This window comes from Ahaetulla prasina, chromosome 6 (genome assembly GCF_028640845.1).
Source record: "Ahaetulla prasina isolate Xishuangbanna chromosome 6, ASM2864084v1, whole genome shotgun sequence".
Taxonomy (NCBI): Eukaryota; Metazoa; Chordata; class Lepidosauria; order Squamata; family Colubridae; genus Ahaetulla; species Ahaetulla prasina.
Window position 1 is genome coordinate 56681125 of NC_080544.1, and position 72089 is coordinate 56753213.

A 72089-nucleotide genomic window follows, 5' to 3' on the forward strand; every position below is an offset into this window, starting at 1 on the left:
TGAAGAGAGTAAGAAAACCAAGATACCTAGAATTCAATAATAACTATTGTGTCCTAAGAATCTCTATGTTTAAAATCAAAACAATCTTAAGATTGTGGAGAAATAAATAAGTTAATAGGTGCAAAAAATCTATTTTTTAATGTTGGAGATACAATAAATACAATAATGGTAAAGATAAAGAGACGAGAGAGCATTATGAGGGTTGTGTCTCTATCTATGCTAAAGCATCATTAAGTGACTTAGTGAAGGAGGCTTTATAATATGATGATACAGGCAAAGCCCCTTTTACTAAAAACAATTTCAGAGAATACGAAGATGTTCACCAGAGTACAGTCTTACAAGAATGATATCAAGGCTACATGTTTATCAACCCTAGACTCTGAAACTACAAGTACAGTGTGTGTGTGTGTGTGTGTGTGTGTGTGTGTGTGTGCATACACATATGTTTTTGTCTTAATTAAAATTCTTAATAGTTTATCCCATGTTTAATAGGTCAATGTTCAGCAAAGTCTGACTGAATTGTTACATACCAGAGAAAACTTTATTTTATAGGCTTTCTCCTAGATGAAGAAATAAAAGGCAATCACAAGTCATGCAATTCATGTCACTTATTGCAGCTTCCCACAACATACATTTAACATGCAGTATCCAAGCAAAATGACCTATAATGCCATCTGATACGTACAGCCAAATTACCTTTTTAAAAATCCTATCTCAAAGGATAGCAATAGTAATACCTTCAGCATAAATGCTGTTGGGGACGGTGTGTGTGTGTGTGTGTGTGTGCGTGCGATGACCCTTACAATTAGAAAATTAATCAAGCCATGTTGAACAGATTCATTCAATTATCTAAAGTAGTCAAGAATTGATCTGAAAAAATAAAATCCTGGCATTTGTGAATATTGGAAGATGCTTTTGATCTGTTGCATAAAAAAACAGCTTGATGAAGTCAGATAAAATGAATGATATTCCAACTAGAAATTCACACATGCTCTCTCACACACACACATGTGAAAGGCTACAGGGCATCTTTAAGAGGAACAGGGAAAACAAATGATAAGTGTAGTGTTTGGATGATTACTATGTGTCCATTTTCATTTTGGCATCACTACAGTTTGCAATGGACACAACTGTTCACAAGTACCATGTAACTGGAGATCCAATCAATACATGTTAAAAACCATAAGGTATGCATTCACCACCAATATCTATTCTGCCTTCTTTTTTTTGCTCATTTCATATTGTCCATATCCAATATGTATTTTTGTTAACTTTGCCAAGGTTCATTGAACTTCCTATCTCTTATGACAAAAATCATTTGATATCAGTCGGGAAAATGATTGCTCTTGCACTTTCTCTGTGTCTTTCTCTTTCTGCCTCATGTCAAATTTCTTTTGCTAGTTTTCCTCACATTATACTTCTTTCTGCACTCTGATTTTCCACATTGACCTATTTCATGGGCCTTAAAATTTCACTCATAGGACTACTAAAGAAAGGAATATAAAAAACAATGTATTCTGCTGTTGTTTGCTTTCTTAGCCAGGTATTGCATTGTATCAATGGCCAGCATTCCCTTTCAAGTAGATGTTTGAGAAATTGAGGGAGGGGTGCAAAACCTTCCAATTCTTCAGTGCTGGATTGTTGAGCAAATGGCTTCAATTGATGCCAGACCTACTTCCTTTCTCTTCATTAGCTTTCTCTACAAGCAGCAAATACAATTGAAAACCAAAATAAAACAGAAATAATCACCCTTCTTTTTCTTTCAGCTTCTTTGTCAAATCCCCTTCCCAAAGAATCCTGAATCAAATCAGTGATGTCATTTTTCTAGTTCCCTCAGTAACATCAGAAAATCTCACAGTAGGACAATTAATGCAGCCTCATTCTTCTCCTCACGTTTTTCAGAAACGAGTATTTAAAGATGTATTACCTTTGACAAATAATATTATTATAGATCAGAGAAAAGAACAAAGCCAATATTACTCTTTTCAGCTGAGTGAACTATCACTACAATTACAGAAGTAAATGGAATGATCAATAAAGATTCTTTATAGGAAATGTTTGCTATGGTTTTCTATCAGCTTGTTATTGTTTACTGCAATTGTTCTTTATGTTAGCAATATAGTGCATGATACAACATAACTAATATAAACAAGATAAATACATACATTAGGCAATTACATAAACAGAATGCAAGTGAGGAGAGAAAGAGTTCATCACTTGATTAGATGGTAAGAACCAACAGATTTGATCATTATTAGCATACTGTCAGTATATGATAATAACACTCCACTTTAGAGCCCTTGATAACTACAATTAGTATTTCTATATAATATTGAACCATATTGGATCAAAAAATGAAACAATACTGTACAGACAGAATACATCGCAATAAGATTGATCCGCACTAAATTTTACACTTGATAAAATTTGAAAGTTGTTCTTTTCTGTCATTTATCCTTGTTTCTCATCAACAGCATGCTTCACAAATCATTCAGTCTATTTAACATAGACTGAATGGTTCCTGTGCTAATCAGCTAACACCACAATTCTTTTTGTTTCATTATATGGCATAGTTGCATCATTTCTGTTCTTTAGGGATTCATCTTCTTGTCTTCCATCTGTAGTATCTGTTCTCCTGAACTTCTTTCATTTGAAATACTGCAGCTGGACCTCCAGCTGCTAAAGAACAAAGCTGATAGCTAAGCTGATTTCCTAAGAGAAAAAAGGTCAACTGTCAGGGCTGTCTTCAAACTCCATAGATCAATTGAGGCACTGCCAGTAATGTTAATAACATAAGAAATTTCACAAGTATACCCAAGTATCTGAGTCATACGATGTTAACTCATACTCATGCTCAGTAAAATTTGCACCCTCTAAACTGATTCGTACATGATTAATTCATGGTGATGGAGTCATATAGGGCTCCTCCTCCTATGGATCACTAACTCTAACTGCATACAATATCAAAATCATTGCATTGATGAAACCAGATATTAGCTGAAGAAAAGTAATGCTGATTTTCCAGGCTATTTTTCATTCTCAATTCTTATCACACATCTCTAATCACTAGGCTTCCAAACGTTTTCCTGCCCATTCCTGGTTACCACAAAATGTAGATATTGTGGTTGGTTGCACAGTCAGACAGACATTTAGACTGGGTTTGGCATTTTTGTCCATCTATTGAGTCCTTTTCAAGGACCTGAAATAAACAGATGGCATTTTTTGATGATGTTAAAGGTGTTGTTGAAGGATGTAAATCTTTTGCAACTGACAGATGGTGATTTTGTCAATGCCAATGGTGTTCAAGTGATGCTGAATATGTTTTGGGACTAACCCTAGGTGTCTATCACTATTGTTACTATCCGTTCTTTTGCCAGAATCATTTTACTTCTACCTGGAGGTCTTTGTATTTTATGATTTTCTCCAGTTCTTTCTCTTTGATTCTGCAATCTCCAGGGTCTGAAACATCTACTATACATCCCCTTTTGCCTTATCGATAATTGTTTATTCTAGGGTGATGTATGGTGGGTGCTTGTCTATTTGAATTCTAAAGTCTCAGAACACTTTAGCTTTTTCATCTTCTACTGAAGGAAGTTTATGTGGCAAATAGCTACAGAGAATCCAGAACATTTGCATTCGTGATGAATGAAACCTGACTAAAGTAATTCTGAAGTTACAACTTTTTGGAATTAGATCGTATCATATGTTTTTGGACAATATTAACAATAAACTTTGCAATTGTAGAATAAAGGTTTTTTGTTTGTTTTGGCTCTCTTCACTTTAAAAATGAAGGCAGATGGTGACGTCTTAACACTGAAACCCATACAGAGGAAAAGTAGACCACAAGTCTAGTATACTTCATTATGGCATTTTTCTTTCACTGATAGATTATTATATTATTATTATTATTGCATTCAACTCAGCTCACTAAATCTGAAGTAGATAGCATATAATGACAGACCCAAAATATTTTGAGCCAAAATATTCTTGGCTCATTCTTAATTGTTTTAAGGAATGTAGCATGAATGGAAAAAGAGACCTAAGTAACCTATCTAGCTTGAAAGGAATTTGAATGTCAGCAATATGTCAAATGCTGACAAGCAAATAACTCCTTGCTGGAGATGAAGCTAGAGTTTCTGGTATTTATTAATTTGCAGATGGCACTGCATCTTTCTTCCAAACTTTCTTTTGCTCATTCATTTTACACATACAACGCCAGCTAATAGTGATCAACAGTACAATAGCGATCTACTGTAAAATACTTTGGTCTGTGGAAGTGAAGCAATCATATGAACATAACAAATACATTCTCTTTCTCTCTTTTCCATCACCAAGAACAATATAGACTACTAAAATATCCAATCGTGTAATAATCATAATTATAATATTACTATGCTAGTTGACATAAGCAACTATATAGCATTGCACTCACTATATTCTCATATGGACAAAAAATATCAGCCATTTAAGCAGAAATTTTACTGAAAAACATTCAATTTGAACACACAACAGGAGACAGGAATAGTAAATGAATATTATTTTCTTGCTTTCACACAGATTATCTGATCCTTTTTCATGGTATATTTTTATGCATAAATGATACATTGAGCAGTATATGATGAGAAATAACATAACAAACCTGGATAGAAGAATGCAAATATAAAATAAAGTGATACTATAGGAGAGAATCAGAGATCCTAGGTTGTTTCTAGCTACATTGTACTGCAGCTTTTATCTCAATTATTAATAAGAGATTTGAAAAAATGAAATTGAAACAAGGTTTACCAGTGCAGGCAGAAATCTTTTACACTCATACATAATTTTTGTTTTTAGATGAGTTTTGTTTGTTTTGTTCTTTATTTTATTTTATTTATTTTTGTCACACAGTGTATATAAGCATAAGCATGAAATAATTATACAATATATAAGCATATATATGAGTATGAATATGTAATAACTATATTAATTGGAGATAACGGAGGAAAACAATAGGACAGGAAAAGTAGGCAGGTTTGTGCTCTTATGCACACCCCTTACAGACCTCTTAGGAATGGGGTGAGGTCAATGGTAGATAGTTTTTGGTTGAAGCTTTTGGGATTTTGGGAAAAGACCACAGAGTCAGGTAGTGTATTCCAAGCATTAACAACTCTGCTACTGAAGTAATATTTTCTGCAATTAAGATTGGAGCGGTTAACATTAAGCTTAAATCTATTGTGTGCTCGTGTATTGTTGCGTTTGAAGCTGAAGCAGTCTTTGACAGGAAGGACATTGTAATAGATAATTCTGTGAGTTAAACTCAGGTCATGTCAAAGCGGTTCTAAATTTATATCTATTTATTATATAATAAATATTTATCTATTTATTATATTATATTATATTATATTATATTATATTATATTATATTATATTATATTATATTATATTATATTATATTATATTATATTATATTATATTATATTATATTATATTATATTATATTATATTATATTATATATATATTATATATATTATATTATATTATATTATATTATATTATATATTATATTATATTATATTATATTATATTATATTATATTATATTATATTATATTATATTATATTATATTATATTATATTAATTATATTATATTATATTATATTATATTATATTATTATATTATATTATATTTATTTATTTATTTGTTCATACTTTTATACCGCCCTATCTCCCTAGGGACTCAGGGCGGTTTACAGCCAAATAAAAACATAAATATATACAGAATAAAACATTAATTTAAAAAACTTATTCAATAGGCCGAATATTTAAAGTAGAAATATAAATAATAAAACCCCATTAAAACCCGAATTAAAATTTAAAAATTCTAGTCCAGTTCTGCGCAAATAAATAGATGTGTCTTAAGCTCGCGGCGGAAGGTTCGAAGGTCAGGAAGTTGGCGAAGTCCTGGGGGAAGCTCGTTCCAGAAGGTGGGAGCCCCCACAGAAAAGGCCCTTCCCCTGGGTGTCACCAGACGGCACACTGCATTATATATATCGTATTATATATAATATTATATTACATAATATGATATGCTATAATATAATATAATATAATATAATATAATATAATATAATATAATATAATATAATATAATATAATATAATATAATATAATATAATATAATATAATATAATAAATATTTATCTATTTATTATATAATAAATAGATCAGCAGTGATAGCTTGAGAAGCAAACCAAAGAGATTGGCAGAATCCTACAGAATCCCTATGAAGAAAAAGATTGCTAGATTTCATTAGATGAACACACTGTCAGCTTTGGAAGCCGAAGGCTTCCACACGCTGCCACATTCTCCTTTGTGGAACTCTGACATATACATAGTGACCAATCTTTATTCCATATTTTATCAGTTGTCATTTAATTTATTTATCCCAGAAATTATTTCAAAGAAACTAGTGTAGATGTAATGAAAGTTTATTTAATTATGAGATGATTTAATAATTAATTTGTGCCAATTTAGTTTGTTTGTTTGTTTGTTTGTTTGTTTGTTTGTTGAGTTGGTGGGAGTCTGAGGTTTTCTGGATCCCATGATTCCAAAGAGAAGATAACGTGAGTGAATTTCTTCTATGGGATCTTGCTAATATTGATGCTACTGTCACCACTGAAGGTGAATCCTGCCTTTCAGAAACAGTTGGAAGTCTTCCTTCCCTTGGACAAATTCAGAGAAATTATGCACCTATTTATCTGACTTATACATATCCATGTTGACTTATGCATTTACCCTGAAAATACAAAAGGCAAAGTCATTTTTACTACAACACTAGGTGGGCAAAGGACATGTACTTGCTATTATATATGCAATATTCCTTCCTTTTCAAACATTAATTATGGGGACAACTTACCTGCTGTTACCGTATGCCTCCCACCGACCCGTATGCTCTCACAGAGAGGGACTTCTCAGGGTGCCGTCCACCAAGCAATGTCGGCTGGCGGCCCCCAGGGGAAGGTCCTTCTCTGTGGGGGCTCCCACACTCTGGAACGAGCTTCCCCCGGGTTTATGCCAAATACCTGACCTTCGGACCTTTCGCCGCGAACTGAAGACATATCTTTTCATTCGCGCGGGGCTGGCTTAGGTTTTATCGATTTTAAATTTCTGATTACTAATTTTAAATGGGGTTTTAGTTTTTTATATATTTTAAAGTTTTTAGGTTAATTATAATAAGTTTTTTAACTTGCATTTTAAAACTGTATATTGTATTGTCTGTTTTTTTATTTCTGCCTGTACACCGCCCTGAGTCCTTCGGGAGAAGGGCGGTATAAAAATCTAATAAATAAAAATAAAAAAAATAATATTTTTAAAAGAATATAGTAGTACTCTGACTTCAATCATAATTTGCAACCAAACCCTTCAAAAGTTCACTGCCCCAAATCCCCCTTTTAGATATTGCTCTCCAAATTTCTTTGTTGCAAAAGACATAGTTATAACAGTTGTAACAACCAGAAAGGGCATTTTTTAGTGGAAAAGGAGAACAGAAGCCTGACTTGGAACAATTTTAGTTGGAGTCTCATAATGGTTGCTTTTCCTTCCAAAATAACTGGCTAATTTGAAAGGCATTTTTTAAAAAAAGTCTGTGCGGTTCCATGAAGCTCCTACAAATTTGAAATTTCATATGATACTAAATAGAGATCTAAAGGCATAAACCTGAGTTTTTAGAGTTTGGAATATGCATAACAACAGAGTAAATTTACTTAATCTTTACTGAAGAATTTCCTCTACTTTGAGTTTATGGTACACACTAACTTATTCATACTGACAGTCTACATAATAAAAAATGGTGAACTGGAGACACTGAATTAATCAATAGGACTATCCATTGATGAATACTAGGCAATATTTAAATAGTTAACCAAGGGAGAACTGAACTCAATTCAAGTTAGAAGCAGCTGAGATAGCTTGGAGGTTTCTTATTATGTTGAACAATATGGGTTCATAATTTCCTAAGCACAATATATATTCAATTTTAGAAGAGAATGTCCTACATAAGCTAAAGTTAACTGAACTTGCAGAAATTAAGCTCGGAATGTCATCTCAATGATGATCAACTGCCTTTCACCAAAGATTTTTTATTCATATATGACTCATTTCCATGTATATTTTTTACTAATAAGGATTTTTTTTTCAGACAAACCACCACTTAAGCTTGCATTCTCTGTCACATTGAGTTACTCTGATAATGACTTAACCAGCCTTTCTTCATCGTAGCAGCTTCAGGAAGTTACCTTGAGGAAATTGTTTCTAAGTATCACACTTTTGACACAATAACTTGCTGCTCATAGTCTGAAAAACATTCTAGGTCTTTTTCCAAAGAGGAGTCTTCTAGGCGAGGGCGATACATTTTATACCATAGTGGTACAATGGTTAGAATGCAGTATTGCAGGCTAATTCTGCCCAGTGCCAGGAGTTTGATCCTGACCAGCTCAAGGTTGAGTCAGCCTTTTATCTTTCTGAAGTCGATAAAATGAGGACCCAGATTGTTGGGGGCAATATGTTGACTCTGTAAACCACTCAGAGTGCTGTAAAGTACTATGGAGCAGTATATAAGTTTAAGTGCTTCTGCTATTGCCATATTGTCCCACTAAGTAATGAATACATTATTACTTTTGATTACTGCAATAATATCAGTATTCCCAAAATATAACTAATACATTTAGCATGTATTACAATGTAAGCATTGCACCTTGCACTGGATTGATCATAAATGCTTGAGACATTTAGCTGACCTGTTCTAGGCAATTGAATTGATTTGGATTTTTCTGGATTCCTCATTATTTGAATTGAATTATCCTGCCTTGGTCTGGATTCTTCCTTGTTGCTGGGAACTACAGTTCACAACATATTCCCCTTTTCCCTTCTTCCAACTTATATCCATAGTTGAAACTATTAGGGAAAAGCCTAACTGGAATATGCCGGCATTAATTTTTATTTAACTATTACACTTCATTAATTTTATATACAATAGAGTGGTGACAGCTCTACTCTCTCATATAAAAGTGAGGCTAATGCACACAATATCCTATTACTTAACTGGTGGGAAGGCTAGCTGGATCACAATGCTCTTCCAGGTTTTTTTAGCATTTGAAAGCCAACAGAAGTAAAGATTATCACAAGGATGCTTCAAACTGATTGAGAGGGGATAGAAGCAAATTATGTAAGTTCTATTGTAGAAATTTCCATTGATAAGCTGAACTCGAACATCGGTATGCAAAGAAAAATGATGAAATATTATACTTGCTTTTTCATTTGCAGCTTTCAACATTCCTTTAGACTGGGTTAAGAAGGAACCTTGTTCAATATTTTAACATAGATGAAAACAGGAAATCTAATAAGGTATAAGCAATTGCATTAGAACAGGACTGTTTAATAATATCATAGGTGGCAAGCAAGCAACAGCAACAAAATTAATAAGTGAAAAAGGAAGCAGCTATACCAGTGTATAGAGAAGCATAGTATCCATGTCATCCATGTCTATTTTCCACAACTTCTAACAACCTTGTTGGTTTCCAGATGTTGAACATCTTTATCTGATAGTAAAAATATTCATTATCTAAGCTATTTATTCAAACAGGTTTTAGCTGCTAGTAAGCACTGATAAGTTCTTTTGGAATCACTTTTAGGCTGGACTTCTGTTGACATTCTTTTTGAAACAGTGAAAAAAATACATTTTGCATGAAATTTTATTATGAAATTTATTATGAAACAGTAAGCAGGCTTAAATTCTTCATTACTTTTGTCAGCTCTACTGCTTTATACCCCTTGGAAAGAAAGGCATTTCCTTTTTATCACTGCAACATGTCATGCATGTTTCTGACCCTAAATAAATTCACAAAAAAGAAATCGATGAAACAAAGGCAGAAGGCAAAAACTCTGTTCACTGTTAGCAGTGCTCATGGTATACTGCAACCAGTGGTGGGATTCAGCCAGATTCATACCACTTTGGGAGAACCGGTTGTTAACTTTCTGAGCAGGTTGGCAAACTGGTTGTTGGAAGAAATCATTAGGGCAGACAACTGGTTGTTAAATTACTTGAATCCCACCACTGACTGCAACCATGTGCTCAAAGCAGATAGACAAACTTATATAAAATTGAATTTTATATAATTTTATATAAATTTATTCAAAAATTGAATAAAATTGAATAAAATAAATATAAGTGCTTTGACTAACAGTTGCCTATGAATTCTCATTATTGATAAAAGATAAAAAGGGGCATTAATAGAAGGAGCAATTCCGCCTTCCCAATGAATAGAAAAGTATTTTCCCTGAAGGTTATATTTGCAAAAATATGGCGTGTTCAGAATAAACACCCTTCCATGTTAAATAATATGTATATTGTATCACATTGGAATATTCTATGAGAGCTGATTCAAATATAAAGCAATGTAAAAACACTAAGAATGCATTGCTCATTTGGATTATACACATGTCAAGCATGGCATGATTTAAAACTTGACATCTTAAGAGCTGGAGACAATCAAAACTCCAATCTCTGTGCAGAGCTAAATAGGTACTTTTAGATGGTATTAGAATTTACAATATATTAATGAGAAAAGCTGAGTACCGTATTTCCCGGCTTGATTGATATTGTTGCTGAGAACACTCTGCTCACAGAAGGATTTTTGAAACTGTATGAATTAAGCATAGAATCATTATCCAAATCAGACCTGTGCCTGTTTAAAATAATAGAGAGTATATTTAGAATCCTGCCTGGTTTCTTTCCACCTTCTTCTTCTTTTTTTAAATAGCCAAACCTATTTTCAGTTTTTCTCCATGAGCCCTTACTTGTGATTAAAGTCACAATAGATGCCTGAATAACTGTCTTCAAAATCCCATTGTTTCCTTCGCCTTTAGTATTTTTATTTTCAGGGTTAAAATGTCTTTTCCTTGGTGAAATATAGTCAATATCCCATGTTTGCTTAGGGACAAAGTTAAAAGCCCAAATAATAGAGCAAGGCAATAAAAGATGACATAGCACCAACATAACAAGCACCTTCACAGAGTTCTGATAGCAATATAATTACTACTAATCGTGATATCCTCACATTAACCATGCATGGAAAGTACCCATTAATTTGTGTCAGGCATAAGTAGTGAGATGATATTATTTTATTTTATGTTCATTCACAATGGACAAGCAAGATGCAATGAGCAGGTAATAACGCAACCTTCAATTTGCCCTTTTTAGCCTGGTGTTTAGAAGACACACATAAAAGCCCTATTTATATGCTTTCCACTGCTCATCCATAAAACTACTCACCATAAGCTTGGATTAGATTTCTGACTGTGGGCTAGGGGGAAAAGATTTTATGAGAGAACAGAAGGGATGTTACATGAACATGGATAAATGATCTCCGTAAAATGCAGAACAAGAGGTGTAAGCATTGTTTTTCTCTTGGGAGATGCTAAGGTGACCTTTAGAAAGCAAATTTAATCTTCTGGGGTTCCCTGAAAGTAATAATAATTTTGGATGGACAGGACATAAGCAACCAGCTATTCAGCTGGAACAGGTTATCCAAAGTACACAGCCACAGTGTGACTAAAAAGTATCATCATCGAAGCCTTGCAATTCCTCCCAATAGACTAACTTCATCTGTGTCTGTGGGAAGTGGGATCAAATTGATGCCAGAAGCTTCACCTTTTTCTTTCATCATTGTGATGAAAGCAATAAGTTTCTGTGGAAACTAACCTACATTTAACCATTTTTCAATCTGACATTTCTACTGTAAATTATGTTGGCTTTCAGCTTCAGCTTCCAGAATCCTTAATCTACCTGGTTCAGAAAAAGATAGTTGTTACTAATTTAAAATGGTATTTGGCTGCTTGTTATTTGATTGGGATGAAATAATGGATGTTGCTGAAAAATAAGAGATTTTTACACTTAGGAAATCATAATCTAAGTTTGGATTGTATGAATGTTTATGATATGATAAAGTTAAAGTTAATGTGGACTTTATTATTGCAAATGCCATATTTAGAATAAAGAATAGATATACAGTAAATGTAGGTTATACCCCAAAACACCTTTGTAGATCTCAGCTTAAGAAACATATTCTAGAAGAGAAATGGCAGATAAAGATAAGTGGTTGGTATAGTGCAATTTATTTGAAAATTATCAAGGAGAATTTGAAATCAAACGAAAAGAACAATTAATAGCAGTGGGCTGTAGTTGTCAAAAGTTCACCCATTTAAATCTGAAAGATTTAAAATGAATAAAAAGACTTTGAAATACAGTTGTGTGCTGATGGTGAATATAGAATTGCTAAAATGTACAATTTTTGATAAAATTTGACACAGGAAGAACAGGTTAAAGAATGTATGAAGATGGGCTGAATATAGAGATGTATCAATGAAAAATATATGTAGTTAAAAAGTTGAAAATTATATTGTGTTATTATATCAAAGAGAAATTTTATTAATGACGTATTGTAGGTACATGATACCAGAGAAATTATCTAGACTGTATAAAGACAAATGAATGTGGAAACATACTATCCAATTTTTGGTGAATATATAAATAAAGGTTAAAAAATGGATCCAAATACATAATTTGATACAAAGAATTTTAAACATCAATACTTGTGATTTAGATGATGAGGTAGAATATAGAAAAAAAAGCAACATTTTAATCCGAGGGGTCAAAATATACTTTTACTTTTAAAGGTTTTAAAGAATATCAGAAACCACTTCCTTATGTTTTCTTTACTTTTTCCTTTCTTTTCTTTTATTTCCTTTTTTCTTCCTTATTTTCTATTGGTTTGTATATAAATACCTGCTATACTCTAGTTTAAAAGTTTTAATAAAATTATATTTTTTAAAAAGTGAGGAAGGAAAAAAAGGCAGATGCAGAACACCAGGTTAGAGAACACTGGCTTACTTTTATATAGGTCGTGCTTGATTTAGGAGGGCAGTTGGGGTCCAACATTTCCATTGCTAAGCAAAACAGTTGTTAAGTGAGTTTTTCCCCATTTTATGATCTTTCTTGCCATTATTATTAAGTAAATCAGTGTAGTTGTTAAGTTAGTAGCACATTTGTTAAGTGATGTTGGCAGGCCCATTAACTTTGCTTAGCAGAAGGTCACAAAAAGTGATCACGTGATCCCAGGACACTGCAATTGTAATAAATACATGTTAGTTGCCCTGTGTCTAAATTTTAAACACATGACCATGGGGATGTTGCAATGGTCATAAGTGTGAAAAATGATGCACTGACCCTTTCTTTTACGATGTCATTATGAAAAAAAATGATCATAAATATACATATATATAGCTAGTGGTGAAGAATCCTTATGTTGGAAAAAAAGATAGTGATAAAATATCTAACCCTTTATCAATCAGTGAAGAACTATAAAGTTTAGAGTATATATACTGGAAAGTATGATGAAAATATGTCTTTATATCCACAGCTAACTTTTCCTTTTTTCTCTCTCCAAAGTATAAAGACTATAGGGTTTTTTCCCTGACACATATGCATTTTACTAAACAAACAAAATAGTAATTGTAATACTTTGTTTATAATTGTTTTGCTAAATTTAATTTTCAATAAGAATTATTTCTCCAATTGCAATGTACTGGTGCTTATTTCAGTGGCATGCGTTACTTGTTGCTTTCTTGTGCTATGTATACTTACTTTGGAATAAATCTAATTGGGTTCATTTCTGAATGGACTTTTATCATATTGCACTATTGCTAAACTGTAAGAAGTAAAAAGTTAAAGGCTGTTCTGTCAGTCATGTCTGACTCTTGGGTCCAGTGCTCATCTCCATTTCTTGAACCAGAATTGTCTGAAGACAATTTCTGTGCTCATGTGGTCAGCATTGCTATATACCAAAGGCACACTGAATGCTGTTACCTTCCCACCAAAGTGGTACCCATTTATCTATTCACATTTGCATGCTTGAAAACTGCTAGGTGGATAGGAGCTGGGGCAAATAATGAGAGCTCACCCTGTTGAAGGAGTTCTAGTCTCAAACCCAGGCTATCAGCTCTCCAGCTGACATGTTCCGTGTCTTTAACACTGAGCCATTGTGCCCCCTCTCCAAATCAGTAAGTACTTGGTAATTAAATGGATTTTGTTACTATTTTGCAGTCTAACTTCCTCTCAATCAACGTAATCAATTGGAAACAGTGAGTTGTAATGACATTCTAATCAGAGATGTTTGATGAGGAAATTAGACTGCTCACTTTATTATTCTTGATTAGCAGCAAATTATTCCTGGTAACAGTTGCCACTCTCCCTCTTTATTAGGAAATGATTAGAAACAAATAACTGTTAAAACAGCTGGCTTTTAATAATAGCTTTATTTGTGTCTATAATTACATGTATAGAATATCTTCAATCAGATAATAAACCTTTTTCACCTGCACCCAATTTCTCATAGTCACAATTAAGCAAACAAAATAATTTTATCAAGTACTGTAGTAATTTTGATGGGCCTACTAGAAATAAAAGAAAATCTTTGTGAAAAGCATGTTAGAAACAGGTTTTACTGTTAGGCCAATTTTTCTGAATGTCAGTCAATAATTCGGAATTAAAATATGTAACTAATCAATATGTAGAATTATATCTCTACCTGTCCTACCCGATATCAAATATAAACAAGCTAATGGTAGGACTAGCTGAAAAATGAGGAACTTTTGAAAAGAAACCTACCAATTTGCAATGGGTATATGTTAGCTTGATTTTATTACTTTTTATTATAAATATTAGAAAAGCAGTTTGGGTTTTTTTCTAAATGACCGCCAACCACACAATCCGTATAGACAGGATATTTCAAGTTTAAATCTTATTATGTCCAGATTATGTTTTGCCAGAGACTGAGAGCTGTTCATTTTGGTGCAAGAAAGATACTTATGCATCATTACTGTAATGGGTCAATCAGTTTCAGTCCCTTTGTTTCTCACTTTATTTCATCCACTTTCACATGGACAATTAATGTGGATTTTCTGAAGGGTTTTAAGTACTTTCAGCAAATCAAAGGATTAATATGCAATATTCTCAACACTAACTGAGCTATTGCTATTACATAGTAATCTTTCATAATTAAGAAAAACTGGATTGGAAAGAAATTGACTGTGGTTTTAAACCTGGAGAAAGAATCCTGTGCCATGATGATGAATACTTTATCTGTGTCTTTGTCTCAGTCTCTGTCTCTGTGTCCCTGTCTTTATCTACTTGCCTGACTCTTTCTGTCTCTATCTCTGTCTCTGTGTGTGTATGTGTGTGTCTCTCTCTATTTATCATATATCTATCATCTATGAGAGAGGGGGGGGTGAGGAGAGGGAGAGAGAGATTGATTCCTAAAAATGAAAATCAATGGGCACAAGAAAAAATGGACTAAATGTAATATAAAGGATACAGCCTACTTAAAGTAGGAACAACAACCAGACCTAGAGCCAGAGTTGGGCTGCTGCCAGTTCGCACCAGTTCAGGCGAACTGGTAGTTAAGATTCTGCACAGGTCAGCGAACCAGCAAATCCCACCACTGGCTGGTCCCGCCCCCGCTTGTTCTTTGGGCTGTTTTCAGGCCATTTTGGGGGCAAACACAGACTGAAAAATGGCCTGAAGATGTCCCAATAAACTGCCAAGAAGGATCCAAAAATGCCAAAAAACAGGCCGAAAAATGTTCGGGATAGGGCCAGCTCATGGTGGAATTAGCCCCAACTGGCTGAATCCTACCTCTGCCTTTGAGGCGAGTGGCCGGGAAGTGGGGCTCGGTGTGATTAGTAATGTTAGTGTTAGTAATGACCAACCGGTCATGCCTACCCAGCCAGAGAACTGGTTGTTAAGTTATTCAAGTCCCATCACTGTCTAGAACTGACTATGAAAATAGTTTTTTTGCCTTTTAGGGTTGAATATTATCAATAAAGGAATTAGCAGTTAAAAATATATTATGAACTAAAACTTGGTAGCGTAGCAATGGAAAAGATATTCAAGTGCCAGAACGTGTCTATGCCTACAAAGACCAGAATTTTGCAAGCAAAAGCAAGGCATATATTTCTGAAACAATAGCTGGCTACAGATACATTTGTGAAACATGAAGCCAAAAAAAAAAAAGTCATGATTACATTTTCATGACAACAGAAAGCAACTTGACCGGTTTAGGATGCCTTCTTCCATTTATGTTCAAGCCATTGTTGTGGTCAGAAAAAAAGATCAAACCCAATAATTCTAGCAGGGTGAAAAGATTTTAAATAGTCAAGAAAGGAAGGATAATAACAATCAATTGTTTTTTTGTAAGGAATTGAGAAATTCCTTACAAATTGAGGGAAAAAATATTATTTTACAAAAAGAGAAAGCCTGTTATCAAAGTCTATACCAGGCAATATATACCTGCAATTTATTTTAAAAGCAGACAATATTTGAGGTTTGCCACCAATCTTGAAGAATATTATGTCCAGCAACCCAATCAAACAGATTAGCAGAGTCCATTGAGTGAGTTAAGATAATTTTACAGCCTCTAAAAACTAATCCTGAAATATTTTCAGTTTCTCATTTGATCATTTGGTGGTGAAAACAGCTATCCAAGAAGATGGCTGAGCAACTACTTGAATTGAATCTGGAAAATTTAACAGCCAGCTGGCCAAGAGGATATAGAAGATCACAATCTGAATTTCAGAGTTGTTCACTGATTGCTTTGTTTTCATTGGAAACAAATCTTAGAAACCTTAGAAAATGAATGAATTCTATGTGAAATTCCATCTGGAATATGAGAACTCATAATATGCACTCACCACCTCCTATTTTTCATTGCCACTTTCAACAGTCTATCATTCTCATTATTATGTGTTAAAGCAATCACTTAATGTAGATTTTTTTGGGATTTTGTTTGCAATTCTGATCAGTGACCATAATAAAAATATTCATATATATCCACTTAGCTTTTTTCTCTTTTAAAAATAAAAACTTCAACCTACCATCTGCTGCCTTCAAATTCCTCACCCAATCATCAAAATGTAGTACACTTTATATTATTGTATAGGTTGATTTTCATTAAATCAACACCAGACTTTATGGATATTTCTGTTGAAACAAATGAAGATAAAGTACCGGTAGTTCTCAATTTACAACAGTTCATTTAGTGACCATTCAAAGTTATAATGGCACTGAAAAATGTGTCTTATGACCATATTTCACACTTACAATCAGCATCTCCATGGTAACATGATCAAATTCAGATGTTTGGTATCTGATTCATATTTATGATGGTTGCAATGTCCTGGAGTCATGTGATCATTATTTGCAACCTTCTGACAAACAAAGTCAATGGGAAGCCAGATTCACTTAACAACCTTTTTACTAATTTAACAACTGCAGTGATTCGCTTAACAAATGTGGCAAGAAAGGTCGTAAAATGGAGCAAAATTCACTTAACAAATGTCTCACTTAGCAAAAGACATTTTGGACTTAATTGTGGTTGTAAATCAAGGATTACCTGTTATATTTTTCCAAAATATATCTGTCACTGCATTGCAATTGCATTGGAACTAGCACAACCAAGAAACATGAAAATACAAGTACCTAGTATAGTATGGGTGTGTCTAGAACCATGATGATGAACCTATGGCATGTATGCCACAGCTGGCATGCAGAACCCTTTCTGTGGGCACACGAGGTGTCGCCCAGTTCAGGTCTATCGCACATACACACTTCCCACCAGCCAGCTGAATTTCAGGATGTGTGGGGGGTAGGGCATATGTGGGAGATCTGTGTACATGCATGGGGGGGTTGTGTGCATGTGTGGGGGCGCAGGAGTCATGCACGCATGTAGAGGGGTGTAGTGCAGGGGGCATAGCATGCCCCTCCACAGCCCATTTTTGCGGTCGTGTGTGCATGCGTGGGGGAGAGTGTGTGTGGGTCATTCGCACATGTATTGTATTATGGGTGCTGGCACATGCGCACTCATGTGCTTTTGGCACATGACGAGAAAAGGGTTAGCCATCACTGGTCTAGAATATAGTAATGATACTATATTAGTACCTAGCATAGGGCTGGGCAACTATGGCCCCTTTATGACCTATGGACTTCAACTCCCAGAATTCCTGAGCCAGCATGCTGGCTCAGGAATTCTGGGAGTTGAAGTCCATAGGTCATAAAGGGGCCATAGTTGCCCAGCCCTGAGTCCTAGCATAATATTTATGGAAAGTAATATCCAGTACATAAAATAATAACAGCACTGATTATGTTACCTAGTTGGGTAATTCACTTAATCCTAGTTCACTTAGTCCTCCAGGGAAAGATTGAAGGCAAACGAGGTCCAGGCAGAAGAAGAACATCATGGCTTCAAAACCTAAGGGACTGGTTTGGACAAAACTCAGCAGCATTTTTTCATGTGGCTGTTGACAAAAATAGGATTGCCAACATGATCGCCAACGTCCAATGACAGATATGGCACAAGAAGAAGAAGTTGCGTAATGAATGTCTGCAGTCAACCAACCAACCAACCTAGATTCACCACAAATTCCATGGTTCAATCTTGAGCTGCAGATACAATATATCAGTATGTTAGAAGTATATCAAGCTGCAGTGTCAAATATCTGAGAAAACATTGGCTATTTATAATTCACGAGAGTGCTTATCCCTAAGAAGTCAAGACCATAATCACTTAGTTTAATCAGTATGGCTTCTGGAAATTGGATTACAAGTGAATCAATGAAATTACTCTCTTACATGTTGAATTACAATATTAATATATTCCATTACAAACTGTATTTATTTATTTATTTATTTATCAACAAAACAAAAGTACAAGAAAACAAGTAACAGAATAGACATAGACATGGACACATGAAAAAAATTGGCACAAAACAAAGGATATAAATTGGCAAAACATAGCCATAAACACATAGAATGATTACATATAATTGAGAATAGTAGGACAGGGATGGTAGACATGCTCATGTGCTTATGCATACCCCTTTAGGGACCTCTTAAGAAACATGAAAGGTCCATGGTAGACAGTTTACGGTGAAAGGTATGGGGATTAGAGAGACTAACAACAGGATCAGGTAGAGTGTTCCAGACATTTACTACTCTATTGGAGAAGTCATATTTCCTACAAATATCCTCTATCCTATGTTTGATACGAACTTGGAATGGGGTGGGGTAACCAAGCTGCCTAATTATACAGACTCCCTTATTTCAGTTATTCAGAGCAGAACCAAAATAGGCACAATCTGCTTTTGAACAGGTCCCAACTTCCATTCCAGTTTAGCTCTCTGTCAGCTTGTTTCCATTCCCACATCATCACTTTTAGAAAAAGGAAATAGTGTAACAAACAGTGCAAGTCTCTGGTGAAGGCAGCAGAATGCAATCAAATCCCACTTTCATCAGAGAAGTAATGTAGAGAAGACATGTGTCTTTTCTCTATCAGGGATCATGGCATTGAACCACAATGCCCCTGATCTCCAATGGAAAATAATGCTGTCAGCAACGTTTACAACTAGGGAGAAATCTGCTGAAAGAATAATTCCCCCTAAGAGATATTTGGATAACATCATCTATTTAAAGAAATAGGGGATAATATTTCAGTTTCAACTGGAATGTTTTTGCTTCTGCAACTTTCTCCTTTTCAACAAGGAACTTTTTTTCTTTTTATTTCTCTTGAGAAGGAGACCAATATAAAGGCTAGCAAGGGCTGGTGAAAAATCATGCCTTTTGAATACATGAAACCTCCCTGGTTTTTCTAGAACTTCAGCAGAAGTGTTCAAATATTAAGTTTTTAAGTGTAAAGCAATTGTTCATTTATCTCTGAAACAAATTACCAAAACCTTTATTTTTTTATATATATATATTAAAATATCTTAATGGCATCTGAAGGACAACACATCTAATGGCTAATTTACTTCCATCGGAATTTGCAAAATTTCATTAGCTGTAATTGGGACCTAACTTTTGAAGCTCCACAAGCCTGCTCTAGTTCAACAGGAAACATGAATATGAAAGAAGTGTCACTTTGATTGGCAAGTGCTATTTATCAACTTCTCGGTTTGCCCAAATGTCGTAGGAATTCCAATGATTGATGAATCATTCCAGTTCAAACTATGTCACTTCTGCATGCATCTACCCACTCATCCATTCTATACTTATTTCTGCATTGATCTATGGACTGAGTGTGTAATTCACAAAAAGCTTCATATGTAAATACAATACAGGTAGTCCTCAACTTACAACCACAATTGAGCCCAAAATTGCTAAGCAAGACAGTTGTTAAGTTACAACCTTTTTGCCATGGTTATTAAGTGACTCAGTATAGCTGTTAAGTGAATAAGTAGTTGTTAAGCAAATCCACCTTCCCCTGTTGACTTTTCTTGATGGAACCAGCAAAGTGATCACATGACCCCTGGACAGTGCAACTGTTATAAATACATGTCAGTTGCCAAGCACCTGAATTTGGGTCACGTGACCATGAGGCTGTGGCAAACATTCATTACTAGTCAGGTAACTTTTTTCTATTGTAACTTTGAACCATCACTAAACCAATAGTTATAAGTCTAGCACTACCTGCATTTGGGTGGGGGGAGGGCAGGTTCCAAAAGGTACATTTAACACAGGCAAAGCCTTTAATTTAAGTTCAGGATAGTAGAAAAACATAATGAGGAATTGATAATTGATTTTGTCTGAAAGTTTGTTCCAAAAATAAGATTCAGCACAGCTAATAAAGACTAAAAGTTTTCCAGTATCCCTATTAAATACTAGGGTATTTGCTTTTTATCATTTTCTTCTAAGCAACAAAGTTCTTTTCTACCATTTATACTTCAGCATTTATCTCCACGTTTTATAGAATTTCAATTCAAATAATAACCTCAGAAGCTTCCATTAAGTAATCCACACTGTCTAGTTCTAGATTTGGATATAGCACCCAAAGTTTAATTATTTTTCCCCAAGTCTTTCCTCCAGACTAGATCCAGCACAACAGACAATGTATTAATTATTTCTTTCATCTCCTGCTGCATAGTTATAAAGCATGATTAAACTATATAACTATACCTATATATCCATATTCTCAATAGGTAAGGAATTCATTGTTACAAAATGGGGACTATTAGAGTTGATGAGTATAGAAATTGGTGGAAGATAGATCTACCAACAGTTTTAAGTTAGGAAAGGTAAAAGAACCTGTACTTTAAGAGATAATATTCTTCTGAATATCAGCTCCTGAAGCTGTACAAAGGATTGCTGCATTGTTGCCCTGTTTATAAGCTTTTAGGGGTATCTGATTCTTTGGATGTTCTTATCCCTAATTACTTTCTTACCTACTGTGATCTTCCATTATACATTGCTCAGAATTATATTTAATACGGAATCATGGTAAACTGTACAATGGCATCTTAAGGCACATACAAATCCTCCTTCCCTATATCCTGAAATCTGTGAAGCCAAGAATAAAAAGAGATTATCATGCATTATGTTATTTTTTGCCTTTTGAATTATATTGCATTATTATTATTATTTCACTGAATATAAAACGTTGAAATCTGTGTCCCTTCAAATCTCTATGGAGAATATTAGGACAACCACTGAGTAAAGAGTTTGTGAGGAAGGAATCAAAATTGGTGAGGTAACTGCTTCTAATTGCCCTCTTCTTTAAAATACTGCTGACCCTATTTAATAGTAACATACTTAACAATTGGCTACTAATCACTTTACTCAAGTTGCCATGACAGACTGCTACTAAAAGAAGATAAATTGTAATGGGTTTAAAGACTTTGAGGTAGTAAATAGCTTATCGCTTAGCCAACTCAACTGAGAGAGTCAATAAATAGGAGGTAAACTAAGCTGAAAACTTTTAAGAATCAAATGTTCTCATCCATTGCTTTTCACAGAATGCCCTGTCCCAAATTAAGATGGAAAAAAGAGTAATTGATAGACATGAATATTTGATTACATTAGAGGTAATTTCCGTATTGCATCTTTTCAATATTGAGCTTCAGACCAATCATTAATAGTAGGCATAAGAAGCAGGCAATAGAAGATCCCAAGGGTTGGCTATAAATAATAATAGAAATAGAAATAAAGAAAATTCTTTATTGGCCAAGTGTGATTGGACACACAAGAAATTTGTCTCTGGTGGATAAACTCTCACTGCTCTCATACAAGCAACAAGTGATAAATCATGATCATAATCATAAAACAAAATCATCATAAATCATAAGATACAAAAGTGACAGTCATAGGATACTAAATAAGAAAACAACATAAATCATAATAGGATACTAAATAAGATAGTCAGCATAAATCATGAGATACAAACAATAAAGTTATAGTCATAAGAATTCATCCTTTATAACGTATTCATCTTAACGTATGATATACAGTAGAAGAAACCTTACATCTATGGGCTATCTAAATGTTTTGCACCTTCCCTTCATGAATTGTAGTAGAACAACACTGAGTTATTTAAAAGTTTGCCAAAATTAAATATTTTATATCTCTGAGATACAGATGAATCAGCGTTAGATTCTGCTAGATAAAGTTTATATGGGATGAGATTATGGCTTGCTAATGAAGCAAGATTTTCAGCTGTTGAAGAGGAAAGGCATCAGCTTCTCTGAAACCAGACAAGGCAATGAGACAAATAACTTTTGTGGAAAGCAGGCAAGGAAGGAAAAGAGGGAGGGAGGGAGGGAGGGAGGGAGGGAGGGAGGGAAGAATAGAAAGTCAGCAACCACCCACTCTCATAGAAAATGAAATATTTTGGAGAACATTAAAAGACAGGATAGAATATTTCCCCTAAAGGAGAAATGTAATTTCTCCTAAATAACTACTAGTGTATTGTTTTTTCCCCAAAAACACTACACTACTAACCAGAGCATATAAAACATTTGCTAGACCAATTCTAGAATACAGCTTGCCTGTCTGGAACCCTCACCACATTTCTGACATCAATACAATTGAGCGTGTATTTTACAAGAAGAGTTTTCCATTCCTCTGAAAACAACAAAATACCTTATCCCACCAGACTTGAAATCCTAGGCTTAGAAAACGTGGAACTCCGTCGCCTTCGACAAGACCTAAGTTTAACTCATAGAATCATCTATTGTAATGTCCTTCCGGTTAAAGACTACTTCAGCTTTAATTTCAATAATACAAGAGCAATAAATTTAAACTTAATGTTAACCGCTTTAATCTAGATTGCAGAAAATATGACTTCTGTAACAAAATCATCAGTGCTTGGAATACTTTACCTGACTCTGTGGTCTCTTCCCATAATCCCAAAAGATTTAACCAAAAACTTTCTAATATTGACCTCACCCCATTCCTAAGAGGACCATAAGGGAAGTGCATAAGAGCACAAACGTGCCTACCGTTCCTATCCTATTGTTTTTCTTTTTCTCCTTCTTATATATATATATGCTTATTCCTCCTAATATTTACTCTTACATATGTTTATACACTATATAATCTTTTCTGTATGATACTTATATATATTGTTGTGACAAAATAAATAAATAAATAAATAAATAAATAAATAAATAAATAAATAAATAAATAAATAAATAAATAAATAAATAAATAAATAAATAAATAAATAAATGAGGGGAGATCTTAAGGGAGGCAGAAACTAGCCCCAGTATCCCTGCCCCCATCAGAAACTGAGGAGGCCAGCTTTTAGAAATGCAGTTTTGGTAATTCGTTCAGAAAGACTGGGTCAGACAGAAACTCCAGATAAGCAACACAATTAGACAAGCCAAAGACTGACAAGATTAGCTCAGACAAACACCTAAGATTTGCATTTTTTTTTCTATAGAGCCAGCCATGACTCCTACATGCCTCCATAAGCATCAAGAAGGTATAAAATACAAACCCACCAGTGGTGGGTTTCTACTGGCTCACCCCAGTTTGGGAGAACTGGTAATGGTGGTGATGGAGGCTCTGCCCACCCACCCAGATGTCAAAAAGATGCTCTGCACATGCACAAAAGCGCCACACACAAGCATGTGCGCACTCACAGTTCTGAACCTTTAGTGAAGGTAAGTTGAACCTACTACTGCAACCCACTTTCAACTCCACTTTGCTCAGCTATCCCAGAACTGCACACTGTCTGTGTGTTGGTTCTGCTCATCAATAAGTGGAATAAAATGAAGGCTGCTTCTTTCTTAAGCAGCCTCCATTTTATTCCCGGCTTGGAATTAGACCTGGATTTTTCTTCCAACGGAAGGAAGGAAGGAAGGAAGGAAGGAAGGAAGGAAGGAAGGAAGGAAGGAAGGAAGGAAGGAAGGAAGGAAGGAAGGAGAGAGGGAGGGAGGAAGGGAGAGAGAGAAGAATGGAATTTTTATTTTTATGTATACTTGTTAGCCACCAGAGCTGTTTAAGTTGAGTCTCTATATGAATTTTTAAGATAAAATAAAATAATATTCCCCAAAAAGGGGAGGGGAGAATATGGGGGTGTTAACTATGGTTAACACAGGGCTCAGGGGCTAGGGGCTAGGACATTGAGCTTGTTGATTGAAAGGTCGGCAGCTCAGCGGTTCGAATCCCTAGTGCTGCCGTGTAACGGCGTGAGCTCCCGTTACTTGTCCCAGCTTCTGCCAACCTAGCAGTTTCGAAAGCATGTAAAAATGCAAGTAGAAAAAATAGGGACCACCTTTGGAGGGCAGGTAACAGCATTCCGTGCACCTTTGGCATTGAGTCATGCCGGTCACATGACCACGGAGATGTCTTTGGACAGCGCTGGCTCTTCAGCTTTGAAACGGAGATAAGCACCACCCCCTAGAGTCGGCAACGACTAGCACGTATGTACAAGGGGAACCTTTACCTTTACCTAACTATGGTAGATTTATGTTTATCAAAAAAAAATTCAAAAATTGCAATGGTTATTCAAAAATTGCAATGGTTATAGCTTTTATTTATTCTATGAATATCACTTGCATTTATTCTGAAAAATTTTATACTGCCCATCTTACTCATGCAGAGATTATGGGGCAGCTTAATTACTTATTAAAATTATTATTAAAGAGAAACTCTGGACTTCAGAGTTACCACCTACAATATTTTTCAGAGTATAAGACACAGCTTTTTCTTCCAAAAAAGAGGGTGAAAATCTGGCTGCGTCTTATACTCCAAATGTAGCCCCACCCAGCTTCTCAAACGGAGGCTTTAGAGGCTGAAAAAAGCCCCAAACGGAGCTTCAGAAAAAAAGCCTCAAACAGAGCTTCAGAAAAGAAGCTCCCAAACAGAGCTTCATAGGCTTTTTTTTCTGAATCTCTGTTTTGGAGGCTTTCAGAGGCAGAAAAAAGTTTTTTCTGAAACAGAGTTTCAGAGGCAGAAAAAAAAAAGCAAAAAAAAAAAAAAAAGCAAGGCACAGAACTCACAACCAAGGAACCTGTTGCTAAAATTCACCTCTGAAAACCGCTGATTGGGGGTATTGTGGGAGGCCAATTTCCTTCCCCCAAATTAAGGTGTGTCTTATATTCTGGTGGTTTTATACTCCGAAAAATACGGTATTTCATTATTATTTCCAGATCAATCAAGGTTAGGGTTTGGGTTGAGTTCCTATCATAATTATATAACATGGAAGCCATTTTTTAATTCTGACATTAATTCATTCCATAATTTTTTAAAAAAAATAAATCTGAATTTTGAGCACATTAACACAAAATATAGCAGATGGAGTTCTGACTAAATATGTTATATTTTATAGAGGATGGGAATTATTAAATGAGAAAGTAGCAATTTAGCAGTAACTGCTTACGAAGCCAACTTTATTCAAATTCAGATGTGGCAATATATGAAAACAGTTTGACTGCAGGCAATGAATGAGTTATAGTCATTAATGATATTTAGTTTATTTTACCAACAATGATTCCTGAGAACTGATAAATGGGAGGAAAGTGAATCACTTTTGGTGATTGTGTTTCTACTTGGAATGCTGATTATTCTGAAATTTGGGCAGTGCCATCTTTCTCAGAATACAACAAAACTTGGGAGAATTGTATGCACAAGGTAAACACACTCAGAGAATTGATGAAAGCAAATCTATTATGTAAATAGCTAAATATGATAGTGTAGTTATCGATTTCTAATATGTATACATATATATATAGCAGATTATTAAAGGGATTTATATTTTCTTAAGATAGTGAATCCAGGCATCAAGTCATTCAGTTATTTAGTACTTTTTTTTTTTTTGCTATCCACATGAATTTTGATACAACTGCAGAAGTGAAGTACTTGCATTGTTTTACAAAATTGTTAGGATTAGATTAAGAGATAACTTCCTCACCAGGTATGTATTTGCTGCAAAGCAAATTACAATCTTTTTTCTTCTGTTTCTTTTTATTCTTATGTCTGTATTTTGTTTTTTCTTTCTTCTTTCTCTGTTTCTTTGTTTTTTTCACTCTGTATTTACTTTGTGTCAGTTTTTATGTCCTCTTTAATTTTTTTAATAAAATTTATATAAAAAAGAAAGAAAATTGCTACCATTGAAAGAGAATGAAACTAATGGTAGATCAAATCTAACCATCATTGTTAAAAAAACTAAAGTTAAAATTTGAGTTTCAAATTAAAAGTTATATTATGTTTTGTTGGTCTCTTTGCACTTAAACTTAAAATTGTACATTTTTTTGTTTTAATAGATTAAATTTGCTTGTGAATACTTATAGGAATTTTGTTCCAATTTTTTGGAACAAAAAATTTCCAAAGATTAGAAATTAAGAAAAAAGACAAAGACTATATTATTTACATGTGTGTGTAGGCATAAAGGTACGATAGTTTTAAATATTCCTCAGACAAAGATAAATCATTCTAAGAGGAGTAGAGAGAATATGAAAAGGGGAAAAAAAATGAATGGAGAATGGAGACAGAAACTTTCATTTTTATTTTTAGAGGCCAGAAGGGCAGGCATATTCTTTCTTTTTAAGCAATCCTTCCTCAAGATACATTGTGTGGTGAAATAATTGTATCTGATGGAGTACGTTTATATCACTGAGGCAAAGCAACTGTCAACAAGTGTTGAAAAGAAAACTAAAGGCAGATTTATTTATTTTTTTGGAATGACCTGCCAATGGTATAGGGCTGGACAAAAATTCAAGGTTTCACAACTGATTATCTAGGGAAGGATCAATGATCTGGGAAGGAGAAAAAAGGATTCTATATTACCATGTTTATATTACCTATCTGAATATTTAATTTTGGGCTTCATCTTCAGGCACTGAATATGTCACTGCAAAAGTATGCAATGAAAGTACTTAATGAACTGAAAAAGATTTTCTATATCATTGCAATAATTGCACTTTGCCCAAGTTGGCATTTAAATTCAACTTCTTTTCAAGTGGGGGGTTCAAGCAAGTCATACACATTTCATTAAGTCTGGAAAATTCTCTCTCTCTCTCTTTCTCTCTCCCCATTTCTATCATTAATGAAGAATGCAGATGGTCATGTCAATTTTAATTAAAATTTCCATTTCAAATCAGCAGAGCAATTCTGGCTGAAGATTTTATTATTATTATTTGGGCTACAAACAAAATATAAACTAAATCAAACTGGATTTGGTCCATTCTAAATGAGACTCCCATTTTCCTCTCTATTATGCAGTTTAACTCAAGACATAATTTGAAAATGTAATGCAAAAGTACCTCTTTGGATAAAATTGAATATAAAATTGAATTGAATAAAATGAAAGCAACTAATATAATTCTATGCTAGATTATTTACTTGAGCACATTTTTTTTATAAACAACTATGTGAGGCTGCTGGGTGAGCTCATCCATTGTCCTGGGATGAGTATGCTGATGATACCGACAGTGAATTAAATAATGTCATGAATGTCTCATCATGGTGTCTAGAAACTGCAAGAGTCTGGATGGTGGAAAATAGGGTTTAGCTGAACTGTAGCAAAACTAAGTGGCTTTGGTTTGGGGGGTGGGTCTGTCTGTTGATAGGAACCATACCATCTTTGGTGCTAGATGGCTTGGCCACTAACCAAAACATACCCAGTGAGTAATCTGTGCATCCTCTAGATTCATACTCCTGCTCAAGAAGCAGTGGCCATTATGGATAGGAGGACCTTAGCACTGGTCCATCTTGTGAGCCATAGTGGTATAGTAGTTAGAATGCAGTACTGCAGGCTACTGCAGTTTGCTGACTGCCAGCTGCCAGCAGTTTGGCAGTTCAAATCTCAACAGATTCAAGGTTGACTCAGCTTTCCATCTTCCTAAGGTCAGTAAAATGATGACCCAGATTGTTGGGGGCAATATTCTGACTCTATAAACCACTTAGAGGGGGCTATAAAGCACTGTGAAGCAGTATATAAGTCTAAGCGCTATTGCTATTGTGTGCCAGTTCCACCTGCTCCTAGATTGTCAAGCCCTCCTCATGCTCTAGTCACCCTCCACTGCCACTGCCACTACTGTCACTACTCTACTTGGGCAGGCCCTTGAAGAATCTCTGGAAGCTTCAACTGGTATTGAATGCAGCAGTGCAGGCTATTATGTACAGTAATAAAACAGTGTATATTTCATCTCTGCTCTGCAAGCTGCATTGGTTGCCAGTTTGTTTCCTGGTCCAATTCAAGATGCTGTTTTTAATCTTTAAAGCGCTTCATAGCATGGGACCAGATTATCTGAACAATAGCCTCTGCCATCAGCCTGCCCCTTTGAAATCCCATAGATTACATTAGACCTCCACAGAACTAGAGACTTGTTCAGATGGCTCCATTGATGAGGGATATTTTTCTTTCTTTCAACATGATTTATATTTTTGTTTTTTATGAGATCTATTCCTATGATCTTTAAATTTATATTTCTATTTGCTGTTTTTATATCTTTGCTTTTTATCTAATGTTGTATGCTACTCAGTGTTGCCTTGGATGAGATGGGTGGTTGTATAAATATTTATATCAAATAAATATACTTATTTGATAAATAAGTAAATAAATAGGAAACAGATTTTAAGCAAATCTTTTATTCTACTAAAAATAGCAGTTGCCCTATGAAGTTAAAGAAATTCTAATTAATTAGTTATTACAATAATTTGTATGCCATTTCATTTCTGGAGACAGCTTAGACAGTATTATCATAATGAAATATTACCACTGAAAAATATCAAACTCTCTCTACCTCAACATTTTCTATTGGTTGCCATTCAGTCATGTTTACCTAAAAGGTTAGAGTTAGGTAACACAATGATAATTATCTGTTGTTAATTACACTCTAATCTAAACCGTAAATATTTTTCATTGTCTTGCTTGATGTCATAACACACAGTATACATTTTTTCCCTATTGGGAGCAATTATATCTCAGAAACCTGCAAGGCCAGGAAAAACAAACTTGTAATCAAAGATAAATAAAAATTAGCAGTACTTTAATTATCTTTTATGGTTTGATTTGTTCTAATCTAATAACTATTATAAATATGTGGGAAGGAGGACTCTTCCAATTCCAGGTCTGTGTTACGTAATCACACCAATATTAGTAGATAAATTCTTGTCCATATTTTATTTATCATGGGGCACTAGTAGAACTTAAATATGAATAGCACTTGGCACTAGCACTTAGATTTATATACTCCCTCCATACTGCTTAACAGCACTTTCTGAACAGGTTGCAATGTCAGCATATTGCATACAACAATCTGGGTCCTCATTTTACCGACCTTAGCAGGATGGAAGACAGAATCAACCTTGAGGAGGTCAGGATCAAACTCTTGGCAGCAGATCTAGTTAGCCTGCAATACTGCATTCTATCCACTGCACCTACCACTACACTGCAGCGACCAGCAATTGCTTCTTTTTAAAATATTTGTAGAGAAAAGAAATGGCTTTCACTTTTGCTTTCAAAGAAAAATGTCAAGGATAAGAGGTGCAGTTTGAGCACATCTCTTATTCTTAACATGGCCAAGAGATTTGCATGAAAGTCCTGTGCTTCTTTATACAATCCTTCAGCCTTTTCCAACCTCCCTGACTTCTACATTTGCTTTTAATGCCAGAGAAAGTTATCAAAAAATAAGTTCTCTTCTGTGTCTAGCTGGAGGAATTTAGAATAATGGAAATAATAGATATGGCTAATCCTATTTATTTATTTATTTATTTATTTATTATTTACATTTGTATACCGCCCTTCTCCCGAAGGACTCAGGGCGGTTCACAGCCAAATAAAAATACAATACTATAAATACAGATTAAAAATACAATTAAAAAACTTATTAAAATTGGCCAGAATTAAAATTTGGAACTAAAAACCCATTAAAACCCATTAAAACACTAACCCAGTCCAGCGCAGATGAATAAATAGGTTTTAAGCTCATGAAAGGTTCGGAGGTCCGGAAGTTGGCGAAGTCCTGGGGAGTTCGTTCCAGAGGCGGAGCCCCACAGAAGGCCCTTCCCTGGGTGTCGCCAGGCGACACTGTCGCGCCGATGGCACCCTGAGGAGCCCCTCTCTGTGAGAGCGCACGGTCGGTGAGAGGTATTCGGTAGCAGCAGGCGGTCCCGTAAGTATCCCGGCCCTATGCCATGGGCGCTTTAAAGACATTCACCAACACCTTGAAGCGCACCGGAAGGCCACAGGTAGCCAGTGCAGCCGGCGCAGGATAGGTGTCACTCGGGAGCCACGAGGGCTCCTCAATCACCAGCGCGCTGCATTCTGGACTAACTGTAGCCTCCGGATGCCCCTCAAGGGAGCCCCATGTAGAGAGCATTGCAGTAGTCAGGCGAGGCGTCACAAGGGCGTGAGTGACTGTGCACAAGGCATCCCGGTCTAGAAAGGGGCGCAATTGGCGCACCAGGCGAACCTGGTGGAAAGCTCTCCTGGGGGCGGCCGTCAAGTGGTCTTCAAAAGACAGCCGTTCATCCAGGAGAACGCCCAAATTGCGCACCCTCTCCATCGGGGCCAATGACTCGCTCCCGACAGTCAGCCGGGGACTCAGCTGCCTGTACCGGGATGCCCGCATCCACCGCCACTCCGTCTTGGAGGATTGAGCTTGAGCCTGTTCCTCCCCATCCAGACCCGTCGGCCTCCAGACACCGGGACAGCACTTGACGGCTTCATTGGGGTGGCCGGTGTGGAAAAGTACAGCTGGGTGTCATCAGCGTACAGCTGGTACCTCACACGAAGCCACTGATGATCTCACCCAGCGGCTTCATATAGATGTTGAACAGAAGGCGAGAGAATCGGCCCTGCGGCACCCCACAAGTGAGGCGCGCGGGTGACCTCTGCCCGTCAACACCGTCTGCGACGGTCGGAGAGATAGGAGGAGAACCACCGATAAGCGGTGCCTCCACTCCCAATCCCCCAACCGGCGCAGCAGGATACCATGGTCGATGGTATCAAAAGCCGCTGAGAGGTCTAATAGGACCAGGGCAGAGGAATAACCCCTATCCCTGGCCCTCCAGAGATCATCCTGCGACCAAAGCCGTCTCAGTGCTGTAACCGGGCGGAAGCCGGACTGGAGCAGGTCCAGATAGACAGTTTCCTCCAGGTGAAGGGGAACTGATATGCCACCATACTCTCTACAACCTTCGCCGCGGCGGGTTGGAGACTGGACGATAATTACCTAAAACAGCGGGTCCAGGAAGGCTTCTTGAGGAGGGCCTCACCACCGCCTCTTTCAAGGCGGCCGGAAAGACTCCCTCCAACAAGGAAGCACTCGTAATCCCTGGAGCCAGCCTCGTGTCACCTCCTGAGTGGCCAGCACCAGCCAGGAGGGCACGGGTCCAGTAAACATGTGGTGGCATTCAATCTACCCAACAACCTGTCCATGTCCTCGGGAGTCACAGGGTCAAACTCATCCCATACAACATCACCAAGACCGCCCTCAGACGTCTCGTCCGAATCGCTGCAATCTTGGTCCAGACCGTCCTTCAGCTGAACGATTTTATCGTATAGATAACCGTTAAACTCCTCAGCACGTCCCTGTAATGGGTCATCCCGCTCCCCCTGGTGAAGGAGGAGCGGGTCACCAACAGGGCAGCTGGGCGGTTATCTGCCGGCGCAATGAGGGAGGAGGCGTAGCGCCTCGCTTCCCTCAGTGCCACTAGGTAGGTCCTAGTATAGGATCTAACTAGTGTCCGATCAACCTCTGAGCGGCTGGACCTCCAGGAACTCTCTAGGCGTCTTCTCCGGCGTTTCATCCCCTCAGCTCCTCGGAGAACCAAGGAGCCGGTTGGGACCTCGCGGGTCAGAGGCCGCAAAGGCACGACACGGTCTAAAGCCCCGGCCGCAGCCCGTTCCCAGGCTGCAGCCAGTTCCTCTGCCGTGCCGTGAGCCAGATCCTCAGGAAGTGGCCCAAGCTCCGTCCGGAACCTCTCTGGGTCCATCAGGCGCCTGGGACGGTACCAACGTAATGGTTCCGTCTCCCTGCGGTGTTGGGTAGCGGTCAGAAAGTCCAGGCGGAGGAGAGTGATCTGACCATGACAAAGGTTCAATGACTATTTCCTTTAAGTCCAGATCTCTCAACCACTGACCAGAGACAAAAATCAGGTCCAGTGTGCCACCCCCGATGTGAGTGGGGCCATCCACTACTTGAGTCAGGTCCAAGGCCGTCATGGAGGCCAAGAACTCCCGAGCTACCGTCGATGACGAGCCGGCAGATGGCAGGTTAAAGTCCCCCATGACTAAAAGTCTGGGGGTCTCCACCGCCACCCCGGCAAGCACCTCTAGGAGCTCGGGCAGGGCCGCTGTCACGCAGCAAGGAGCCAGGTACGCGACCAGCAAGCCCATCTGACATCTATGACCCCACCTCACAAAGAGGGATTCACACCCGGATATCTGAGGTACAGTGGTCTCCCTCGGCTCTAAACTCTCTTTAATCACAACCGCCACCCCTCCACCCCTACCCTGGGCCTTCGGCTGATGGAATGCACGGAAACCCGGTGGGCACATCTCAACCAGGGGTACACCCCCTTCATTGCCCAACCAGGTCTCCGTAACGCCTATAATATCCGCGGCACCCCCCTGAATTAGATCATGTATTAGGGGGGCCTTATTGGCCACGGACCGTGCGTTGCATATATTTAAACTAAAGGACAGGTTTCTGTTTACTTTATACTAAAACCTGACTTCTGCAGCTTGCTAAACGACTTTGAACAACTGAGAAGACTGTAGCAGAATCAAAGGAAATGTAGTCCAGAGGCAATAGACACAAATAATGTGTGATGTCCGGTATGTCTCTTTTCTCAGTTGAGCATTTGGCCCTAATTGACTTAATCATTAAGAAACAGACTGTTTCCAGAAAAGTAATTATTAAGTTGCTGGCCCATATCTTTAACCTTTCAGGAATTAACAGCTTTAGTATCTCTTCCCTTCCATTCCCTTCTCTCCCCATGACTTTTATTTCTCTTCTGAAGTGAGCAGAACAATCAAATTAATTTCTTTCCAGAGGAAAAAAAAATATTTCAACCTTTTAATCCTGGAGTCATAATGTCATGTTATCTCAAAGAATAATCATTTAGAATATTAATTTATTAAAATTTCAGAAGAATTGGTTTGCGAAAGAATGGTATGGGAGTGAGGAAAAGGAAAAAATGATGGGAGTGTTGTGAAGTAACTGGTGCATGACCTTTATTTGCACTTTATTACTGGCTGAAACCTCTCTGTTATTTCCTGAAATTTTATGCATGTACAATTCTGACTTCCTACATAAATAGAAAGATTAATTTAAGTGATTATTCAACACTTTTAAAAGCCTCCTCGGTATGCATATAAATGTAGAAGGATAATGTGTTCCTGCCTGTGTTACCACCCTTTGCTTCACGCTTTACATTAAGTGAGGTATAAAAGTAAGAATACAATAATTATAGTATCTAGGACCAAGGCCAGAATCCTGCTGGTCTATTGACAGTGCACTAGGTTGGATTGCATGAAAATCACTGTCGGTAAAACTGCTGAGTCCAGATTTCCCAAAACATTGAAGCTGTGAGATTAAATCAATACAGTTACTATGCCTGTCAGCTGGTGATCAGATACTGAACAGTTTATCTGTCTGCTGCACAAGACTTCAGCTATATTTCCCAGCATCTAAAGAAAGGGGTAAATAAGTAAGAATATTTTCCATTCCATCTTCTCCTTTGGAAGGATTCTGAAGCAAATTTGATTCTGCTTCCATTCCTTTCCCATCTGAAATTGAAGGTGAAGATAAGGACAAAATGTAGAACTGCATAGGTATTAAATATACATACAATATTGTAACATGCAGAAGTCTTTAATTCAATGTTTCACCTTGGAAATTTTAAACAAGAGTATGTATCCATTTTCTGAAGATTTTCTGCACCCTATAACACTGCCTAATGGAAGCCATTTCAGAGAAAAAGAAATCAAATTACAAACTTTATTTTAAAAGCTGTTCATGACATCATCTCTTCCAATTTAGAAATCTGTTTTCAATATCCTGCTTTATTAAGTGAAATCATCTATGTTGACCCAAAGTACTTTAATTGAAATGGTCAGTGTAGCTTCCATACAAATGAATGGAAAATAGAAATTAAAAAGAAATATAGATCCTCAAATCTTTAATATTATTGTTGTTCCATTCTTTCCTACAGCAGAAAAATCAGGATCAAAGGTTTAAGTTTTTATCCTCTCTGGGGCTCATCTTCAGAAAGTCGTAAATTACTAATAATGAGCCTAAATACAACCGTGAAAAAGATGTTAAAAAGGATAATTGCCCATCTTTGTGGGAAGAGCATATATTATTTGTCCATAAAAACTTTAATTGCCAATCAATTGGCTGAGGACTTTTGGAGAATAAAATTTCATGCACATATACATACACACAAAATTCAAGTACTCTTGGTTGCAAGAATTTCTGAAAGATGAAAAGCTTATTTTCAAAGCACAGCATGGTAGCTTAGTTCCATAGTAGCATTAAAGATGAATGTAAAATGGTCCTTCTATATATGGGAAAATCCATTTTGGCTTCTATTGAAGAAGCATACTATAAGTGCTTCCCCAGAGTGCTTGAGTCAGAGTGGTAACCAAAGTCCTGGGATCACAAAACACATACAGTGTAATATATTCTATAGCTCTGTTGAATAATACTATGTGAATGCAAACTCCTAGCCGACTACATACTTATGAAAGAAACTAGAACATCCATTTCCACCCATTTCACTGTAACAGAGTTTGTTACAGTGAACAGCACATAAAGTGATATATTTAATTTTGGCTTAACCTGTTAGTTGAAGCAAGGGTAAATCATGGTTTATAGTTTGCATGATACCTTCATCCAGCTATCACATTTTATTCAACAAGACCTGGTTAAAGCATGGCTATTAATCTGATCCTATGATAGATATACTAAGCAGGTACTACTCCAACACACTTTCCATCAGAGATAAAATCTCCCCTTTAAAGTAGAATCTGCCATTTCTTTACCAGTGGACATATCCTAGCATGTAAATCAGGGGTGAAATCTAAAAATTTTCCCTACCGGTTCTGTGGGCATGGCTTAATTGGTGGGCGTGGCTTGGTGGTCAGGTGACCGGGTTGGCGTGGCCAATAACAATAAATAATAAAAATAATAAACAAAGTACACAAAACAATAAGAGGTACCAAAACTTTCACACTTTACACACACACAACACAACACAATACAACTGACTCACACACAAAGTAAAAGCAGCTGCAACTCATCCAAAATGGCCCCTGCAACAAGCAGGAACCTCACACAGCCACAAAAAGCTCAAAAACCAACTTTCACACTTTACACACACACACACAAAATACCATATACAGCTTTGTGAGATTTTGTGTGTTGTTGTAGTTAGAGTGAAACACTACAGAAACACACCAAATGTCAGAAAGCTGCACAAATATTTTATTTTATTTTATTATTTTATTTACATTTTTTAGATAAAAGCAGCTAAATTTAAAATGCCCTTAATTTTAAATTGCTGTCTAAAAAAAAAAAATCTCCTTAAAAAAACTCCAATTAACAAATTTTTAAAGTTGCCCCCCGCTTACTTACTCAATTGGAGGCTGGCAGATTAAGTTGCTCACCGATGAGATAGATTGCAGCCAGCCAGATTGAGTTGCTAGTTGATGCAATTGATTGCAGCAGTTGAAACAAGGCTTAGGGAGCTCGAAAGAAGCAGCAATTAGGCAAGTGGGAATTGGGCGATTGCGTGGGCATGGGCGGTGGCTGTTGTAAGAGGTTATAAAAAATGATTTTAAAAGCCTGTGATGATCAGGCAACTCAGCTGGGATCACCAGAGGAAAAAAAGCTTTTAAAAGGCTCCTCTAATGATCCCAGCTGAAGTTGCCTGATCCCCAGAACCTCTTTTTTTTTTAACAACCTCTTCGACCGAAGAGCTTGTAGAAAGCATGCTTTTTAAAGGTTCTGGCAATCAGGCAACTCAGCTGGGATCACCAGAGGAGCCTTTTAAAAGCTTTTTTTTTTACAACCTCTTCAGCCGAAGTCATATTTTCTGCAGTCGAGTTTGGAGCGGTTCACTTTAAGTTTGTGTCTATTGTGTGCTCGTGTATTGTTGTGGTTGAAACTGAAGTAGTCATTGACAGGTAGGACATTGTAGTAGATGATTTTATGAGCTATGCTCAGGTCATGTCGAAGGTATAGTTTGTTTGATATCATCTGTTCTAATGTTATTGCTGTTACTTGATTGTGAATCCTTGAAGTGAAAGCTATCTTCTGAAAACAGGATCATTTTGGTTCCAAATCCTATTCAAAGCATACTAGTATTCACAGTTAAGATGGCTTGTGGGAGTGGAATTAATGCTTGCTAAATGAAATGAATGTCCTTGAGAAGTTGACAATTTTGTGGGCTGAATGCTATTTGTATACAATCAAACTCTGCTAAAGCACAGAGCAGCAGCTAATAGAAAGAGGTAAGACATCACAATTTTGGAAAGTGTGCATATGTCTTTCAACATATTTCTCACATATTCAAAAGCAACACAGAGATGAAGATTGAACTAATTAATGAATAGTGAGAATTCAGGAAACAGTTAAATATAATTAGTATTCCATTTAAGCTAGTACTCTACCCATAGTGAAATTTATTTCTCATGATAGGATTACATAAGTAGTGATTCCCAATACGTTATCTGGGAGTGGGAACTTGAAAATATGAATTAAATCAATCCAAATCCACATATTACTACTATTCCGTTTTCTGTGATTTCTGGAACTGACTATATTTGTTGGAAAATAGTGGTAAAAAGGAAAGTTTTTAAAAAATAGATCAAAAGCTTTTCCATATGGCACTGCAAGTTTTACCTGCTTCTGTTCCACATGTAAGTGGGTGGCTTAACAAAGTGGGTTTTTTATACATGTATTTCAAATCCTTCATCCCCTTTGGCTGCGGTGAGGGCAGGTGTTCTATCTAAACTACAACTAAAGTGGTCCATAAAGACCAACACCAATTTCTTTCTCTTCTTTGGCACTCTACTGGATTCAATTGTTGTACCATCCCAAATATAATCCAAAATTACTTCACCTGCTTATTCTGTTGTATTATTTGGGGGATTAAGGCGAAGTTAAGAGTTGTGATGGCACAGTGGTTAGAATGCAATACTGCAGCCTACTTCTGCTGACTGCCTTCTGCTGGCAGTTCGATTCTCACCAGTTCAAGGTCTACTTAGCCTTCCATCCTTCTGAAGTCAGAAAAATGAGGATCCAGATTGTTGGGGACAATATGCTGACTCTGTAAACCACCTATAGAGGACTGTAAAGCACTTTGAAGTGGTATGTAAGTCTAAGTGCTATTGTTAGTGCTAAGAAACCTGACTAATCTGCCCTTGAAATCACCTTCAGGTTTTAGTTATATAATCCAATATATCCAGCACTGATATTATCATTAAGTCATTAAATGAAAAACATTTTTCCTATTGTTTTTCTGTGCTGAGTATATGATACGCTACATGAAAAGAAGTTGCCTTTTTTTTTACTTGTAGTTTGAAATGCAAATGGAAGCTTGAAGACAAGAAATAATCTGCTGAAAACCTTAAGTCTATAATTATACAGCACTGAAAGATTTGTTTAATTAATCTTTTTAGATATAACAAAAATATTTTGTTAATTTGTAGCACAAAGTGCGGTGCTATCCTTTGTTTTGGGGAAATAAATCAAAATGAAATAAATTCAGCTCAAGTGAATGGATCTGATTTATTTCATACTGCCTGAGTATGTAATTTTCTCCATGGTTTCAAGTTGATCCTAGCAAGTGAGCAGATTAAATGGGAACCACTTGGTAAAGGTCACTCTTGTTCTTTGCTACAAAGATTGAATGACAATCTATTGTCATATATTATTGAATGTGATGCATGGGCTGAAGGGAGGTTGGGGTTTTATGTTGTGGATTTTTAATGCTGCAAGCTGCCCAACATTTATGGCCACCGAACACACATAGTCACTATGTGTGAGATGGATATAAAAATGTTAAATAATAAGTAAATTATTCAAATGTTAATGTTTAATATGATAAAGTCATAGCTATAGCATTTCTCTTTTGTATGATATTCAAAATTTATTCTGAAACTAGGCCAAGCTGTTAAGACCTGAACTTATGTCCTACAAATTTAACAAAGTAATACCCCTGACAGATCTTACCACTTTAGATTCATTCTGAGAGAAGTTCACTTTTGAAATAAAAAAATAAATATTTTGATTTTCAAAACTTTATAAATTCTTCCTTGGTTTTGTACAACTTCTACAGAGGACAACTGCTAACTTTTTCTGGACAATCTTTATATGATATGATCCAGGACAACCAATAAGCTTGTACAACAGTATTTGAACACTAATAACCTAATAATTTCACATTAAGCGTTCAACAACAAAAAGGCAGCAGGCTGGGCAAGTATTCTTAATGAATAGCCCTTCATCTGCCTTATCCATACATGTGAAATGTGTGAATGGCTGGGTATATAGCCTTGCCTTATTTCTTTGCCAACCAGAAGCCAGTCTGTTTTGCTATGTTCTGTTTGGACTGTTGCTTCGTTAATCAGATGGTGACACCCATGAGGGCATGAGCACAATGAGATATTCTGGGATTCCCATTTTTTGAAGAAAATGCCATAGTTTGACATGTTCTCCAAAATCAAAGGTCTCTATATAGTCAATGAAATACATTTTGACTTCTTATTCATATATTGTTTTAGTTTCTTAATGATCCAGCCTACTTCAGCAATGATGTCTCATGGTTTTTTTTAGCCTTTTCTAAAGCCAGATTGAAATTATTGCCTCTCCTTTTTTCTATATAAGAAATCTGTATTGGATGATACTAAACATTATTTAGTGTGAAAAATTACAAATATTTTATTGTTAGTGTGAAAAATTACAAATATTTTATAACAGTTTATACACTGTTTTAAATTTTGTTTCTTTGGTACAAGGATGTGGACTATTTTAATCTATTGATTACTGATCATGCCAGATTTGGTGGAATATTTGGTTAGAATGTTTACTGATTTTTCTACTATTGGTTATCCTATTTAGATAGATATTCCATAAATACCTATGGCTGTCTATAGGTAATGACTCGTGTGCTGGTTTGATTTCATATTCTATTTTCATTGTCTACTTTATTTATTTTTTTCCCTTCTTTCTTCCCAGTATTTGAGGGGAACAAGCAAACAATGTAAAAACTGTAGTGTTGCCCCAAAGAGAATCCCAAAGACCCATCATGTTCAATTTAATTACAGATATATTAGATATAGATAAAGTCTATGCAATTCTTTTATTATTATCATTTAAAAAACACCTTCAAATTCAAGAAAATGTTTTCCTAGACTTAGATAATGTTTAGTTATGAGAGGATTTTTTATGTAGCATTAAATGTATACACATTTATGTTTTATACAACAGTTTTTCATTTTTACTGCCTATACATATATATGCTAAAAAAACAACAGCAGCCATGCTATTTATTGTCTGCTAGTCAGTTTACCCAATAGTTTCTTCCATTTTTATTTTGCTTTAGGGCCTCACAAATCATAGTAGCAGTCTGGCCTATTCTGAGGCTTTGAAAAATCAGCAACAATTGGGACTTCTTTAGCTGCTCACTTATCATTAGATCTTATTATTTCAGTAATTCTTATACGTTTTGTAGTGTTTCTTGCCTTCTGCTTTTGAGCAGTACTCAATACTAAATGCATAATTAAAGATCTTTAGTTATTTCTTTTGAAGAGTTGGGGTGGTTGTTTCCATTATCATTTCATACTGTAGTCTAGAAGCATGCAGAGACTCTCTAATCCAAATGAAGAGCCTAATACAGCTTTGAATGCCTGGCATCTGCTCCGGTTGCTGTGAAAAGTAGTCTAATCTGTCTGATTGCTCAGATTTGTTTTTTTTTTTTTAAAAAACGGGATTTGTTCTGCCATTCATTAGCACAAATGGCTGTAGCTTTTTGTTTTTCAGCAGAAAGGGATTAAATTTGAGAGGGCCTGATATGCCAATTTTATTTGGCTACATATTTTGAAAAGACTGACTTCCAATCAGAAGGGATGTTGAACTCTGAAGTGGGACAAAATCTCATACGGTGATTAGTAGAAAGAAATCAAGGGGATAGAACTAATCCAGTTATGGTGCTGGTAGTTGAAGAAGGGTCTTACAAAAAGGACATAGGAGGAACAGAAAAATGAATATATTTTGTCCATCTCTAGATTTGCAGTTCCTCTGGGGGAGGGGGAGAAAAAGGATGGGAAAGAGAAAAATCTAAATGATCCATTCATGATCCATTTTGCCTTTCAAATGACAAATATTTTGCCACTAATATTTAAGTGTCCTAAACCAGCAATGTACTTTTTTTAGGTAATATTAAATAATTATGGGGCCTAAAATTCTTATAAATCAGTGAAAGTTTGACTTTAAAAAAATTGACCTTGTGTGACCTGCCTCAGCTATCTCCTCAGGAAAGTATGACTCTTGAAACAAATGGTATTTCAAAATACTTACTTAGAGAAGAGATTGCAGAGAAGTCCGGTGGACTCTGAAGAGTCCCACATGAAGTGTTAAGCTAATTTCCCCTGTTGAACCACCACCCAGTCCCCATGTCCACTAGTAGCCAATACAATGCTGCAAAGGTGTTTGGTGTTGGAGATATAAGTCAAGAGTTTGTACATTAATCTAATGATCTGATTTGGATTGTGTCACATAGAATGGCTAATATGACTTCAGTCCAATTATTTCTATTATAGATTAAAGTGTTCTGCCTGATGATATGCTTCAATGTTTTTAAATTATTAAAACATTAAAACTATTTGCACAGAGAATGCCAAAGCATATAATATCAATGTTTGAATTTACAAACATTTTCAAAGGAGTAAAGAAGAGATATTTCAATAATTTGATCACTTTTAAAAAAAGGTCAAAGGTAAAGGTTCCCCTCGCACATTTGTGCTAGTCGTTCCTGACTCTAGGGGGCGGTGCTCATCTCCATTTCAAAACCGAAGAGCCAGCGCTGTCCGAAGACATTTCCATGGTCATGTGGCCGGCATGACTCAAAGGTGCATGGAACGCTGTTACGTTCCCACCAAAGGTGGTCCCTATTTTTTCTACTTGCATTTTTACTTGCTTTCGAAACTGCTAGGTTGGCAGAAGCTGGGACAAGTAACGGGAGCTCACCCCATTACATGGCAGCACTAGGATATGAACCGCTAAGCTGCCGACCTTTCGATCAACAAGCTCAACGTCCTAGCCCCTGAGCCACCGTGTCCCTTACTTGATCACTTTTAAATATATATAAAAATATTCTGTTTATAAAATATCTGACTTGATATCATAGTGCTTGCATTAGGGGTGTCAAACTGGTGGCCCACAGTATGTCACATGATGCAATTGAGAATGACACCCATGGCTTACACTATCACATGTAGGTTTTTGATTGATGAAAACAATGTGCCATCTAAATTGAATGTCAAATACAAACCATTTTCTTTTATAATTTTTTTTGGTGCATCAGACATCTTAGTTGGCACTTTCAAATCTCTTTTTATTTCCATTGTATTGGACAGTTCTTTGAGGGGCTACTTGGTTTTCTTGGAGACTCAAGCACAGGCTGTTATGCACTGAAATGAAGCTAATCTGCCAGTTAGGAGCACAGCACCGGAGCAAAGCAGGAAAATGAAGTGATGGTCCACTTCTAATGACACTGTCCCTTTTCTGAATAATAGAGACTTTTTTGAATGTGCAATGAATGTGTAAAAATATATGGCACTGGTCCTAATAACCACTCTGAAAACAATGGGAATTATGTTTTTCTAGAAGCTATTTTTATTAACACTATAATCATTGATTAGTCTTCATACTTTTTTCTGAAGTTTTTTTTTTCTCATTGAAGCAACAATTTTCATCACTTTGTAAAAGTATAACGTATTAATCTATAACACATCTGTACAAGTCCCTTGTAATACTCAACACAACAAATACAGGCTACAACTGAATACATGTTTTATTTTTGTGTATTGCTAAATCACAATATTTGTGGTCTGTATTCTTGATGGAATTATAATTTAACTAAGGAAATTTGATTTGGTAATGTGCATTGATCAAAAGAAAGTAGTGCCTCTCCTAGTAACAGTTGCTATGAAACCGAGCCTTAAGCAAACTGTTTGTAATGACTATAGGATAAAATACCCATATAGGTACTATGCAAATGGCAATACCCAATTTGAATTGATCAGATATGATTCCATAAAAAATCAGATCAGTAACTGAGAATTGATTAAGAATCTCATTAGTCAGAAATACTATTCTTCCACTTCCTCTTCTTTTTTTTTTAAGGTTGGCAATTAAAACTTGACAGCTGAAAAGCTATCAGAAAAATCCTTTGTGCTAAGTAAGATGAACAGAAAAGTGCACAGCGATAAAGCTTCAAACAGTCAGTAGATCCCTCCAGAGGAAGCTTTCCAGAGGGAATTTCAGCAAAATCCTTTAAACTGAGTCATCTTAGAAACCAGATACAAAAGAAGAGATAGTATCAGAAAAAGAGTGCAAATAAAGTATTTTTGACGAGTGAAGAGGTTTAGCTGGGATGAAGTTGAGGGGAACCAGTATAAGTGAAAAGCTATTGAGAGTTTATTATCTGAATAAGATTGAATTATCAAAGCATTGTTAAAAGTAAGTTTTAAACAACCTAACATTAGAAAATTGAAAGCAGATTTCAGAACAGCTCTATGTATTCTTAAACAAGTTAACATGTATGTGTTACCAGAAATTTTAGGCCTCACTTTTAGGATTTAAAAAGGTGATACTAGCATTTTTTATCATAACAGTCTATGCTTCTTTTTTAGGTTTTGGAAACTGTTTTTCCTTTCAGCCAAGATAGTTTTCTTTTGTGTGATGCAACTAACTTTTCAGAAACTAAACAATAGGAGTATATTCTGAAGTTCTAGAATACATTTGCAAGCATTAAAAATATATAATCCTGGGTGAGAAAGGGATGAATGTCTCACTTCTGAGAATTTGCCATTTCTTGAATGTTATCAAGAATTAATATCTTCTGTTGTTTGTGTCATAGTCTCATGATGCATTTATCACAAATACCCAACATTGGTGATTGTATATTAAAACTTGATTCCCTTCCCTTAATAAATGCTTTTTCTTTTTTGCTTTACCTGAAGTACCTACGGTTTGAATGTGTGTGTGTGTGTGTGTGTGTGTGTGTGTGTGAGAGAGAGAGAGAGAGAGAGAGAGAAGACCATTTTGCAAAGATATCAAGTGTTTCTCAAATTCAGGGACAAGTTTCTTCTCAGCTACATGTTTCTTAAGCAACAAATGCATCTGTAATTTAAGACTGTACAAGTACAATAGGTTTGGGATTGGAGGTTAACATTTAAGCTATCCTGTTAAGAGAATAGCCTTCCACATTTTATCAACTGCATTGTGACAATAATGGATTGGTTTTCAAGGACATGATAATTCCTTTTTCAGTTGGATACAGTCTGCAGAATATGGAGTGGAAAGTAATCTGGGGTCATCAAATTACTTAAAATAAATGAGAGGAAAACTACCTACTAGTACTGATCCTTTTACCTCTTCAGACCATACATTCAACAATACAAATGAAACACCTTCCTTCTTAGCAACACAATTCAACAGCTTTTAGAAACAGAGATGTGGGAATTAAGGGAGAGGAGTACAATGCCCAATTCCTTTTGATCTATTAAATGTCTTTATGTTATGACTGTAATAATTTTAGGAAGCTGTCAATCCTTTTTTAATGGATGACTATGTCAATCCTTCATATATCATTTTTTAAGCATATTGGATATTTTCAGATTCATCTTGTCTACACATATTACAACTGCAAGGCCAACCTAGAAACATACGTAAATCAAATATTATCTATATACAAATCAGAATTAAGATGGTAAATTGCAGCATTTTACACAAGTCTTCATCTTCCATTAGCTCACATTTGTGTGAAAAATCCATAGCATAAACAAATATGTTTTTCCCTGTCATGCATATTAACAAATATATGTGTTACTGAATCTGTGTTTGTGCTTGGAAACTTTACAGAACTAGACATTGGCACAGAAATAGATTTATTTTCTCTTGTCATCAACAGCTGCAAAATTATGTTAAAGCAGTTGTCAAACAGCAAGCCTGCAGTTTACTTACAAGCTTCATTAAATCCACTTTAGCTCAATTTCCAAATAAAAATGTTAAAAAAAAAGTTTTAGAACTGCATTGTTGTAATTATTTATGCAACATTATGAAATATTTGAAGAATACGAAGACAAAACTTATTTGGGATTATTGGCTAGGTTTCAATTAGTCTGAGGAAAATATTGGTTATTAAAGAATTCTCAAAATTAAGTTCCATTGATAAATCATTTTCCAAGGTTAATGAGTAAAAAAATGCAGCTTCCTTCATATAAAGTGAAAAGCTGCTTTTGATAATACAACCATGCACAAATTCCTTGCATGTTTTAGGATGATTTTTTTCCCTGTGGACTGCTGCAGTTTCAATTGATTTTGAAATCAATTATTCTCTGATTGTATCTGAATCTAAAATAGTTACATCAAATCCATTCAAAGAATTAATAGTTTTTTGTTGTTTTTTATTTGCATTTATATCCCGCCCTTCTCCGAAGACTCAGGGCGGCTTACACTATGTCAAGCAATAGTCTTCATCCATTTGTATATTATATACAAAGTCAACTTATTGCCCCCAATAATCTGGGTCCTCATTTTACCTACCTTATAAAGGATGGAAGGCTGAGTCAACCTTGGGCCTGGTGGGGCTTGAACCTGCAGTAATTGCAAGCAGCTGCTGTTAATAACAGACTGTCTTACCAGTCTGAGCCACAGAGGCCCTTAAATAGTGTTAAATAGTGTTTAACAAGCATGTTATTTTTAAATATAGTTTGAATTTCTGGAATTATTTGACTACCATATTTTCCCAATTATGTGTACCTCTCATTGCATTTCACATTTTCAATTCTTTCTTTTCTCCTTGAATTATTTTTAAAACTATCCTCTTTATTACACAGGTTATTTGTGAATATGACATTTTGAGTTAGTAATACTGACGTTTTATTTCATACTATTAAATACTTAAATTGAATCCAGATGAACTCCATGACTCAAGGCAGAAATAAAAAACCTCCTGCTGAATTTTAAACTCACAAGTTCCATTTAAAGATTTGTTTGCACAGATAAAATATTTTTATTAACTGGCATTATTAATATGTAAGGACAAAATTAGTAAGTCAAAATGCAATATTTAGCTATAAAAATGCTCCAAATACTGCCAAATAAAATGCAGCAAACAGAGGTTTTGAGTTTTAAAATATAATTCCAATTCTATTACACACCATTATCTCTATAAGTAAAATATATGGTTACACAACTCTTCTAAAGTATCTCATCAAAGTATCCTTACCAACATCTCAACACCGTCCCTAACAATTGTTTAATACAGCTGGTCCAGTGAAGACTCAGGAATAGCAGCACCCAGGCCTCCTTCAAGCTAGCAAGGCTACTCATCTCCCCCATCCCCAACAGTAAATCCAAGATTAAAGCATCAACCCAACTACCTATCACCTCTCAGGCAGCCTTTACAGCCAGGAGAAACAGATTAGTAAATAAATAGTCCAGTTATTTATTCACTTGTTTTCCATATTTATATAGTTGGTTGTCCATGTAGTGACACTTGGCAAAGTACATATAAGGCAGTTCAAATGCATAAAAATAATTTTAAAAGATTAAATTAAAAAGATTAAGAAAGGTTAAAAACAAAATGGCAGAAAAGCATATAAGAAGTGTGTCATCATATAATCGTCCAGCTGGCAAAATCTTGTTTTAGGGTATTTCCAGAAGGCTAACAAGACTGGGGTCAACCTCACCTTGGGTAGAATTATGGAATTGAGACTATGACTGGAAGATCTTCTCCACCTTTTCAGGAAGTTCAGATTCAATCCATTTAACTATACAAGAACTTGCTTCTATCATTTTCTCATGATTTCCTGGTCATAGTTCAACTCTATAAGAACCTGAATTCTTCCATGGTTTCCCAGAAAGTAAAAGGAAAGGAGAGGAAAAATACTTGTAACTTTGCTGTTTATGTTGCCCTACAGTAAAGATACTGTTTGTACTCATGGTTGTGTTTCTTATCTAAATATCATGAAAAGTTCTATTTGCAGAAAAATTGTAATCGCTCCTCCACCAAGTGTATCTCTGTGGAACTTTGAGGACCTGTATACTGCACGAATCAAGAAGAGGGCCGTGAAAATATTTACAGATCCCTCACATCCTGGACACAAACTGTTTCAACCCCTACCCTCAAAACGACGCTATAGAGCACTGCACACCAGAACAACTAGACACAAGAACAGTTTTTTCCCAAAGGCCATCACTCTGCTAAACAAATAATTCCATCAACACTGTCAGACTATTTACTGAATCTGCACTACTATTAATCGTTTCATAGTTCCCATCACCAATCTCTTTCCACCTATGACTGTATGACTATAACTTGTTGCTGGCAATCCTTATGATTTATATTGATATATTGACCATCAATTGTGTTGTAAATGTCGTACCTTGATGAACGTATCTTTTCTTTTATGTACACTGAGAGCATATGCACCAAGACAAATTCCTTGTGTGTCCAATCACACTTGGCCAATAAAATTCTATTCTATTCTATTCTATTCTATTCTATTCTATTCTATTCTATTCTAAAACTTCTCTAGCAATTAAGTTTCTCTACCCTATCTCAAGTAGAATATCAATCACATAGAACAATTTTGAAAAGCTAACTATTTCTATCACTAACCACAAGCCAATGTGAGGCAATCAAAATCAGGAAGAGGTTTTTCTCTTTTCGTCTTCTGCTACTTGCCTCTCCCTCCAGCCAACATAAATGTCCTGTCTTCCTTGCTCCTCTCCCATTTTTGGCTTTTTCCTGAGCAAGCCACTTGCTATATAGTTTTACCATTGTCTGCAGTGGCAACAACAACCAACATCCTTGGAAGAATCTACATTTGTCCAGGAGGCTGTCAGGACCAACAATTTGTTCTTAAGCAAGTTGAGAGAAGGAGCAATCAAGGAGACAAATATGAAAGGTAAAAGTTTTGTGCTGGGCAAAAAGCCCAGCAGTAGAGAAAAATAATTAATTTCCCATTTCCTGGTTCTTGTTCTTCTCACAACCATAAGGTGATTGCTTGCCATATGTGGACAGTGACTCTACTGGCCTTGTTCCTGAGGTGGTGAAGTTTGCACATGAAAGGACTAAGATCCATCAGTATTTATTTTATTATCACAAGTTGTTTATCATCTGAATGGTGCAATAGTGGAAGAAGGCCATATAGATCAGTGGTGGGTTGCTATCAGTTCACCCCAGATCGGCTGAACAGGTAGCAACGGGTTCTGAAATCCACTCTTGATATAGATGTAACCAAAGATACTTCATTCATGTGATTTTTTTTACTTGTTTTTTCTTTGTGCTATTTTATTAAATAAAGGATTTTTTTTTTAAAAAGCCAATGATAAAAGTTATACACAAGGCCTTTTTAATACATCTATGGCCATGCAAAGAATTTTCCACAACAGTTTCAATAAAATATATGCCACAACATTTTACTTAAGAACTTTCTGAAGAGAATCTTTCAAATGGTTGCTGTGATACAATTTCAAGAAACCACACAACACTGGGATATTCCGTCTCATTTGTATAAAAGTAATGAGAACTGAGATTTGTTTGGACTTTATAAATATGATATTCTGAATTAGCTTCCTTCAAATCATTTTAGGAATTTTTCTCCACTAATGTTAATAAAAATGTTTTCCAATCTCCAAGGACATTGTCTGCTATGTTATTAATATATTTTAGGAAATGCTTTGTAGAAAAGGACCTTTTGCTCTTTTCACAGCATATCTCATGCTAAGGCTATTTTTTTCTCAATACATCCAAGATTTTTCAATAAATTCCCTTAGCATCAGGGGAAATAAGATTGCTTTCAATGGGGCAAGAAAGAAAATATACTAGGCAAGCCAGGCCAAGCTATCAAACTCTATCGCTGATGAAAAGAAGTAGTGCATTCTAAATCTTATTCATTATTAAATCCATCCAATTCAGAGAGAAAAAATATATGTGTATACACACAGAGAGAGGTTGAACTCATATACAACCGCCTTAGATCATCCCAGACACACAGATAAGGATAGCTCATGGATCAGATATTTACAGACTCCCAAATACTTCTTCCACTGGAAAAAATAGATGTCTTCTGTGAATACTGCAGTTTCCCTACCATGTTTGTTTATATAAAAATTCTGCCATATGCTACTCTATTTACAATCCTAAAGTCATAATCTTCAATATGTGTCTTTCCTGCATTTTCCCATGTTTTTTCCCCGTCATTGTATTGTAAGGATGGAGCAGATGTATTTTTATATAGCAGTGTTTAAATAAAAGAATTGTCTCAATACAAACTTTCTTTCAAGATGCCTTTTGAAAAAAGATGTAATACTATTCCTAATACTATTCCTCTGAATATGCTTAATAAATGCAATATAGAGAATAAAACAATATGATCATTAGCAAATAGACTGTACAAATGATGCTATATTTAAGGAACATTTTGCAATGTGACTCTGATATAAAGAGATAAAAATACATAGTTATGGATAAATATTAAAAATTAAAATTTTGTTGCTCAGACTGCATTTACTATTTTACTTTTGAAATACAGAGTTCTTAACTATGTCATTTTGTTACTGGAGTTGAAATAATGCAATATATTCCTTATGGCATTAGGGAATATAGAATACAGAGTGCTGAATATGTGTAATTTACCATAGCATTTAATGTCTTTATTCATGTCTTCCTAATAAATCCACTCTTTTTGAGATGCTATTTTGTACATGTGTGTTGTGGCTCCAGCCCCCGAACCTAGCCCCATGCCTGAAAGTGACTCCGAGAGTGAGGGGGAATGGCCGGTAAGGCTTACCTCAGAAGCACTGATTCCTTTGGCCCGGCTCCAGGAGCCAGAACCAGGCCAGTCGGAGGACATAATGAGGCCGACATCCCCTGATTCCTCCTTTCCTCAGGCTATGCCCTCAGACGCAGCTGATAATCATACTAATCAAGCCTGGATCGACCAGCACTTCAGAAGATTAGAGAGGCGACGTCATCAAAGGGAAGGGTGGGGCAGAAGCCCCATCCCACAGGATGTATAAGGAGCTTTGGGACTGGTCTCAGTTCCACGGGAAGCAAATTAGCTGAACTGTGTTGAAATGAGCTGAAGTCTTAATCTGTTTGAACTTTTTGGCAGGCAGCTGCGTTTTCTCTGCCAGGACTGATAGGAGCCGTGAACCCACTGGCTGTAGGCCAGCTCGTTACTCCAGAGTGAGGACGGAGACAGAACAATGTGTATTAATAATACATGAAATAAAGACAAGCAGCACCAAATGATGCAATTATATGGACGAATATTTTTGTGTCATTTGCTATCAATGAGCATGTGAACTACTGAAACATATATAAGTATAAGTATAACATAAAAGTATAAGTACTTTTTTGAATCATCTGGTTTTATGGGGGAAAACATTTCCTTGAAAATATAGCCAGGCTTCTGCATTGGCTTTCCAAATGCATGCTTTCTTTGGTTTTCTTATTTTTTTTTTAAAAAAAATCCCTCCCTGAAATTAACAGTGTACCTTTTTCCTCTATATAGTAACAGCATTTCATGTGGCAATGAATTGCAATCTGCACTTTGACTGGTGCAGTACATTTTCTGTTTAGATTTCATTTACTATGCATAATGGGAAATAAACAGTCACTGAGCATATTTTTTCTCTTTTTTTTTTTCTGGTACAATTTCTTTTTGTGGCTATACTTCTATATAATCAAAGGAGAAATATTTCTTTGGAAACAGGCAGGAGGACTTCCTGCCTCCTTAATGAGATGGTCTAAGAGCAAAGGTTGGGATAGCTGAATCGTGGGTAACTGTTCAATTTCAGTAAGCCTAGGCTGTGAAGTGCTTCATTAGTTCACCTGTTCTGAAACACCACTGATCTATAAACCACATTTTGGGGAAAACAATTCAAATGTCTGTTTCCTGAAGTTGATATGCATCTTACAAATATGTATAAATAGTCATACAAAACTTCTAACAGCTTAAGCATTAACAATGCCAGGTAAAATCAATGCTACATTTTGTACCAATCACTTAATTTAACCCTGATTTAAATATACTGGCAAACCATGTCTATAGTCCTCAGAATTAAGCTCAAATTTTCCTATTTAAGGCTCATTATGCTAATGCCCAGCTCTCTAGAAAAGGCCCCAGTACTGGGAAAAATAAAATGAAATAAGGAAATAAGGAAATAGGGAAAGGAAAGGAAAGGAAAGGAAAGGAAAGGAAAGGAAAGGAAAGGAAAGGAAAGGAAAGGAAAGGAAAGGAAAGGAGGAAAGGTTAGGTTGATGGACTGTTACAGCAGCAATGAATACGCCATTGGAAGATCTGAAAGAACAGGATAGAATATGGAAAAAATCTATTTATGTGATCATTATGAAATAAAAATAACTTGATGGCTTATAATCATTCAATCAATTTCTGTAGGAATGTCATTTTAATGCAGCATTCTTTGTTGTTGTTGTTAGTTGCAAAGTTGTGTCCGACCCATCGCGACCCTATGGACAATGTTCCTCCAGGCCTTCCTATCCTCTACCATCCTCTAGAGTCCATTTAAGCTCATGCCTACTGCTTCAGTAACAGCCACCTCATTCTCTGTCCTCCCATTCTTCTTTTGCCTTCAATCTTTCCCAGCATTAGGCTCTTCTTCAGTGAGTCATTCTTTACCTCTGTATTTATAATCTAAAGGGAATAAAATGATATCAAATAGGAAGCAACTAATGAAATCTGGTCCACAAAATTCCAGGAGCATTCTTAGAATTACGTCAGATCCCTGTGCTGATCATCAATGAACTAAAACGAGCTAAAATACTGCATAGGAGGACATTATTAAATAATAGTCTGAGATCAAATCTTGGTTATAAAAACTCACATCATTGAAACACTTATGTAGAAACCTGATGCAATTTAGGCAGAAAAATGAATTGTTTTCCAATTTTTTTCCTGCAGAAATGTCAGGCCCAAGCTTTAGAATGTTGCAGTGAAATTCAATAGAATCCAATTCTTTATTTGTTTACAGCTAATGAATTGAATCTTTTCAAACTAAGGCTATAACTTTCTAATTTAATAAATATACTTTGAGATATTCTATGGGTCATCTCTCCTGCATCTCTTCCTCCCTCTCCCATCCAGCGTGCGACTGAACAGTTTCTTAATATTGCCTCATCCCTATGGTATGCTGACCAGAATTCCCTTTCTTTTCCAGGTTCATTTCATTTCATTTTCATTTATTTGATTTTTATACCGCCCTTCTCCCGAAGGACTCAGGGCGGTGTACAGGCAAATAAAAACAGACAAGACAGTATTATATAAAATGCAAGATTAAAAAACTTATTATAATTTGCCTAAAAATTTAAAAAATATAGAAACTAAAACCCCATTTAAAATTAATAATAAAAACTATAAAATCCATAAAATTTAAGCCAGCCTGAATAAAAAGGTGTGTCTTCAGTTCGCGGCGAAAGGTCCGAAGGTCAGGTATTTGGCGCAGACCCGGGGGAAGTTCGTTCCAGAGTGTGGGAGCCCCCACAGAGAAGGACCTTCCCCTGGGGGCCGCCAGCCGACACTGCTTGGTGGACGGCACCCTGAGAAGTCCCTCTCTGTGAGAGCGTACGGGTCGGTGGGAGGCATATGGTAACAGCAGACGGTCCCGTAAGTACCCAGGCCCTAAGCCAGGTTCACATTCCATCACATCATGGATGGCAGAGCTACACATCTAGAAGAGGGACAAAGCAAGGGATCTTCTTCATAGCAGTACTGTTATGCAGAAGAATATTGTTTACTATATATCAGTTGACAATACAATTCATCCATATAGATTAGTATTCTGTCTCAGAAATAAGAAGCAGCAATGGGGAATGCCTCTTTCGCTGTCAGTTAGTGAAAGACATGTGAGCAGTGGTGTATTAACCATTAAGCAGACTAAGCATGTGCTTAGGGCACCAGGCCCAAAGGGGGCACCACAAAGTTTTACATAGCCTAAGCTTGGCTTAGTTTTTACAGTATGTACAAATGAGGGGGGCACCAAGATTTGTCAATGCTTAGGGCACCAGTGACCCTTAATACGCCACTGCCTGTGAGATCCTAATCCATGGAATCATAAAACTGATACTAAAGGAACTATCAGCTGCCACTTCTGCCTGCTTCTGATTCTATCAGAAGAACCCAGAGGTTATGGTTTACAAAAAAACAGGATGATGGCCACCACCAGTTAAAATTCTGCCTTATAGACATTGTATAAATGTTTTTCTCAAGGGCTCTGAAAATGTAAGAAAAAAACATACCGGTATGTGTATGTGTGTGTGAGTGTGTGTGTGTATGTATGTATGTATGTATGTATGTATGTAGGTATGTGTGCCCGGGTTCGAATCCCAGAAGAGTATGGCTAATTGATGAGAGCTAAATAGCTTGAAATAGATCTATACTAGTGTCCCTTTATTTCTTTGTTAGTAAATTTAACTATATATATAGAAATATAGAAAGTTTGTTTAAAGTGAAAGTGTAAACATGATTTGAGAATTCAATACTTAACTGTAATACTAGTAAACATCAGTAATAATGTGGTTAAACTATGAAAGACAAATGGGTTGTTAATGGCTCCTATGATTATAAAATATATTTTAAAAAGAAGGACCAGAGCGGGGAATTATAGTCCTGGTCAATAAATGGACCAGATTAATACTGATTTGCATATCTTGAACACAATTTATCCTTATTTCTAAAATTGGGTCGATGTCCATGTATAAGCAACTCTTACATCTGACTAAGCAGAAGATCGATGATATAACTTTTATTAGATCTTTGGTGTAGATGCAAATTAATTATTTTTCAACATCATCTGTCTACTTGGTCAGTCTAAATTCATCTTAGTCCATGGAGTTCCCTATTTCAATGTCTCCATGTAATTTGATTAATCATAAGCTTTCTTTCATCATTTGGAAACCAAACTAAGTTCATCAATTGTAATATATTCATATAATTTGGGATTTTGAGCTAAAATGGTTACTATATATATAACTATATATAGTAAAACATAACATACAAAACAAAATAAAATATTTTTTTTTAAAAAAAGATGTCTTCATATACATTAATTCCTTTTGCTCTTTCAGAGGTTGGACTGGGGGACAGATTGGATTTCCCAGTTATAGCAACAATGAAGTATAATCTTGCCCAAACAACCTTAAAGAAATGACATTTGTAGGAAACCATACAACAAATATAAAGTTGTTGTAACCTTACTCCAGATAGTTGAATCACGACAATAGTACAATTTTTAGCCAATTGCTGGGTATAAGATCCATAGTTCAACAAATTTGGAGACTGTACATAGAAAGTGTTCAGTCTCTTTCCCAAGGTTAGGAGAAATGGTTTTATTTTTTGTAAAAAGGCAAAGTTGGAAGATCTGTGGCTTTTCAGATACTGCTGAAATATATTACCAGTTTTTTTCACTATTGCTCATGGTAGCTGGAGCATCATTATGACACAGCAACACATGAAGCTTCTGCTTTAAGGATGAAGACAACATTGTTCTCTCTCCAATTGAAAATCCAATTGAAAAAAAATGGGTTTTCCCTGCCGCCTTGAAAGAGGCGGTGGTGAGGCCCCTCCTCAAGAAGCCTTCCCTTGACCCAGCTAGTTTAGCAAATTATCGTCCGGTCTCCAACCTTCGCTTTGTGGCAAAGGTTGTCGAGAGTGTGGTTGCACGACAGTTGCCCCAGTACCTGGATGAAAATGTCTATCTTGATCCATTCCAGTCCGGTTTCCGGCCTGGTCACAGCACGGAAACAGCCTTGGTCGCGTTGGTTGATGATCTCTTGAGGGCTCGGGACAGAGGTTGTTCCTCTGTCTTGGTCCTATTAGATCTCTCAGCGGCTTTTGATACCATCGATCATGGTATCCTGCTGCGCCGACTCGAGGGACTTGGAGTGAGGGGCACTGTTCATCGGTGGTTCTCCTCCTACCTCTCCGACCGGTCGCAGACGGTGTTGACGGGGGGACAGAGATCGACCCCAAGGCGCCTCTTATGTGGGGTGCCGCAGGGGTCGGTTCTCTCGCCTCTTCTGTTCAACATCTATATGAAGCCGCTGGGTGAGATCATCCGTGGTTTTGGGGTGAGTTGTCATCTATACGCTGATGATACTCAGCTCTATATTTCCACCCCTAACCACCCCAACGAGGCTGTTGAAATGATGTCCCAGTGCCTGGAGGCCGTACGGGTTTGGATGGGGAGGAACAGACTCAGACTAAATCCCACCAAGACCGAGTGGCTGTGGATGCCGGCGGCCCGGTACAGTCAACTAATTCCATCACTGACCATTGGGGGCGAACTATTGGCCCCCACGGAAAAGGCTCGTAATCTGGGCATCCTCCTGGATGCACGGCTGTCTTTTGAAGATCATATGATAGCCGTCACCAGGGGAGCTTTTCATCAGGTTCGCCTGATACGCCAGTTACGTTCCTTTCTGGATCGGGCTGCCTTATGCACAGTTGCTCATGCCCTTACATCCCACCTGGACTACTGTAATGCTCTCTACATGGGGCTCCCCTTGAGGGGTACCCGGAGACTCCAACTGGTCCAGAATGCGGCTGCGCGGGTGATAGAGGGAGCACCTTTTGGCTCCCATGTGACACCCCTCCTGCATAATCTGCACTGGCTCCCAGTGGTCTTCCGGATTCACTTCAAGGTACTTGTTATCATCTTTAAAACGCTCCATGGCCTAGGACCGGGATATTTACGGGACCGCCTACTGCCACCATTAGCCTCTCACCGACCAGTGCACTCTCACAGGGAGGGCCTCCTCCGGATACCGTCAGCTAAACAATGTCGGCTGGCGACCTCTAGGGGAGGGCCTTCTCTGTGGGGCCCCTACCTCTGGAACGAGCTTCCTCTGGGGCTTCGTCAACTCCCGATCTCAAATCCTTCCGCCATGAGCTGAAGGCGCTGCTGTTTCAAGAGCAGGACTAGCTTGAACGTAGTTTTAAATTGGGATTTTAAAAAGGGTTTAAATGAGGTTTTAAATTTGTATTTAAAAGTTAGAGCATCAATTGAATTTAACTGTCTATTCTTTTAGCTTTTTATGTATTATATGTTTTTCTGTTGTTTTTGACTGTGAACCGCCCTGAGTCCTTCGGGAGATGGGCGGTATACAAATATAAATAATAATAATAATAATAATAATAAAATCAAATGTTTAGAAGCAATTACTTTATTAATGTTTTTGTTTTGTTCTTCTATTATATTTGTATACTGCCTTTTTTCTATCCGGAAGTCTGCTATAAACAGCCAGCGAGCCACAAGGGAAACAAAAAGAAAAGAAAGGAAAGGAAAAAAACACACCAAGAAAGTCATTATTTCTTTGTTTGCCCAAGGTATTTGGGGAACTGGTGACATATCTCAGTGCAAAACATTATTTCAGCTGATGACAGCGCAGCCAAGGCTGTAATCTAAAGTGATGTAATTTGAGCTGGAAGCAAAACCAAACAAGAAGTATAAAAACTTTCAGACTATGAACAAAAGTTGGAAAACAGGAACTTACTGCATTATTAAGGGATTGGGAAGCTATTGCACGAAAATTTCCAAATGATTTATGTAAGTATTCAATGTAATACTTTGAAGGATTTTGTTTTTCTCCTGGGAAATTGCATGTAAAGAAAATTATGCTTGCTTTTTTACAATATTTAAAGCTGAAATGAAGTCCTAATAAATGAAATTGCTTCCTTTCCTTTTTAATATTAAGAATTTAACAATGCTGCTATTACAAGGACTGATTCCTAAGGACAAATAGCTGGCATTAATATCTTTAGAAATTAAATGAAGAAAATTAAGAATGATAATAATTAATAATGTGTTTAGCATTGTGCTGAAAATTTATTTTCCTTATGTGGCTATTGTCCTTAAGTGTGATGGGAGAGACATTGTTTTTATTATTTTTTACTACAAAAATACTACAGTGTTGATGAAATTCTCATAAATTGTTTTTAGAGTTCTTATATCTCACTAGTATATTTAATTTATTGATTATGTGGCATCAAGACAGCATTGACTCTTGCTGATGACATTGATAGACCTTCTGCAGGATGATTCATCCCAAATGTGGCTTTGTTGGAAGAAACGTCCATTTGGGTTCAGTTCCAAGTGGGAAAAGACACTGGAAACATGGAGACTGCTTGGAACGATGGTTTAATGGTGGCAGGTTCACATGACTTGAGTTCCTGAATAGAGAAGGGATGAGATGCTGAGCGCGGCCTGGCTTTATGCTTTCTCTGAGCTTTGAACTTCCTGGGGCACTGGAAGAGTCTCCTGATTGGTTGTCAGACTCCCAGGGGGTGGGGGTCTTAGCTAGCCTTGCTGGCTGATGTTATCTTCCCAGGTGCCATGTGGTGAGTTTCTGTTGCTAGATGGGTCCTATTGTGTTGCAGTTGATGGTCCCACTGACAAAGGTGGGGGGAAGCAGGAAGCTGCAGGGAGCTGCTTAGTCCTTAAAACATGTTTCTCCATTTCTCATCCAGGGAAATATATTCTGCCTTTTTAATATTTTCTAAAATATTTCATTCTTCAAATGTGTTGCAGAATGTATCCAAAATTATAATAACTTAAGCTTGGTGATTTCTGCTTTGATTTGTTTTTGATTTGATTTGTTTTTCTAATTTTTCTAATTTTCTAATTTTTATTAAAGATTTTAATTACAGTACAAAAAACAAATATAACAAAACATGAGAAAAAAGGAATAAAAAGAATAAAAAGTGCATAGAAAGAAAAAAGTAAGAAAGGTAAAGAAAAAGAATAAGTGTGAAAGAAGATGGATTATCGGAATATTTGTATTCTTATAGTAGATGAAGAGTTTTTAGATTTATTTATACTAGTAGTGATGAAGATTGGATGTCACTTTAAACAAGTGACTTCCAATCTTCATCACAACTAGTAAAAACAAATCTGATAACTCTTCACCTCTACAAGGTTACAAATCTTCCCAAAACCCACCCTAAATCAGTAGCTTTTCACCCCTATTCACAAAAAGTCCATAAAGATTTTCAGAACTTTATAAAAATATATCTAATTGTAACAATCAAACAAACCTTCCCTTTACTTCTAACAATCTTGCTTGTAATTTATTCAGATATTGTAGGATTTGGTCTTTCTTAAATTTTTCTTGTAGCCACCTTGAAGGCTTTATTTATTGTTCAAATTTATATACCACCCTTCTCCGAAGACTCAGGGCGGTGTACAGCATAGATAAAACAAATGTACAAAAGAATTAAAATACAGTATATCTTTAAAAATCTAATTCCATGAGCTGAGAATTTAAAATAGGAAGATAAAATTATAAAGTAAAATAAAACCCCGCTAAAAACCCTCAATTAATTAAAATTAAAACGCTAAAACCCCGCTAAAAACCCTCAATTAAAATTTACCATTAGGCCAGCCCTGCTTGATGAAAGAAAAAAGTCTTAAGCTCACGCTTAAAGGTCCGGAGATCAAGGAGTAAGCGTAGCCCCACGGGTAGTTCATTCCACAGGGCTGGACAAGAAGAGGATGGGAAATCTTCTCCCACATGCTCCAGATAGATGTTTTTCATGAAAGTTCTGCAAGACAGCAATTTTAGGGCCTCTGGTGGCTCAGACTGCTAAGACAGTCTGTTATTAACACAGCTGCTTGCAATTACTGCAGGTTCAAGTCCCACCAGGCCCAAGGTTGAATCAGCCTTCCATCCTTTATAAGGTAGGTAAAATGAGGACCCAGATTGTTGGGGGCAATAAGTTGACTTTGCATATAATATACAAATGGATGAAGACTATTGCTTAACATAGTGTAAGCCGCCCTAGTCTTCGGAGAAGGGCGGGATATAAATGCAAATAAAAATATATATATATGAACGGACCATCCATTATGTTCACAAATGCAGCACTGCCACTGAAGGGACACTGGATTTGCTAATCTCACTTTCTAATCACTTTCAGAAATTATTTCTTTAGGAGTCTAAGGTTATTAGAAGTTTTTGGAATGACAGACTTGAAAAACCATCTGTTGAGTTCATTCTTGGTTTTTTAAATTTTTTTTTAAAAAAATTAGGAATTTAAAGAATTGGAAATAAATGGCAAACAGCTAAATAAGATTGCAATCTATAAACATTAAAGACAAATTAAGGGTCCATTGAGACTTTTGGTACAAAATATTGGAAATAATATTGGAAATAATTAAATAAAACAAACCACATTTCACAGGAATCAGAATGTTTTGTCTTTCTTAAATCAAAACAGAAATTTGAAAATTTGTGATTTCAGAAATTGGACCCTAGAGTTGACTAAAGATTCCAGGAAGAAAAAAAAAAAGAGGGAAAAGAATTGTAAATATCTTTGGTTTTCAGGTAGTATGAGGATTTACAAAATGACACAAAATGTTTTAACATTAGAAATATTTCAGAAGATTTTCAATGAACAAGAAATTAGCATCAATAATATAAGAATGATATTGCTTCTATAGACTGACTATGTCAAAAAATGTTAAATCTGATGCAGAAACACTAGAACCAGAAATTATGGATAATTTTTAAAAATGTAGGTTATAAAATAGAGATAGCAATTAAAGTATAATTGCAAATGATAAGCTAAGATATGGATTACTTTTTTACTGACTACACAAAATATAGACCAGAGGTCAAACGACTAGCCTTGTGGTTCAACCAAAACAATCTGGAACTGAACACACTCAAAACCGTAGAAATGGTGGTAGACTTTAGGAGAAACCCTTCCATACTTCCACCTCTCACAATACTAGACAACACAGTATCAACAGTAGAAACCTTTAAATTTCTAGGTTCTATCATATCGCAAGATCTAAAATGGACAGCTAACGTCAAAAACATCATCAAAAAAGGACAACAAAGAATGTTCTTTCTGTGCCAACTCAGGAAGCTCAAACTGCCCAAGGAGCTGCTGATTCAGTTCTACAGAGGAATTTTTGAGTCTGTCATTTGCACCTCTATATGGTTTGGTTCTGCAACCCAACAAGAAAGACACAGACTTCAAAGGATCATTAGAACTGCAGAAAAAATAATTGCTACCAACCTGCCTTCTATTGAGGACCTGTATACTGCACGAATCAAGAAGAGGGCCGTGAAAATATTTACAGATCCCTCACATCCAGGACATAAACTGTTTCAACTCCTACCCTCAAAACAACACGATAGAGCACTGCACACCAGAACAACAAGACACAAGAACAGTTTTTTCCCGAAGGCCATCACTCTGCTAAACAAATAATTCCCTCAACACTGTCAAACTATTTACTAAATCTGCACTACTATTAATCTTCTCATCTTTCCACTTATGACTGTATGACTGAAACTTTGTTGCTGGCAATCCTTATGATTTATATTGATATATTGACCATCATTTGTGTTGTAAATGTTGTACCTTGATGAATGTATCTTTTCTTTTATGTACACTGAGAGCATATGCACCAAGACAAATTCCTTGTGTGTCCAATCACACTTGGCCAATAAAAAATTCTATTCTATTCTATTCTATTCTAAAAGAAATTGATTAAAGTTTTGAAAATCGAAGTGAAAATACAAAAAAGTATAGATTACAAGATAGAGATGGGGACTTGAAGTAGAATTACAAGCAATGAAAATTACAAGTTCTTTTTTTTTCTTTTACTGGATATGCAAAAGAAGCTGGTTAAAGCTTTTAAAATCAAAGTGGAAACACAAATGACATACCAAGACAATGATGACAATGACTTGGATAATGACATTTTCCTGGATTTACAAAAGAGGTTTAAACATTTCTGCTCAAAGTGGGAACTCTGCTTTCAAATCATGTGTTGTTTTCTGGCAATCCATGGTATTCCCAATTTTTTTTTTCTGACTCCACAGATCAAAAACATTACTGTAATATCCATTCTATCCTGTTTCTTCAGTCCAACAAATTATATATGAATCTGTAGGAAAAAATGCATTGGAAAACAAGAGAAAGGAGCTTAATGGAAGTTGATGAAGATGCAGTCTGGAGAATGAAAATTCTGCAATCAAATCTGAAAGGTAAATCATTTAGAAACGGTCTGTTCTTATGTTAGAATTAAGTTTATAATTATGAAAAATGATTCACACAACAAAAATAGAGAGGAAACTGTTTTAAGAATGTTCAAGTTTTATGAATCAGTTTTAGGTATGTATTATAATTGTAAATTTCAGAAACATTTGGAAATAGTTCTGAATACCTTTTCTACCACATTTGTTTTTCTTCTTTCCTAATGTTTCTAATGTTTCATCTGGCAACATAACTGGTTGACTTATATAGCTGTCTTGAAGCGATTTGTCTTAATTTAAATAATGGTAGTAGAAACAAAAGTATAATTTACAATATGCTGGTTTGCCTTTTAAGACTATATATTGATACAAAAACACGTACATGCTTCTTTCATCTTACCACCCAATTGTAATCAAATTCTCAATTTAATCAAATTCTAATATCAACAGGATCTAGCAATGAGTTCTTCTTACTTGAAATATTCCATATCTTGTAAAGGTATGAAAAATCATGGACTTTGTGCAAACATATGAATGCTTATCTCTTTGCTTCCTTCTTTGCAGAGTGTCTTATATCATTAAAAGTAACCAAGGTACATCAATAAAATGGTATTAAATATTCAATTGGAGAATGGATTAGTAAAGTATCAAATTTAGCAGAAATGGCAAAAATTTCTGCCTACTTGAAAGACTGTACACAAGAAAAATATATTTTGGAATGGAGGAAGTGGATTGATTATATTCAAAATAAGTATCAGATTAAAAAATATCAATTAGTTTTTGAGTGAAGTTAGGAATTATTATGTATTAGTTTAAGAAAGAAGGGAATTGATAGTGTGATGGTGTGAAATGGAATATGTTTTATGTTATATTTTAGATTATGTTTGTTAGTTACAATACCCTGTATTCTGTTCTGGGAAGTCTCGGGGGAAGGAGGCGGGAAAGGGGAAGACTATAAATTGATTGGTTGCCATTGTACAGGAATAATGGTAGAATTAAACAAGTTGGAATGGTGTAATGTCGGGACTGCTCGGCAAACACTCCCGAAGGGAAAGGGTAAGGAAAGAGGAGTAAAGAAGGAAGAAAGTAGGTAGGTAGGTGGGTAGGGAGGAAAGAAGGAGGAGAAGAAAGGATAGGAGGAGGAGGAGAAGGAGAAGATAGAGGGTTAGAAAGGATGGTAGTGAGAAGTGGGAAAGAGGAGGGGAAGTAGGAAAGCGAGGAGAAGGTGGTGGGGGAAGTTTAAGAGGGATGAGAAGGGAAGAAAGGATTAAAGGGGGGAGTGGCAGTCGAGCAGCCCTGATTGAGTATAATTTGAGTATAGGACTGATTGTTGGATAAGTGATTGTATTGTACACTGGTCAAATTGTGGGAATTATTATGGAAAAATAAAAAAAAAATTTGCAAAAAAAAATAAAAAAAAATAAAATGGTATTAAATATTAAATGATTTAAATACATATGTTAAACTGTAATTTTAATAACATTTTATTACATTCTGCATAAAACTATTGTATACCTAAATATAGAAAATCATATATTGTTTAAACTAGTATCAGATTATCAAATTAAGATCTTGGTTTTCATTTAAGTGATTTGAGTTAGCATTACGGACACACCTTTTCTCATATCATAATGCTTTTAGTTTCTAGATTAAAAAAATGAATCAGGAGGAATATTTGGCAACATGGATAAGGGAGTTACACAGTTCTTTTGCCCAGCAAACAGATTTGTAAATTTTCAATGTACAAATACTGTATGTGGCCTACACAGAGGCCATCTGATCTAGGGCAAAGATCCAGCCTAAAACTCTGAAAATGCCCTTTTGTTGAAACTCAGTGTTTGGATTAAGATTAAAAAAACTAATGTTCTATTCTCCATTCCCCTTGCATAAGAAAAAAATGAGAGTCAATATTTCCTTTAACAGACATGCTTACCTGCCATTATAAAAGTAAAAATAAAGTAATAGTACCAGTAATATACTGTGCAGTTTTACCATTCTCTGCTTTTACCTCAGCATTTTTATTTGAACATTCAAAATATCTTCAACTAAACTAAGAATGTGTCTCTATAGACACTGGTAAATAGACCTAGACTTTTCTTAATTAGACTCTCAAGTTCAACATGACGAGCAATAATAATAAAATAAAATAATAAAAATATATTTTGATTGAGTTTCTGGGATGTTATCCCAAGGCATTGAGGGCTATGTGTGATACTACTCTGCAGTTAATTTGTTTCAGGGCATGTCTCTCTGTGTGTAAACTGCATTCTCAAGTTAATGTAAAGTTCCACTGATGTTCTGAATCTGATAGACCCAGACAATCTGGCAGGGAAAGGATTGGCCAGTGGCACTTGGTAACCAGTCCAAGAGTTGAATTTCATCTGTGACAGTTGAAAGTAGGTTTGATAGGGAGAAAAAAGCAGATCCCTGACTACTGCCTTATGTTTATTCACTTAAGTTTGTTGGGAAATGTGGTGGTTTAAAAGGAAAATAATCACATTGATACATATCCATTGTGACCTGATGAAGCAATTTTCACATCTATCACAGCAACATCAAATTGCTTTACCTGAGGGCTCAAGTAAGAGAAGAAAAAATCTTTAACTTAGAATAAAAAAGAATGTGTACTTGATTCTCCATACTAACTGGGGATTTGTGTCTTGGACAGGTGTTGTTAGACTGTATGGATAATATAGGGCTCAGTTTGGTCAAAGTCTCAAAGAAAAAGAAACACTCTAACTGGTTAATTGGGATTGGACAGCAATCAACTATATCCTTCTGATAGTCAAACCTATTGCTCCTTTTATTTTCCTCTACTTTTCCACAATGCAATGGATTACTTGGTCTGCACTTCCTGGCCTTGAAGGTGAATAGTTGATAACATAATTGGTGTTTCTTCCCCAATAAATGGTGTTTTGAGCTTCTGTCTCACAATACTCACAAATAACCCCTTGCTCTCTGGTGAAGTATTGTATTGCTACTATTCCTTTGAATATTATTGCTACACATCTTTTATTTATTTTATTTTATTTTTTGCAGAATGGATTGTACAGTTCTGTGAATGTGTCACTAGTTATAGAAGTATTTTCAAGCCAATATATAGCTTTGAACAAAAGGAAAAGGCAATGTGCTTGCTATATTTCAGAATTCCTCCACTCCCTGAAAATGACCAACATTTATTTCTCCCCCCCTTCCCCATTCTTGAATGCAGAAAGGATTCAATCCAAGGTAATAGATAATTGCTGATCCTGAGTCAAAGGCAGTTGAATACTTTGGCTAACCCTGCATCTGGTGCTTTTTGCTGTAGAAATTCAGATACACAGACCTGCACATATAATGAAAGCATAGCTCTGCCTACATATCAGAATGAGAGAGGTAAATAAGGTGATAGAATTCTGAGGCTGCAAAGAAGATTACCTTATTTCAGATGGAAAGAGCATAATATTTCCCAATACACCTAAAACCTAAACATCCTCACAATATTAGAAATCCAGCTTAGCTGGCAAGGCATGTGCTTAATCTGTTTGTTATATGGGTTGCATATATGTGGTATCTCCCATCTGTATTTTGGAATAGTGCAAACTTATATCACATTATCTGGTTGCATTTATGTAGTCCAGGTCTAAAATGATATCATGTGCAATTGAGATTTAGTCCCCTTTCTGTGTAATCTAGTCATTCAGATTCGGTTCAATAAAAATATTTTGAACTTTGCTTTGCAGAACCATGGCAACTAGAAAGTGTCTATGTTGAGAAATAATGAATAGAAAATAGAAAATATTCTGTCCTATATGGAAATTTTATCATGGTAAATCCATTGAAAATGTTTTATGGTATAGCCAATGGCTCGTAAGGATAAGACTATATTTTTATGAGTTATTTGCTGATTTGTTTGTTTCTTCCATTCTTATTGTGATTGTCATAGTTGTCATGTCTCAGTTGCATTCCCTTAAAACAGGTTTTATACTTGGCTAGTAGAAACAAAGTCCAATTTTACCTCAAGCATTATCAACTTTACTTTCTCTATGCAATCTAAAATCTGTAAAGATCATTTATTTAATTGTGAGGCTTTGACTCCATAGCAACTCTGGATGGTTTATAGATTAAAATAAATACAAAAATAAATAAATAAATAAATAATGTATGTCAAGGGGGGAAAAACACAACGACTAGAAGACAGAATCAAAAAACAAGCAGCGAAGTATGGTAAATAAATAAAACAAAGATGTTCAACCAGCATCCTGAAAAGTACATGCAGTGTACTGACAAACATTGTTGCAATAATAAGTGCTTGCTCAAAGAGTAAAAATGGCCTACAGAAGAACATGCTGTGTTAACTTTATTGCATTTGGGAACATACAGTGAGAAAAGGGAGAACTGTGTGTGTCAGGAGCAACATAAAAATTAGTTGAATGTAATGGAAATGGAGCTGTGGGTGGTATAGTTAAACAAAAAGAAACAGGATCAAGAATGATCAAGTGTTGGATGAATGTGGACTGTATACAAAAGTGAGTAGCAGTATGGAAGAAGTAGACTGTGATTATTTGCTCATACAGAGATGATGAATAAGGTCTGAACTGCAAAACAAACACATGGAGAAGAATGAATGGCTTGAGAAAAAAAGGCTGAAAAGTCATGGCTGGGTAGAATACAGATTCTCAAAAAACAATATCCAATTTTAAGAACAAAAGGCAATGTCTGAATCAGTGTATGGACCTAGAAGAAACATTCATCTCAATCATTCCCCAAGAATGCTCATGTAATTTTAAACAAAGCAGGATATCTGATCTACCAATACAGAATAATAGAATTGGAAGGGACCTTGGAGGTCTTCTAGTCCAACCCCCTGCTCAAACAGAAGACCCTGTACCATTTCAGACAAGGGACTGTCCAGTCTCTCTTTTAAAGCGTCCAGTGATGAAGCACACACAACTTCTGAAAGCAAGTTTTTCCATTGTTTGATTGTTTAAGATAGCCTTGCAGACTAACATATTCTCACAGCTCACCCAACTCCACATGGCTGCACAGTTGATCATCGGGCATCCTGGTTGCCTCACGCTGGCCGCCTCCAGCTGAATGGCATTCCAACAAAGGTTTGCTCTGGCTGCCTCCCTGTCACATCTGATTGGCACTCCAACTGAGTTTCTCTGGTGCGTGGCTGAAGCCACCAGTGTTATTAAGCTTCTCTCCCGCCCTAGTAAGGCAAACCCCAAGGTCTGACACATACTGTTTCCCTGAATCTCAATAGGAGTCATCCGCAGTGCAATGCCTCTATACCCTTCTATATGCCCTTCTATAGCCCATGCACTCCCCATCTTATCTCCCTAAAAAAATTAATAGAATGATCATATAAAGACCTTAAATAATATCATATGAAACTAGAAACATGGATTAAAAGATCATGATTTTTTTTAAAAAAAATCATAAAATGTATTACTAATATTTATTTGACTGCAGCAAATATACTTTCCTGAAATAAAAAATATTGAAGAAGGGAGATTAACCATCTGTCTAGCGAGTAGTCTATCCCTGTTAATATTAGATATTGTGATAATGATAAACTATGCACTATAACACTTATACAGTCACATTCGGTATAACAAAAATATCTTTACAAATGCTTCCAATATTATCTTGTGCTGCATTTAAATCTTCACTAAACACAAAACAGATTTTAAACCGATTATAAAGATGTGGTCATATGTCTCCCATCAGCCACATCCAGTATTGCCAATTTTTAAAAAATGAAAAATATAATCCAAGAACAGATAGAAGCTCATAATTTTCCTATTAGCATCTGTAGAATTATGAATTGGAAGCTTTAGGAACCTTAAGGAACCTTTTTATTACTTTTCCAGCATTTGCTGTCAAAAGGATCTTTGCTCCCCTCCGGACCACACTAGCTTTCACATAGTATTATACCTACATACATAAATTTATAGGTGAATTTGTCAGCGTTTGCCACTTCAGAGTTAGATTAGGAAAAAGAATGTACCTGCTAGCCGTAAAAATAAAGCATTCATTCTGGGCCAACTTTTTAGTTTTCCTTTTCTCCTCATCCAAACCACCAACAGATTTGCTGGAGAGGAATGGATTTTTCTCTTCTTCTGATCATCTACATTTTCATGATATATGCTAAGATAGGGTAGTCTGATTTCCCATCACCCAGCACCATAGTTGGGATTATTCACTGATTTCCAGTTATCATTGGTGTCATGGATAAGGGGTCATGTCTATGGAGGTTCTCAGTCATCCAGGTCCTGGCTGAAAAAGCACATTTGGAACAGATAAGAATTCCATTTGCACAATTGCAGCGAGAGCTCCAGTTACAATCTATTGGGCTCCTATTCTCATGGCACTTAACTAATCTATATTAACAATATTTCTTTTTTCATCAGGTTTATAGTCATTAAACATTTTTAATGTTAAAGATAATGCACATTTTTATTTTTGTATTTTTTTAAAAAAATTTACTACTCATTTGAATAAATTAGTAAACAGCTGTGAATGGGATGACTCCATCCATTTAAATTTTTTGTTACTTTGGGATTGCCTCCCCTGCCAAAATTACATCCAATGTCTGTCTCTGAGCACTTTTTCTCAAACAGCATTTTTTCCCACTCAATCCTGCAATATTGAATCATCATTTTATCTGCAGTCTGACTAGCCACTTTTTCTTTATATGCAGTTCATGAATAAGTTAGCCAGGACTGTTTTTAATTATTTTAAATTAAAAAGAAAGTAATACTGTACATTAAAAAGAAAACAAAAGCAAACAAAACCCAAAAGGCAGACTGGATAAGCAATAGGTCTTTTTCTTCTGTCAGTTTTCTAGGTTTCTATTTTTATTGTTTTCTTCCAGAACTCTCCCTGTCAAATTATTTTTTTTATCCAGCATCCACTCTGTTTTTATATAACTTTTTTGGGGAAAAAACTCAAGTATTTTGGTGTTGCACCTTATAGCACCCATGCCATTTTCTTTCTCAGAACAGTGTTCTAGTTTTAAAAAAAAAAAAGCCATTTTCACAGTCATGTTTTACATAGGACTTTTTGCTACATAAAAAGCCTTATTCTTCTTTAAAAGACAATACTTTAACACATTATCATAAAATGGATTATGAGGCTTAAATATTGTTTAAAAGGAATCCAGAGGTCTCATTTCATGCATGAGTTTAGCTATTACAAAGATATTAGAAAATATCCAATATCAGTTAATAGTTGCAGTAAAATATTTATGCATTGCTTTAAAAAACAGTTCAAGACATGATAGGGTATCCAAAGGCTGTAAATCAGACACCACATGAACATGAAAATATCAAACCTGGTCAACCAAACAATACAATAAAGAAAGGGGAAAGAGGAAGAAGTAGTGTTAAAAGAAAAAGAAAAAGGTAAGAAGAACATTTATAGAATGTAGATAATGGTTCTCCTCATTATGCAGCTATACTCAGCTATACTATGAACTTGTTAGTATTTGGAGAAAAGTTTCCAAGTTTACTTAGGTATACTGAGCCAAATTCAAACTTAATCTCTTTCTGTCATTTGGTAATAATGAATCACCATAAAGTAAAAAAAATAATGATGAAGAGTCCGACATGTGAGTATGACAGATTATCATGTGATAATAGAGTTTATGTAAACAATATTTCTTTGGAATTCACCTCTTGGAAGTGAGTTAAAAGCCAGCAGAGACCAAATCCATCTTTGGGGAGGGGGCTGATTAAAACCTGTGAGAGCTTACCTAAAAGTGATGACCATCGTTCCCTACAGAGGATAAATTAAAATATCCGTTTTACCTATAGTTGGAATACCAAAAGAGTGACTTAAAGATGTCATGAGACAGAGCCAGAAGAAAGATTTGCTATGCCACTTGGGTTCAGACAATCTACTGAAGCATACCAGATCCTGCTGCTAATGTCTGATAACAATTTCTTTTCAGTGGATGTAACTGAGCCTGGATTAATCAAAAATAAAACATCATCCTTCCCATACAACTTCAGTTTCGAACACTGCCTATAGCTCACCAGATATCCCGGGAGGATGGCTTATCATGAGGAAAAGAAGAACATTAACAAGGATAACAGAGCATGGAAAACTTTGCATTCCATATGCTGTTTAACAAAATATTTTTTTCAAAAACAAAAATGTAAAAACTCAACATTTATCTTCCTTCTGGACAAGAGAAAAAGCATCTCTTTCATATGAAAGACAAACTATAAAGGAAAGCCTTGTGGCTTGTATAGGTTTTATGTAGGATAAGGATATGTAATTTATGAAGAGAGATAATCTCCTTTTATTTCCTTTTCCTATACAAGGTAAAATTGACTAATGTAAGGTTAAAACACTATGTAAGAATTTCACCAGGAAAGTGAAAGCATAGGATGAAAACAAATTCTATTCTTTCAGTTGCTAGTCTTGATTGGATTATGTCTGGCTACATTTGAAGATAGTCTGGAAGTAGAGGGATTAAATGGAATATTGGTTCTGACATTGTTACAATGGCCAGCCCCCTTTAAAAGGTGCTAAAACCCATATTGTCATTACCATTAACTGGATGAAATGGTGCATCATGGGATGACAATTTTTGAACCAAGGTACCTCAAATAAGTTAACATACAGAATGCACTGAAAATCTGGGACCCATGACTCCTGAGGGAATTAAATCCGGAGAAGTTGTGGCTGCATCAGTTTGCTGCTGTGGTCAGACTGCTGCTGCAGTCACATGATGGTCATTTTGAACATCCCATGACAGTTTAATTGATTCTTTCACAATCTTGTTTCATCCCTCAGCCATCATTGGCTCATAAAGAAGCAACTTTATTTATTTTTTATTTATTTATTTAATTAAACTTTTATACCGCCCTTCTCCCGAAGGACTCAGGGCGTGTACAGCCTTCATTTAAAACTTTGTGGTACATGAAGAAAGGTCTGTATTTATATGTATTTTAACTGCCTGTGAACCGCCCTGAGTCCTTAGGGAGATAGGGCGGTATATAAATTTGAAAAATAAATAAATAAATAAATAAATAAATAAACAATATTTCTTTGGAATTCACCTCTTGGAAGTGAGTTAAAAGCCAGCAGAGACCAAATCCATCTTTGGGGAGGGGACTGATTAAAACCTGTGAGAGCTTACCTAAAAGTGATGACCATCGTTCCCTACAGAGGATAAATTAAAATATCCGTTTTACCTATAGTTGGAATACCAAAAGAGTGACTTAAAGATGTCATGAGACAGAGCCAGAAGAAAGATTTGCTATGCCACTTGGGTTCAGACAATCTACTGAAGCATACCAGATCCTGCTGCTAATGTCTGATAACAATTTCTTTTCAGTGGATGTAACTGAGCCTGGATTAATCAAAAATAAAACATCATCCTTCCCACACAACTTCAGTTTCGAACACTGCCTATAGCTCACCAGATATCCCGGGAGGATGGCTTATCATGAGGAAAAGAACAACATTAACAAGGATAACAGAGCATGGAAAACTTTGCATTCCATATGCTGTTTAACAAAATATTTTTTTCAAAAACAAAAATGTAAAAACTCAACATTTGTCTTCCTTCTGGACAAGAGAAAAAGCATCTCTTTCATATGAAAGACAAACTATAAAGGAAAGCCTTGTGGCTTGTATAGGTTTTATGTAGGATAAGGATATGTAATTTATGAAGAGAGATAATCTCCTTTTATTTCCTTTTCCTATACAAGGTAAAATTGACTAATGTAAGGTTAAAACACTATGTAAGAATTTCACCAGGAAAGTGAAAGCATAGGATGAAAACAAATTCTATTTTTTCAGTTGCTAGTCTTGATTGGATTATGTCTGGCTACATTTGAAGATAGTCTGGAAGTAGAGGGATTAAATGGAATATTGGTTCTGACATTGTTACAATGGCCAGCCCCCTTTAAAAGGTGCTAAAACCCATATTGTCATTACCATTAACTGGATGAAATGGTGCATCATGGGATGACAATTTTTGAACCAAGGTACCTCAAATAAGTTAACATACAGAATGCACTGAAAATCTGGGACCCATGACTCCTGAGGGAATTAAATCCGGAGAAGTTGTGGCTGCATCAGATTGCTGCTGTGGTCAGACTGCTGCTGCAGTCACATGATGGTCATTTTGAACATCCCATGACAGTTTAATTGATTCTTTCACAATCTTGTTTCATCCTTCAGCCATCATTGGCTCATAAAGAAGCAACTTTATTTATTTTTTATTTATTTATTTAATTAAACTTTTATACCGCCCTTCTCCCGAAGGACTCAGGGCGGTGTACAGCCTTCATTTAAAACTTTGTGGTACATGAAGAAAGGTCTGGTATTTATATTGCTTTACATGCCACTTCTTTGACACACAAACATGCACATGCATCTCATCTTTGTTCAGGAACTCCAAGTTCATACAGTACATATAGTTCCATCTTTCTATATTTCTTCACAACAATGGTGCATCACGGGGTGCACCTCTGTCCTCAAGTGAACTGCTGTGGATTTCTCTGATGTCAATCAAATACATTACCCACTATATTTTAGACCTTGCTCACCCTATTTCAACTTCAACTGTTTCCTACTCTGAAACGGAGCGTAAACGTCTCTTGTTACCAAGGATCAAATAGACCAGTCCTGCCCTGGCTATCAGGAGGTCATATGATCCTATTTTTAAGCTGTCTCTCACAGTTCCCTACAATTCAGTGGAGAAGCCAGCAGGGATTCTAAACTGTTTTGAGGCTATAATGGCAATATACAACATTGTACTTAACATATTAAATTAAATTAGAATATCAGCTTAATTATGGCACATGGAAGAGGGAAGATATCATGGTCAAGAGACGATAGCAAATTTTTTGGCATGCAGCAAGAAGCAGAGAGATGAAGAAACAGAAGACAAAATGGCTGCATGTCTCTAGAATAACAGAATAATAAGGAACAGTGCAGAAAAAGAAGACGAGAAAAGATGGAGGAAGAAAGGGAAGATCAACTCAAGAATATGTTGAGACAAATATGGCAGACACCAATTTGTGTGAGAATTCTCAAACACAACAATTCCTACCTTCAAAAGTATGACCTTAAATAAGAAAGAGTAAGGTAAAATGCACAACCTGGATGACATAATATTTCTGCTAATGGTGCCATGCCCAAAGTCTGCCCTCACTATCATCTGTTCTATTCCCTGGAGAAACTGCTACCTAGTGAATTTTATTTATTTATTTATTTATTTTGCCACACAGTATATATAAGCATAAGCTATGTACAATATATAAGTACAATATATAATATATTGTACATAATTGTACAATATATAAGCATATATTTGAGTATGTAATGAATATATTAATTGGATATAATGAAAGGAAACAATAGGACAGGAACGGTAGGCACGTTTGTGCTATTATGCACGCCCTCTTAGGAATGGGGTGAGGTCAATGGTAGATAGTTTTTGGTTGAAGCTTTGGGGAT